The sequence below is a fragment of the Ambystoma mexicanum genome, chromosome 1p (genome assembly GCF_040938575.1).
Source record: "Ambystoma mexicanum isolate Mex_15411 chromosome 1p, UKY_AmexF1_1, whole genome shotgun sequence".
Lineage (NCBI taxonomy): Eukaryota > Metazoa > Chordata > Amphibia > Caudata > Ambystomatidae > Ambystoma > Ambystoma mexicanum.
In genome coordinates this window covers 900,080,657-900,152,745 of record NC_090921.1, presented here as the reverse complement: position 1 = coordinate 900,152,745, position 72,089 = coordinate 900,080,657, and positions in this window count along the sequence as shown.

The window sequence follows — 72,089 nt, the reverse complement described above, 5'->3', positions numbered from 1 at the left end:
AATATTACAAAGAAATAAATATTGAATAAAACTTGAAAGATACAACTGAAATAATTCAAGAAACACAAGAAGCTGGTCAATTTGAGCTACTAGATCATGCTACAATATCAAATACTTTAGACCATTATACAATTCATCCTTTGCACTCTAATGACACCATAGAAGAGGCACTGGAAACATACCAAATACGTCAAACAAAAGGATCACCAATCAGCATATGGGAACAAAGTATAGAAGCACGTGCTTTTCCTCTACTCTTTCCTACTGGCAAAGGAGGAAGGTATGATGATAGACCTATTCAAATATCAGCTTCAGAATACCGCTCATTACGGATGTATTCTGAGGATCCCAGATTTAGACAAAATGTGGAATACATATTCCACCTACTCTTTGAAAGTGAACTAGCAACTTTATGTTACAGAGTTGCACACATATTAAAATCAGGATCACACTTTCAAAATATGACAGCTACACAATTATTACAAAAAGTGCAACAAAAGGATGAGGTTTTACAATCAAATATTACAAATCTATCAGCAAATATGAGTGGTACTAAAGAGTACTGGTTTCGACGTCATGGAGATGTACGTTGTATGATCAGAAACCTTGGCCCACCCACTTGGTTTGTTACATTAAGTTGTGCAGAATATGCATGGCAAGATTTACATGATTTCCTACGCATATCAAATAAAAACAAAACAAACATAGATATACTAACACCAGGAGAACTTTGTTCTTTGGATCCTGTTAATGTTTCAATATATTTTCACCATCGCTTCATTGCTATGCTACATTTTATTTGTAATAAAACGGTTCCTCCCCTTGGAGAAGTGCAACACTTCTTTTGGAGAAAAGAATACCAAGCCAGAGGAGCACCACATATCCACATGCGTTTATGGATTAAAGATGCTCCTAAAGTTACAGTTTATTGAAAAATATGTCACTTGTGAAATTCCATCAGAATCCACAAATAGTTATCTTCATGCACACATTTTACAATTTCAAAGACATAAATATGGCAAATATTGTCGTCGCAAATACAAAAACAAAGGGAAATACTACACCAAATGTCGATGTGGTTTCCCTAGACCAGTTACAAATACAGGTCAAGTGAACAACCTCAGGTCTTCAGTTAGACCAACAGGGTAATTCATAGAATTCAGCGCACAAGTAGCGCACGCGGCTGGCGCACAGCGTGCGCGTGCGATAGTCTGCGCCAGCCGCGTGCGCCAAAACCGAATCCGGCGCACAGCGTATTCATGGATTTTAGCTTCCCCAGGCAGCCGTGGCGCACAGTGGCGCAGCGACTCGCTGCAGCGCCAGTTACGCCCCCAGGAACGCCCCTTGCGCTGGGAAATCACATAAAAATCACAAACCAGCGCAAGGGGCTACGCTAACCCTGGACCATCACGGCAAGCGGCCCATGCGATTTTCTAGGGTGCGCGGGAAGTGTCACACGCGAAAAGCTAGGCTACGGGAATTGCAGGGGTGCGCGGGAAGTCCCACACGCGAAAAGCCAGGCTACGTCCATTACAGGGGTGCGCGGGAAGATTCACACGCGAAAAGCTAGGCTACGGGAATACCAGGGGTGCGCGGGAAGTCCCACACGCGAAAAGCCAGGCTACGTCCATTACAGGGGTGCGCGGGAAGTTTCACACGCGAAAAGCTAGGCTACGGGAATTCCAGGGGTGCGCGGGAAGTCCCACACGCGAAAAGCCAGGGTACGTCCATTACAGGGGTGCGCGGGAAGTTTCACACGCGAAAAGCTAGGCTACGGGAATACCAGGGGTGCGCGGGAAGTCCCACACGCGAAAAGCCAGGCTACGTCCATTACAGGGGTGCGCGGGAAGTTTCACACGCGAAAAGCTAGGCTACGGGAATTGCAGGGGTGCGCGGGAAGTCCCACACGCGAAAAGCCAGGGTACGTCCATTACAGGGGTGCGCGGGAAGTTTCACACGCGAAAAGCTAGGCTACGGGAATTCCAGGGGTGCGCGGGAAGTCCCACACGCGAAAAGCCAGGCTACGTCCATTACAGGGGTGCGCGGGAAGTTTCACACGCGAAAAGCTAGGCTACGGGAATTGCAGGGGTGCGCGGGAAGTCCCACACGCGAAAAGCCAGGCTACGTCCATTACAGGGGTGCGCGGGAAGTTTCACACGCGAAAAGCTAGGCTACGGGAATTGCAGGGTTGCGCGGGAAGTCCCACACGCGAAAAGCCAGGGTACGTCCATTACAGGGGTGCGCGGGAAGTTTCACACGCGAAAAGCTAGGCTACGGGAATTCCAGGGGTGCGCGGGAAGTCCCACACGCGAAAAGCCAGGCTACGTCCATTACAGGGGTGCGCGGGAAGTTTCACACGCGAAAAGCTAGGCTATGTCCATTTCAGGGGGGCGTGGAAGGTGAAATCCAAAAGAACGGGTGCAAAGTCAATCAAAATGGAAATCAAAAACAAACACATTGCCCCATGGTCCAAATAATAAAATCGAAAACATCCACAAACTATGTACAAAGATGATTGTCCGGGTCCAATATCCCTAAAAACCATAAAATGAAACCTACCCAAAACCTAACTAATGCGAACTATATACAAAAAACGTGGGCCATTGTCCAATCAACCCAAATAATAAATAAAAATAAAGGAAACCTACTATCTACATAACTATATACAAAGGCGGCGGGCCAGTCCTGCGGCTCACTGAGAGATGTTATGGGCCAGGGCATCATCGAACTCCCTTTCTATCTCCCCGAGGCGTTCCTCCTCAATGGCCCCGAGGGCCCGCAGGGCTGACGCAGTGTCCACCTCCAAGCCCCTGCGGATCTCCTCGAGGCACTCGGCACGCCTCAGGGCCCTCTGCATGGAGTCGACTGCCCTGACCATAGCGAGCCGCCCCTCTTCTGCCCGCCGCCTCTCCGCATCTATTGCGTGGCCTAACCGCTGCCACACAGAAGACACATTCTGTCCAGGGTCCTCCTGCCCTCCAGCCGATGGCTGCCCCTCCGATGTTGATGGCCCCGAGCCATGACGCCTCCCACGTCGCTGCCGCTGCCTCTGCAGCCACTGCCTCTGCCAGCACGACGGCATCCAGGCTGATGGTATCCACCGACGCCGTCGTGCACGTGCCCTGCCTGATGATGCCGGCACATCCTCCACCTGCAGGGGTCCAGTTGCCATGGTGTCCACACCAGCTGGACCACCGACTCCCGACTGTGGCAGGGATGGGATCCCCACTGAGCCGGCTGCATTGGTCGGGGCAGGTCCACAGGGGGCCCTGGTGTCAACTGGGCCGGAAGACGGCAAGGAGAACGACCGGCGCATACTTTCCACAGAGGAGGAGATGCCCGACACACTGGCCATCACCTGCAGAAAACCCGCGCCAATGGCAGATCCCAACTGGGCCACGTCGGCACGGTGCTCTTCGTGATGATGTGCGTGCTCCTCCCGGGAAGCACGCACGTCATCACGAATGACCCCCGTGCGCAACGCGACCCCAATCAGGACCTTTTCCATGCGCCCACGAGTCCCCTCGTCCGCAGGTGGAGGGGAGTCAGATGACATAGACACCCCCTCCACCTGCGGACGGGCCTGGGACGGGGCATCCATGCTGGTGCATGGTGGTGCACTCACAGGGTCAGGGACAGCGACATGCACAGGCACCTCCACGGCGACCTGTGCTGCCTCCTGCCCCTGGCCCTGGACTGCACCACTTGCACCAGCAGGGATGCCCCCACCAGGCCTCAGGTGTGCCTCAGTCTCGGCCGCCTCCTCCTCTGTAGAAACCACCAACCTGGATGGCTCCTTGCCCTCTTCCGCTGTAGCTGGCCCCTGTGGGGGCTCACCCACCCCTTCCGCCGCAGCCGTGGGGGCATCCCCGCCGTCTACCTCCACAGCGCCGTCTCCGCCCTCTCCATCACTAGCCGCTGCATAGAGGGAGACATAGAACACAAGCATCAGGGCACTGTACAATGGTCCCCTACACAGGAAGCAATATCAGATGACTGGCAATGGTAAAGTACACTTCTATCATGTCCCTCCACAACACATGGGTCAGGCAATACACACACGCAACACCCATGGTCCATGGCATGCACATCAACATACATCTCCACTGCACTCTTCTAAAGTACGATGTCATGGAACACACATGCATCATTGGTCATGCAAATCACACGCACACACTTCACCTCTGTCACATCCATGTGGCCTCGTTCATCACAAACACAGTGGATACAAGGATGATTAGGCAGCATCAGTGAATCTGTACAGTGTCACAGACATGTGTCATGCATCCATGCCATTCAAAAGTCACAGACATGCTGGTCAAGCACACCGACCTCGACACCATACATGTACCTGGCATCAGCATCCATCCCTCACCAACACCCATGTCCACGAACATACACTTGCATGCTCACATGTGTCCAATCTGCATAGGCCTCCTCAGGTTGCATAGCAACACATACAACAACCATGTGATCCACAAATTGCTGGTCGCACATGCATCGCCATGACAACACTGCACACATACATGCCTACAAGGCCCATTCCACACATACAGCATCACACAACCAGCACACTGCAACATGCACTGTCTCACACAGCAATGCCTGCACACTTACCGCTCAACTCCAGACAGGTCTCCCTCTCAAGGACCTGGGAGTGGAGCGCTGGGTGTATGAGTGCCAGGACCCTCATTTGGATCGAACTCATGTGGCCCCGGCCCCCCTCCACGAGGCGCCGGGCCTTTGAGAGGGTCCTGGACCTGCAGTCCTCCCAACGCTTCCTGACATGTCGGTTGTCGCGGACTGCCACCCCCTCCGCGTTGATGGCAGTCACGATGTCGTCCCAGATCCGAGTCCGTCCTTCATAGTTGGCGCGGCTACTTCCGAAGAGGGCATCATACTGCCCCAGGACTCGCTCCACCAGGACCCCAACCTCGGTGACACTGAAGCTGGGGCCCCTTTGCCTCTCTGGCTGGGGGTTGCCAGTGGTGCCAGATGTTTCAGTGCCCGACATGGCAACCCCAGAGGCAGGAGTGGGTGGGCAACTTGGTCCTGGGGCTGGGCTGTGGAGTGGTGTTCTTCCAGTCGGGAGTCTTCAGTTCCAGCAGGGGTGGACACAGCAACTGTACGCCTGCAGATGGCTGATGTGCAGGCACCAAATGGCAGGGCACGGTGGCAGCAGGCAGGCAGGCAGGCAGGCAGCAGCAGATGGCACGTGGGAGGCTGCTCGGGGCACTGGGGGGCAGTAACTCGGCCTTCTGGGCAGGAGCGTGGTCTTCCGTGTGTGAACGCGTGGCCAGCTTGATACGGAGTGAATTGGCACGTGAAAATCATGCACGTCTGCGTGGAATCCGAGGAAAGGCCCTCAGCGCGTAAGCACGTCAGCACGCGTACGCGATTTCATTGGTCCAAAGGGCCAGGCGCGTAAGCGCGCCTATGACGCACGGGTGTTTCCCAACCCACGTGAAAAATAAACACGTGCCGCGCGAGCGCGTCAGCACGCGTACCCGATTTCATTGGTCCAAAGGGCCAGGCGCGTAAGCGCGCCTATGACGCACGGGTGTTTCCCAACACGCGTGATTGGTCCAAAGGGCCAGGTGCGTAAGCGCGTCTATAACGCACGGCCGTTTCCCAACACGCGTGAAAGAAACACAAGCCAGTGTCAATGCGTGTGATTGGAGGCTGGCCCTTCAGCGCCTACACGCGGAAGTGACGCAGGACCTGTGGGCCTGCATAAAAGGTACATGTAGAACGCCATTTCCTTGTACGTGCTTTTCGTGGAGAGCGAGTTGGTGTATTCTGTACTTCTTGTCAGTTGACACGCGATTTACTTCACGGCGTTCAAAGGTCGTACTCCCTGTTACCTCTGACAGCTTTTTCTCTTTTGCTCTTTTTCCTGGGCCTGTTTCCTCACACAGCGTTCCCTTCTACTGTTGTCCTGTCTCCTCAGACAGCGTCCCATTCTTCTTTTGGCGGGGGTGTTGCCAACGCGCACACGCGCGTCTTTTTGACGCATTTCTCCCTGGCAGACGGTGAGTTGCGCACGCATCTATCATCTGTGCTTGCCCCGTGTGTCACGTACCTCTTCAGAGGTCAATCTAGGCTGCGTGTGACACGCATACGTTCATTACTGTGTTACTGGATGCCACAGCGTAGTGCAGGGTTTTTCATACGCACACGTGGTCTAGGAGGGGTATCGTGCACGTTCCTTAACTTTTTTGGGGTGCCTGTGCGTTGCGTGACCCGTCATCTTTCCCCAGGGGTGTCATATAGCCTTGCCACTGCACTAGGGTACGAATACCATCTGGTACCCAACCCCTTTGACACCCAATTGCCCAGGACAATTGTGCACACCCACTCCCATACGCACAATAACATCAGTGCCATGGTTGGGAGGCGTGCAAGCCGTAAGGGTGGCAAAGGTGGCCGAGCCACACGTGGTGGCCGTGGAGGATCCACTAGGGGACGTGGTTGTGACTTGCAGGGTGCCCCTGTCCCCCCCAGTCTGGAGGACCAGTCAGGGTCACCCATGCCCCCCCCCTTCCCCCCCCAGGTTGAGGGTCATGTGGCTGATACCAACCCTGATCAGCCCTTGTTGGACCAGCCCATTGTGGCACCAGACCTGTCCGAGGGTGACTCCATCGCTGACATCCAGGTCAGCAGGTCTATGCCAGATAGGTCATCTGCTGCCCCCCGTGGGCAGGGTGTGGCTCCATCCACCCCACCTCTCATACACCCTGCCAAGACTGTGTCGGTCCTAGTTCATGCACCTCAGATCAGGCCTGACCCTATCCCTCTACCCCCAATGCCTGCACCTACTCCCATGCTGAGTGTGCAATCCCACACACCCAGCACTGAGTCCACCACGGCTCCTGCCCCTAGTGTCCACAGCGGCGTAGGACACTCTGGATCCCCAGCCCCTTCCAAGCGGAAGAGGAAGAGTGCACGTCCGGCACAGGCTGATGCCCCAGGCACGGCTGCACAGTCCGGCCCATCAAGGAAGCCCAGCTTCACAGACGCCGAACTGAATGCACTTGTTCAGTATGTGTCAGACCATGATAGGGAAATGGTCATCGTTGCAGGGTCCAAGACCACACATGCCAGACGCCAGGCACACTGGCAGACCATTGCTGACAAAAATAAGTGCCCTTGGAGTAGTGAGGCGCACAGCTAGTGATTGCCAGAAGCGCTGGAATGACCTTAAGCGCAGGGCAAAGGATAAGTTGGCCTCAAGTCATGCCGCAACCTTGGTGACTGGAGGTGGGTCCCCAGCACAGGAAATAGAACTCACACCACACGAGTCCGTAGCTGGATCCTACGTCACCGAGGGACAACTCCAAGGTGTGGGAGATCTCCCTGATTACGAGGCATCATCCGGTGAGTGCACATGCATGTGTGTTATATCAATGTGCATGGTGTGTGTGCGAAGCCTTCATGTTGGGTGCCTGTCAAGGGGGTGTGTGGCAGAGTTGATAGTGTCACCCATGTGCCTCATCCAGTATGTTCAGTGCAACACCATGTGCCCACACCACTATCCCTACTGCCAACAGTGCACATATGGCCCTACACCATGGAAGTTCCCCTTGAATTGTCATTTTGTCATGACATTGTTGCTCATTCTCCCCTGTCTATTCATCTTATGTCTTACATACCATTCCTACACTTTCCCCCAGCCATTCAAGTTCCATCGTCACATGCCTGACATGCAATGATACCACATGCTAATGCGTCCTCTGTATATACATGGCACTCAACATGCTGTCATACTCTGGATTTTGCCTTGACACCCACCTCCTACCTGTGTGCTCTTGTTCCGTCTGGTTTCAAGCCCCATTCCCTCACACTCCATGCTGCTCTTCATGGTCTATCTTCCCTGACTTCTACTGTTCAGACCATCGTGCCCTACTCACGACACCTGCTTGCAAACAGTCAAATGAGGGCACCCTGCCCTCCAATGCGACCCACCCTATTGCTGACAAGTACATCTGAGCCTACTCAAGGTTAACTCTCGCTGACATCTGCTCATACATGCCTTTGCCTGTCCCATGGACCCTTCACATGGTCCCAGTCCTCTCTCCTTGCTCCTCTTCCACCATCAATGGTGTGACCCGTTGGGGTGTACTCTTGGCCTCCTTCCAATCCTCAGAGGCCACAATTGATGAGTATGGTAATGGGAGCATCTCAGTCCAAGGACCTCAGGCCAACCTTATTCTCCTTGACAAATGCTACCCACATCTCATCAACTTCCTTTCCTCTCCTGCTGTCCCCCCTCCTCTCTCCTCATCTATCCTGCACTGCCTCCCTGCACCCTCCCATGATCCTTCTCCGCCTCCCACTCCAACTCCTACACAAGCTGCACCTCTGATCTGTAGTACTCCCCGTAAGTCCTACAAGGCTGTCAACCTCCTCCACATTTACACTCCTTACTCTGCCGCTGCATCAGGCATTCCTCCAATATATGTCACTTACATGAGGTAATGCACCTTGACATCCTTGGTCTCATGGAAACATGTCTGACGGCCAGCTCTGTCTGCATCTTTGACACACTCCTACCTGACGTTCAGGAGATCCTCTCCTTGGCCCAGCACTACTGTGCAGGGGGGGTGTGCCCTTGCCTTCCCTGAGGGTATTCCTGCCACTGTCACTCCTACGTAGACCTACTCCCCTCTGGAATGGCTTGTGTGACGTCTCTCTCCATCTCACCTCGACATTCACAAACTGTGCGTACTGTGTATCGGAAAAATGGTCAAATGTACTACTTCCTTTCTGAGTGGCCTCACCTCTCCTCCTCACTCATGTCCCCAGACACTGAAATCCTCTTCCTTGGTGATGTACGCATCCACCTGCATGCTTGTTGTCCCCCCACGTGACTTTTCCGTGACCTCAGCAACTCCCTATCACCCTCTAAACTCCCGTCTGTCCCTACTCATTCTGCAGGGCACACTCTTGATGCTCTGATCTCATCTGACCTTCCCCTCTCCATCCCTCTCTGCACTCCTCTCTCCTGGAGTGATCACTTTCTCCTCTCCTCCCACCTCACCCTCACCACCCCACAGGCAAAGCTACCCTCACCACTGTCACACACCTTCTTGGTATTCCAACCCATGAAGTGTGTGTCAGTCGAGGCTTATGCAGCCAAAATCTCCCCCCCATCCAGCTCCCCCTTAGGCTCACTCCCATCCTGACAGGGCCCACTCCATGCTCCACTCTATGTCAGGTACACTGGATGTCTTTGCCACGGTCATGACAATCCGCCTGAAGCCCCATGCCAATGCTGACTCCTGGCATGACTCGCATCTTGTGAACCCAAAACACAGGTGCCGGGTGGCAGCGAGGAAATGGCCTGCATCATGCTCATCCTCTGGCAAACTGGCCTGCCACCTGCTCCAAAGGCAATAGCGTCTCACCCTTCTCACCAAGATGAGAGCCCCAATCCAAGGGCACATATCTGCGGCATCTGACAACTCTGCAGGACACATTGAAATCTGCAAGGACCTTGCCAAGCCAGATGCAGTGTGTACCTCCCCTGTCCCCTCCGAGCCCACAGCACTGCATGACTGTCTCTGTACCCCTATAGGCCACCCCCCAGCACTTGTCTGCGCCTACCACCATCTGCCCTCGACGTTAAGTCCTACTTACCTTGTACAGCACTACCAGCCGCAACTTCCCCTTGCACTTCATTGTGCCACCCACCTCTGCACTTGCGTTACATGAATGACACCAGCACCAGTAGGATTGTTGAATGGCATCCCCTTCTGCCCCACCACCCCTCAGTGCTCCGCTGTTCCTTCATACATTTCTGTACAGGTGCTTCACGAATGCTATATGAATCCATTACAGGTGATGGGGAGGTGGAATCTCATTGTTTACTGCATTTTGTTAATGTTGACAAGGCACTGTGCATCGTGGCCAATTGGGACTAGCAGATCCATGTCCAACATGTTAACTTCTTGATGTGATGAAGCAATGTCAGGACCAGAGTGGCCAAAATCCAATATAGTTGCCCTCCTCTCCCTCTTCACTTGGTGGCTATGTCACATGCCATGTGTGTGATGGCATGTGCATTTGACATGGCAATCACCGGCCAATGTGTGATGCCAGTGCTAGGCAGCATGGGGAGCAGGCGTTGCTCTCCATTCTCTGTGTCATCATTGTGTGCCCTGAGCCTCCCCTCCAGACCCAGTGATGGTGAATGCATAGGAGGTTTCCCAGTCATGTGGGACATGTGTCATTGAACTACTGGCTCTGTTGTTCATCAGCCCTTGTTGTATGCCATGGTGCTAATGCCTGTTTCCATTTCTCTCTTTCATGTCTTTGCAGGGGACGACGCACTTGTTGATGCTGGGGATGTGGTGGTGGAGCCGTCCCAGGAGGGCAACCCGGGCCGACCTTCCACAAGTGAGGGACGTGGTGTGTTTGTGGGTGAAAACCCACAAGTGCTGCAGGTCGTGCTGTCGAGGGGTGTCTCTGGGGGTTCCTCCCCCGAGCAGTATTCAGGTGTAGACTCGGAGGATGACACCTATGTGCAGTCGCAGGTGAGTGTTCTTGGGAGAGAATCTCCTCTGTCCGACCCACCTGCAGCCGGGTTATTGCCCTCAATGGGGATGTCAGTGTCGGCAGCTCAGCCTCCGGTGGTTACGGATGCAGGGCCACACCACACAATCTCTGATCCTGTTCCTGGGGCTGCAGATCAGAGAGGGAATGCAGTCCTGCAGCCTGAGGCTTTGCCGGCACAGCAAGGCGCAGTCCGCCTTGCCCCAGGCAGGTGTGGTGCCCGCCAACGTGGTGGCCGTATGCCACCTGGCAATACCGCTTGGGAGCAATCCATCTACGGTATGGCCAACCAACAGGCAGCATCATCCGAGATGATTGCACAGGCCATGGATAGGGTGGCCACTTCCATTGTCCCCCCAGAAAGGCTGATGGAGCGACTGGAGCAGGCTACAGAGTCCATCTGCCAGGCACACAGGGAGGACATGTTGGCGTCCAACATGGACAGGCGGGCAGGACTGGCGACTCTGCGGGAATCACTTTCCATGGAGTCCCAGCGCCACAGGGAAGGCCTGAGGGAAGAATTCCATCACCTCAGGTCGACCCTGTCAGAGCTTGAGGCTTCATCCCATAGAAGGATAGAGGAGCAGCTGGAGCGTCTGACACGGACGCTCTCGGCCGAGATGCAGGCAACTCGTGCGGAGGTCAGGTCATCCCGGAAGTTACTGCATGGGGACCTCCGCATGATCATAATCCAGAACCAGACCTTCCAGACCCGCCTGCTTGCAGCCATGGAGGAGCAAACTCGGGCTTTGCGTGGGCTGCCTCCCATTGTCACACCATCTTCTGAGGCAGCTCCCCCACCTCCTGAGTCAGCTGCAGGGTCTGGCCAGAGCGATAGCTACTCATCTCCCACAACAGAGTAGCCGTGTGGGTCACGAGCCTATGGGGTGTTTTTACTTCCCATGATCCACACAGGTGGATTGTGGCGTGCATCCTGTCCTCGGACCTCATAGGTGGCCCCCCCCTCCCCGCCAGCCCTTTCATGGCCATTTTTTCTTATCATATTTTTATTTTTCAAGTGTGTTGCCTTGTGTGGGTACCTGGGCATACACTGTATTGTGGCTGGGCACATGCAGGCTTGTCCTGAGTTTGGTTTCGATGCTTGGGTATCTGGCATCCACACCCCTCCTGCTTCCGTTTCCATGGGCTTGCAAAGGGTGTGCCCAAGTGACAGCAAATTACACGGTGACATTGGACTTCCATGAGCTGTTGGGCAGTCCATAGTCAATACTGTGTAGACATTCATGGTGTACATTGTTGTTGCACCTAACTATGCATGATGGTTTGATATGTGCCTCAACTTACATATGTTACTCATGTTTTGCAGGTATTTCACACAGTTCTTCACACGGGCATACTCTCTGGAGTCAGACTACATGTCGGTAGATGTGCAGTGACACTTTTGCGTGGCGCCATCACTGTACATCTGGACGGTGAGGACATACCAGCACAATCAGGTATTGAGACTACCATTGATTACATGCATTGTGTCTTGTTTTGGTGGGCTTCAGGGTGGGTTGGTGTGTAATTTGATTGAAATGACTCTTACACAGGTGTGTAGTAGTGCCTCCGTCACGGTTAGCTGTTCAAGTGCGGCTATGTTCCATTTGGGGCACTGCTATTTGTGACACCGGTGTCATGTTGTGAGGGTCAGTTTGTTTGCTCTCACATACCATGACATGGTGTCCTCTGTGGCGGGACTGTGAAGGGATTGGATGACATGGCAATGTTGTAATGTAGCAATTCGCCTGTGCCAATGCATTTTTGATGAATGGAGTTGTGTCTTTTCATAGTTATGCATTGCTGGTGTATGTGTAGGTAGGGGTGCACACATAGTGACACTTCCATGTTAACAATCTCAGGCTGATGTGTTTCTGACAGTTTATTGCCAAGAAATTTTGCGACATTGTCAGGTAGTGTCATCATTGATCGTCAGATGGTATGTGCCAGAGCAGTGTGCACTAGCCAGCACTGTGATTCCTAGGTGAAGAAGTTGGCCACCAGTTGCGTACGGGCTGCCTCCCCCCGTGCCCTTCCCCCTCCCATGCGCAGCGGCCGTGCAAGTGGTTGTGGATGTGGGGGCACCACCATGTCCACGGGCAGGCCCCGGCGTGTTGCAACGTTGTGCAGGACACATGCTGCCACTATGATCCTGCACACTAGTGGGGGAGCATATAACAGCTGCCCGCCAGAACGGTCAAGGGAGCGAAAGCGTGACTTCAGCACTCCGAATGTGCGCTCCACTACGCCCCGTGTTGCAATGTCGGCTGTGTTGTACCTTACCTCGGGTGGCGTGGTGGGGTTCCGGATTGGGGTCATCATGTGGTGGCTGATAGGGTAGGCACTGTCCCCTGCGGAGGTGGTGATGGGTATCATTAGTGGTGTTGTGACATGACCCTGTATCTGACATGCATGCATGTGCAGTGGCATTCATGCTCACCAAGCAGCCATGTATCTCCATGCTGGCCAGCCTCTAGGTCCCGGCTTAGGGTAGACATTCTGTAGATGAAGCTGTCGTGGGTGGACCCGGGATAGTTGGCATATACTGATGTGATGATTCCCTTGGCATTGCATACAACTTGCACGTTGATGGAATGCCAGTGCTTGCGGTTTCTATAGATGTGCTCTGTTGCCCTGGGGGGACGTAGAGCCACATGGGTGCAGTCAATTGCACCAAACACTTTGGGGCATTGCGCCACACCATAGAATTCCTGGATGCACGCCCGCCTTTCTGCAGGAGTCCTGGGGAGATATATGTGCCTGCGGACTGATGGCCGTGCAGTGATGATGTTCAAGACCTGGTGTAGACAGCGTGACTGCGTGGCCTGTGACACACCACCCACTATGGCACTTGTCCGCTGAAAAGATCCAGTGCCCAAGAAGTGCAGTACATTCAGGACCTTCTGCAGGGGGCTGAGTGCTTGGGAGCACAGGGTGGGTGATGTGAGGTCATCCTCCCACTCACTGACCAGGTCCAGTATGATGTGTGCTGGAAACCTGTACCTCCCATACACCTGGTTATCAGGCATCCCGAATAGGCTGGTTCTGGGTGAGAAAATTCTGGCCCTGACTCTCCTCCTCCTCCTCCTTTGGTAACCCACAGCCACTGCTGCTAGGAACGGTATGTTCATCTTTGCACTGAGCTTGTAGGATGTTTTCACGTGAATATTTAGACGTGCCGGGTCACGTACGCCTGCTTCCTGCAGGCGTACGTCTTTCCGTATTGCCTGTTGTAATTTTGCACGTGTCGTGGCCGAGCGTGTGTGACTACATGCTCGAGGTTTACCAGGTTAAATGTACGTTATTAATATTGTAATTGTATTCAGATGTAAATGGTAACCGGGCGTTTTTCACGCGCGCAGTTGAATATGCGATTACTCGCTGTGTGCCTTTGGACCAATAAAATCGGGTACGCGTGCTGACGCGCTCGCGCGGCACGTGTATTTTTTTCACGTGGGTTGGGAAACACCCGTGCGTCATAGGCGCGCTTACGCGCCTGGCCCTTTGGACCAATGAAATCGGGTACGCGTGCTGACGCGCTCGCGCGGGAGTTTTATTTTTTTCACGTGGGTTGGGAAACACCCGTGCGTCATAGGCGCGCTTACGCGCCTGGCCCTTTGGACCAATGAAATCGCGTACGCGTGCTGACGTGCTTACTCGGCCTTTCCTCGGATTCCACGCAGACGTGCATGATTTTCCGTGCCAATTCACTCCGTATCAAGCTGGCCACGCGTTCACACACGGAAGACCACGCTCCTGCCCCTAAGTCCGGAATCCTGCCCCCCAGAGCCCCGAGCACACTCCCACCTGCCATCTGCTGCTGCCTGACTGCCTGCTGCCCACGTGCCCTGCTGTTTGCTGCCTGCACATCAGCCAGGGGTGCAGTTGCTGTGACCACCCCTGCTGGAACCAAAGACTCCCGACAGCCGTACCATCGCTCCACAGCCCAGCCCCAGGACCCAGTTGGCCACCCACTCCTGCCTCTGGGGTTGCCATGTCAGGGAGCACAACATCTGGCACGACTGGCAACCCCCGGCCAGGGAGGCAGAGGGGCACCAGCTTCAGTGCCACCGAAGTTGGTGTCCTGGTGGAGCGAGTCCTGGGGCAGTATGATGCCCTCTACGGACGGATGCGCCTCGACAAGGAAGGACGGACCAGGATCTGGACGGACATTGTGACTGCCATCAGCGCAGAGGGGGTGGCAGTCCGAGAATTCCATCAAGTCAAGAAGCGCTGGGAGGACTACAGGTCCAGGACCCTGAACAAGGCCCGGCGCCTCGTGAAGGCAGTGGATGCCAAGGGGCGGCGGGGCCACTTGTCGCAAGATGAACTTTGGGTCCTGGAACGCATATCCCCAGCGCTCCATGTCCAGGTCCTTGGGAGGCAGACCCGTCTGGAGTCGAGCGGTGAGTGTACATGCATACTGATTGTAAGCTGTGTGTGTGGTGGTGTGCCAGGAGTGTGCATGTTGCACATGTCTTTGTGTGGCCATGTATAAATGTGTGTGTGCAGGGCTGTGAGACAAGCACATGTGTGCCTGTGATGTGTGAGACAAGGATGGTGCATGTGTGTGTGTGTGTGCTTGCAGTGCAAATGCTTGTGTGTGGGCACATGTGTTTGACTGTGCATTTGAGTTGGCATGCTTGTGGTGTGACACATGGATGTTGATTCCATGTGCATTAGTCTGCAGCGTGTGCGTGTGTGTAGTTGTGAAGGGTGCAACAGTGTTGCTACATGGATGCAGGTGACACTGTCATGTTGGAGAGTGAATTGCAAATGTGACATGGATGTTCATCTCATGACTGACAGTTTGCGGAGTGGTACACATGCTTGGATGTGTGCTTTGCATGTGTGCATGTGTATTTGAGTCCGTGTGTATCATGTGATGTGTGGCTCACCTTTGTCTGCTCATGCTGCTGTATGTGAATGTATGTAGCGGGCTGTAGCAATATGGCTGTTGAATGACTCATGTGTGTGCGTTGAGGAGACAAGTGTGTTGGGGATTGTGATGCCAGGTCTGGAGTATGACAATGCCACTCTTGTACAACTGTTATGTGTGTGAGTCAATTGTACAGTGTCCTGATGCCTGTCTCCTGTCTCTCCCTGCCTGCAGCGTCATCTGATGTGGAGGGCGGAGAAGGTGCTGTGGAGCACAGCAGCAGGGATGCCACCGCCAGCCGGAGACGCAAGGCCCGGCTCCCCTCCCCTGTTGTCATCTCGTCGGGGAGTGAGGAGTCCGGTGCTGTGTCCCAGGTCGCAGCTGCCGAGGGGAGGTCCAGGAGGCGCAGGAGGAAGTTGGACTCCTCGGCAGCAGAAGGGGCAGCTGAGACCCCACAGGGTTCCGCGGCGGAAGATGGCAGGGAGTCATCCAGGTTGGTGGTGGGTTTGGTGGAGGAGGAGGCCGTGCAAGGGACTGAGATGGGGTCTGGAGGTGGGCATTCCACTGGTGCTAGTGGTGCAGCACAGTGGCAGGGACAGGAGGCAGCACAGGCCGCCGCAGAGGTGCCTGTGTGTAATCCTGTCCCCGGTCCTGTGTCTGCATCATCTTGCACCAGCAGGGTTGCCCACGTCCGGACCCATTCTCAGGGAGACCAGGCTGTGTTCCTCCATACACTGGGCCTTGTTCCGACCCCCTCCTCACCTGAACCCCCAATGCGCCAGTCGTCCTCCGTGCCATCTTCCTACCCACCTGTCACCTGGGTGCCCTGTGGAGCTGCCTCTGACGATGGGGCCAAGCTGGTGGAGGACACATCCCTGCCCCAGTCGGGAGTCGTGAGTCCAGCAGGGGTGGCCACCGCAACAACAGCACCCCAAACAATGGAGGATGTGCAGGCAGCAGGTGTCAGGGCACCGGCACCAGCACGTCAGCAGCAGGAGGAAGAAGGTGGGAGCCTTGATGGCTCGGGGCCATCACCATCAGAGGGGCAGGCATCAGCCGGAGGGCAGGAGGACCCTGGACGTCAAGTGTCTTCCGTGTGGCAGCGGTTGGGCCATGCCATAGATGCGGAGCGGCGGCGGGCGGAAGAGGCGCCGCTCGCTATGGTCAGGGCGGAGAACTCCATGCGGAGGGCCCTGAGGCGGGCCGAGTGCCTCGAGGCCATCCGCAGGGAGTTGGAGGTGGGTACATCGGCGTCCCTGCGGACCCTCGGGGCTGTGGAACGGGGCCGCCTCCGGGACATCGAGCGGGAGTTCGATGATGCCCTGGCCCGGAACAACGATCAGTGAGCCGCAGGACTTGCCCGCCGCCTTTGTATATAGTTCTGTAATTTAGTTGTAGTTAGGTTTCCTTTGTTTTAATGTTATTATTTGGTTGCCAAAGGACAATGCACCACATTTTTGTATATAGACAATTTCTTACTTAGTGTAAATAGTTAGGTTTCATTTATTAGGGCTCATGGACCCGGATCATCATGTTGATAGTTTGAGGGATGTTATTATGTGTTTGATTTTTTCACATGAGGCAATGTGTTTCTTCTTTCATTTGTACTTGGATTTGATTTTGGACTTTGATTTTGGACCCCTATTTTACTTAATTTTTGTTAATTTGTGTTCCTGATTTTTTTGGTTGTGCTTTTTTATTATTTAGTTTGCATTGCATGTTTATTGTTATTTTTTATTTTTACCATCCTTGTTTATTTTTAATACATTTTCATTTGATCCTTCAATGTGTTGTATCATCTCATTGCTTTCATGCATGACATGTGGGTTGTTTGGACATTCACTTGCAACATCTGTGTGTGACAGACATGTGTTCATTCATATGATTTACATTGGGTGTGTCACATGTCATTGTGTTTGATATGTGGGTGGATGGGATAGTTGTTTGGGAATTCTTGCAGGGCAGACTGTCCATTACGGTCATGATTGTGTGGGGTTGTGACCCAGGTGAAGGTGGACATGGATGGTACATGGGTGGGGGCCTTCTGGTAGGTGCCCCTGACTGCGGGGGGGGGGGTGGTAGACATGGGTGGGGGCCTGCTGGAAGGTGCCCCTGACTACGGGGGGGTGGGGGTGGTAGACATGGGTGGGGGCCTTCTGGCAGGTGCCCCTGACTGCGGGGGGGGTGGGGTGGTGGGAGGCATGAGCAGGTGTGCAGGGTAGTCCCCTGTGGTGTGGGTTGCATGCAGGGGACGTGGAGAGTGTGAATGGAACACCTGTGAGGAGCCACCCAGCAGAGCCGCGTGTGAAACTTCCCGCGCACCCCTGTAAATGACGTACCCTAGTTTTTCGCGTGTAGGATTTCACGCGCACCCCTAGAATTCCCGTAGCCTAGCTTTTCGCGTGTGAAACTTCCCGCGCACCCCTGTAAATGACGTACCCTAGTTTTTCGCGTGTAGGATTTCACGCGCACCCCTGGAATTCCCGTAGCCTAGCTTTTCGCGTGTGCAACTTCCCGCGCACCCCTGTAAATGACGTACCCTAGTTTTTCACGTGTAGGATTTCACGCGCACCCCTGGAATTCCCGTAGCCTAGCTTTTCGCGTGTGAAACTTCCCGCGCACCCCTGTAAATGACGTACCCTAGTTTTTCACGTGTAGGATTTCACGCGCACCCCTGGAATTCCCGTAGCCTAGCTTTTCGCGTGTGATACTTCCCGCGCACCCCTGTAAATGACGTACCCTAGTTTTTCGCGTGTAGGATTTCACGCGCACCCCTGGAATTCCCGTAGCCTAGCTTTTCGCGTGTGAAACTTCCCGCGCACCCCTGTAAATGACGTACCCTAGTTTTTCGCGTGTAGGATTTCACGCGCACCCCTGGAATTCCCGTAGCCTAGCTTTTCGCGTGTGAAACTTCCCGCGCACCCCTGTAAATGACGTACCCTGGCTTTTCGCGTGTGGAACTTCACACGCACCCCTGATATCGACGTGGCCAGGGCAATCGCGTGTGGGACTTCCCCGCACCCCGGGATACACGTACCCAGGGCAATCGCGCGAGTGACTTCTCGCGCAACCCGTTGTACACACACGCACAAATTTTTGAACAGTGGGTGTCCGTGTAAATGGCGTACACCTTTGCCCATCATTAGTCCTTTGGGGTCACGGTATGGCCCATTGCTGTATGTGGGTGGTATTTGTTGGCGCAGGTTTTGGCGCACTTTCGTTGAGTGCGTCGGGACGCTACCGCCTGCTTACTTGTGGCGTACGTTTTTGGGCCTGTGCGCTGATTTGATCGAGCGCTGTTTTGCCCTGTTCGAATCCATGAATACGTGTTGCCGGAGAGCGTGTGGGCGTTCCACGCACTTGCCTCCTGTACTTCCCCGTGCCGCCTACATTCTTCCCCATTCCGAGTGTTGTGCCCCATTTTATTCCCCATTCCGAGTGTCCCGCCCTGTGTTCCGCCTACTTTAGAGCTGTGCGCTGCGCTCGGAGTGATAGCGCAGTGGCCGTGGCGCACGCCGTTGGTTGACCTGTGCGCCGGCGTGCGCCGCGCACTTTTTCAGCGCACGTCCTATGCTTTTCTTACGCACGGACTTCCATGAATCGACGTGCGCTGGTTTCCCTGCGCTTTTCGCTATTTTTCGGCGCAGCGCACGTATAGGCCCCTCTGCGCCGGAATTTTCGGCGCACATTTATTCCATGAATCGGCCTGATAGTGTTAAAGATAAGTCACCTAAAAATACATATTACATTAAAAAAAAGAAGAAGAAAAATATATCAATGATTATAATGCAATCATTGCCCACTTATGGAATGCAAACTTAGATGTGCAGTACATTGCAGACAATTCTACTGCAGGTGCACGATATGTCACAGCATACTTAACCAAAGTAGAAAAGACAGAGCTCCAAGACCTCTGGAATGACCTATCATCAGATAAAACAGTGTCACAGAAATTATACAGCTTGGGCATAAAAATGCTCTCCCATAGAGAATGTGGATCATATGATGCAGCTGATCGTTTAACTGGTACTGCATTGTATGGTAAATATGACAATATAGTATGGCTAAGTCTTGGTCCAGCTAAATCTAGAAAAAGAGTTCTAAAAACATACGAAGATATAGAAACAATAGCCAAACATAATCCCAAAAGCCAAGACATTTTAAAAAACAATTTATTGGACACATACTGCCCAAACAGAAGTAATGCTTTGGAAACCATGTGTCTATACCACATAGCCCAAAACTACACATACAAAAATAATATAAAACCTGATGAAAAAAAAGGTAAATACAGAGTGACAAACTGTGAAGGCAGCTTAGTTAAACTCACTAAACCAAATTTAATTAATCATATAAAATTGTCATTGTAGACTCCTCAACATAAAGAAGTATATTACATGTCCCTGCTACAACTCTTTAAACCATGGAGAAAAGAAGAAGAAATACTAGAAAATTTTGATTCATAAACTTTACACAATACAAAACAATGTTGCACAATGAACAGCAACACGAAGAAGAACTCCAGGCCCAAATAGATAAAGACACTCCTGACAGTAGTCAACCTTCTGTAACAGGAAGCCAAGAACCACTTGGAGAACCACTAATAATAAATGGGGCAGAATTAGCTATGATAGAAGTAGAAAACGCCATGTGTCAGTATGAAGATAAAGAAGACTTAACTATACTACAATCAAAACTAAACAACGAACAACGTAGCATTTTTGAAGAAGTAACAAAACAAATTGCACATGGTGTACAAAATGAAAATAAAGAATGTTCCTGACATAATTATAAACCTATACTACTGTACGTCAGTGGTGAAGCTGGTTCTGGCAAAACATTCCTAATCATCAGTAAATTCCTTCAACAATTGACAAACAACAAAGTGTCAGCTGTTGTCACGGCCCCCACAGGTTTAGCTGCCTACAACATAGGTGGTGTCACTTTACACCGATTACTACTATTGCCAGTAGAACACCAGAACAAATTAGACTATCACAGACTTTCTGCAGAAGCTGCAATGGAACTACGCAGAGTATTGAAACAAATGAAAATGCTACTAATAGATGATGTGAGCATGGTCTCCAACCTAATGTTGGCTTTGATTCACCTCAGATTACAAGAAGTACTGAAAACAAACTATGAAGAGCTCTTTGCAGGAAAACACATTATTGTTTTCAGAGATCTTCTTCAATTGACACCAGTAAAAGGTGAGCCTATTTTGAAAACATTAGGACACAAACTCTGCCGTAAAACTGTTGGCAGCATTGCAAATGTCAACCTTTGGAAACATTTCCAATACAGACAATTAACAGAAAACATGCAGCAATCTGCAGATTTCACTTATGCCAACATCTTAAAAAGTATCAGAGTTGGTATACTCTCTAAAAAAGCAGAAACAATATTGAAAACCCGACACATTAATGCACTTTATGGTGATAATGCATGTGCTACAGATGTTATGGAACAATTAGCCCACAAAAATGTCTATTGTATGGCCTTAATGCCAACTCTTGCAAGCTATTTCAAATTTAATGAAATATTGTTAAGTAAAGAAATGCAACCAATAATGGAAATTAGCGCCACAGACAAACTAGATGTACATGGTATGACACTACCTATGTGTGACCAAGCCACAACAAGACTAAATAGTTTAGAAAAACACAGCAGGCTTAGAATAGATATTAAAATATATTAAAATTATCCTTAAATTGCAGAGTAATGCTTAAACGTAACCTTGACGTGGACCAAGGACTAGTTAATGGAGCACTGGGTACAGTTGTTGGCTTTCAAACATACCCACGTGACAACAAAATTCAGTTTGTCAATATACTCTTTGACAAACTTTCAGAAGTTAAAAGGATAGGACGCTCAACAGCTCGATTCCAGACATGTATGTACGCAGAGAACAATTTTCTCTAACTCTTGCATACGCAGTCACGATTCATAAATCACAAGGTCTTACCCTGGACAAAGCAATGGTAGATATTGGTAACACAGTCTTTAAAGAAGGCATGAGCTATGTAGCACTATCACGCTTACGTACACTTGACGGTCTATTTCTAATCAACTTTGATGCAAGTAAAATAAACGCTGATATTCATTGCATTTTAGAATACAATAGACTTTGCTCACTATACACTCCCCATCTAAACACATATTCTGTTCCACAAAAGGTACAATGTTATAAAAGAAAAATAAATCAAACAGAAAAGCAACAGGATGTCACTGCAAATCCTCCAAAGAGAGTAAAAGAAAGTAATACTTCATCAAGTACCACACGCAAAAAAGAATCAATTAGGGAAAGTAAACCAGGTACTTCTTCAAAGAAGGAAGACAAACTCCAAAAAAAAGCAGTCAGATACAGAACTACCTGGTCCATTTAAACTCTCAAATATAGTTGGTGTAAGTTGGTACGCAAATGTAGCAATGAATATTCTATTTCAATTACCACCAATTGTTGACAACATTTACTTACACAGTACAGACCCATTGTGTATGCAAATGGTAGTACTTCACAGAAATGCAGCAAACAATCCTGACAACAATGTATAGTGTTTATGGAATACGATAACAATTGGACTAATGTGCTGGAATGGTGACATTCACTATAAACTCACAGGAAGATCCACAAGAATGTCTACTGCACTTATTACAAGTACTGGAAAACAAAAACATACCTATAAATGAAATCTTCCAGATTTCATACATGTGGAAACAAACAGGCACTCTCTGCAACAATGTGACACAAGAAGAAATCCCCAATGAACGCTTCGTATATATATCAATACCTAATTGTGAATCCATTCCATTTCAGCAACTTGTACAAAATGAAAACCATCATAGATTAAGTTCTACCTGCAATTCAGATAATCGCTCCACGTTAGTAATACAAACACATAGTAAATATGTAATACTAATGCGTCTACGTTACAATGCAGATGGTACCAAAAACAACTGCAAGCTGACTGGATTCACACATGGCCAAATATTACTTGGTAAGAAAACCTTCACAACAATAGGTGTAATCTACCACGCAGGAGCCACAACCAATTCAGGGCACTACACTGCATATATAAAAAAGAAATGTGGATGGTTTCAATGTAATGATAGTACCATTACTCTAATGCAGAGATTACCAGCAAATCTTACAAACGCGTATTTAATGTTCTTAAAACCAAAATTTGATAACTAAACTGTACTTAAACCTCAAGTAAACTTGTAGTAAAAAATATAAACTGTTAGAATATTCCAAAAGCTATTGAACTGCCCAAAGATTCTACAACAATTAATCACATAAATGAATGCCACTAAATTAGAGCAAAAAATAGACAAAATACGCCATTTGGTATCTAACTGTCCCAAAATTTAACAATATCCAAACAGATAAATCAATACCACTAAAATATATAAAAAAAAATAGACAGTTAGAATACACCAATTGGTATCTAACTGTCCCAAAATTTAACAATATCCAAACAGATAAATCAATACCACTAATATATATATAAAAAATAAACAGTTAGAACATGCCTACTGGTATCTATCTGCTCCAAAATTTCATAATATCCAACCAAATAAATAATTTGTTACTGCTCGAAAAGAAAATGCCACAACCCAATGTATAAAGCATTAGCCAGAAACAACAAATGAACACTGAAAACAAACAAACAAATAAACTGTAGCATAACAGAGAAAGGTTTTTTTTATCCAACATGGATTTTTCTTTCTCCCACAGACCCAATGATTTTAGCAATGAACACAGAAACTGAGCAAATTGCACAGTACTCTGGTTTCTAATCTACTAAATATGAGGGTCCAAAAAAAAAATGTTGATTATACAATGTAAAAAGTCATTACAAAATACTAATACTAACATGCTATTTTCTTTTATCACAGAAATTAACAAGAAATACATGTACTGCAGTTACTAAACCAAACAGTAAGTATATTATATACTCTATGCCCTGGCCACAACCATCACAGATTATCACACCCATAGTATCTTATAACTTTGTTCCTTATAAATTTGTTTTTGACCCAAAGTTATAAGCAACTATAAATGTGATATGCTGCGGTGGTTGTTGCCAGGGCATACAGTGTTGGGTGCATGGCCAAATGGCTATGCACCCAACACTCTATGCCCTGGCCACAACCACCGCAGCATATCACACTCATAGAGTAAAATATTTGAACTATGGCCTATGGAAACTTTTAATGTCCGCGGACATTACCAGTGTTCTTAGAACACTTTCAATTTGCCAGCGAACAATACGGACAGCGTCTTCAGAACACCCCTACGAACATTTCAGGACACCGCGAGAGTTCTTAGAACACTTTCAACTCGACAACGAACAATACGGAGAGCGTCTTCAGGACACCCCCTACGAATATTTCAGGACTACGTGTGTGTTCATAGAACACACCCCCATTTTGTTTATGTGCGTTCATTTCAGGACAACGCGCAAGTTCTTAGAACACTTTCAACTTGACAACGAAAAATACAGACAGCGTCCTCAGAACACCCCCATTTTGTTTATTTGCGAACATTTCAGGACACCCGAGTGTTCTTAGAACACTTTCAACTTGCCATCGAACAACACGGACAGCGTCTTCAGGAGACCCCCTACGAACATTTCAGGGCACCTCAAGTGTTCTTAGAACACTTTCAACTCGACAACGAACAATACGCACAGCGTCCTCAGGACACCCCCTACTAACATTTCAGGACAACGCGTTCAATCTTAGAACACACCCCCATTTTGTTTATGTGCGAACATTTCAGGACAACGCGAGAGTTCTTAGAATACTTTCAACTTGACAACGAACAATACGGACAGCGTCCTCAGAACACCCCCATTTTGTTTATTTGCGAACATTTCAGGACACCCCGAGTGTTCTTAGAATACTTTCAACTTGCCATCGAACAATACGGACAGCGTCCTCAGAACACCCCCATTTTGTTTATTTGCGAACATTTCAGGACACCCTGAGTGTTCTTAGAACACTTTCAACTTGCCATCGAACAATACAGACAGCGTCTTCAGGACACCCCCTGCGAACATTTCAGGAGACCACGATAGTTCTTAGAATACTTTCAACTCGACAACGAACAATACGGACAGCGTCCTTAGGACACCCCCTACGAACATTTCAGGACAACTTGTGTGTTCTTAGAACACACCCCCATTTTGTTTATGTGCAAACATTTCAGGACAACGCGCGAGTTCTTAGAACACTTTCAACTTGACAACGAAAAATACAGACAGCGTCCTCAGAACACCCCCATTTTGATTATTTGCGAACATTTCAGGACACCCGAGTGTTCTTAGAACACTTTCAACTTACCATCGATCAACACGGACAGCGTCTTCAGGACACCCCCTACGAACATTTCAGGGCACCTCAAGTGTTCTTAGAACACTTTCAACTCGACAACGAACAATGCGCACAGCTTCCTCAGGACACCCCCTACTAACATTTCAGGACAACGCGTTTGTTCTTAGAACACACCCCCATTTTCTTTATGTGCAAACATTTCAGGACAACGCAAGAGTTCTTAGAACACTTTCAACTTGACAACGAACAATACGGACAGTGTCCTTAGAACACCCCCATTTTGTTTATTTGCAAACATTTCAGGACACCCGATTGTTCTTAGAACACTTTCAATTTGCCATCGAACAATACGGACAGCATCTTCAGGACACCCCCCACGAACATTTCAGGGCACCGCGTTTGTTCTTAGAACACACCCCCATTTTGTTTATGTGCGAACATTTCAGGACAACGCGAGAGTTCTTAAAACACTTTCAACTTGACAACGAACAATATGGACAGCGCCCTCAGAACACTCCCATTTTGTTTATATGCAAACATTTTAGGACACCCCGAGTGTTCTTAGAACACTTTCAACTTGCTTGCGAACAAAACGGACACATATTGAGTCCTCAGAACACCCCCCATTCAGTTTATTTAGAACATTTCAGAACACCCGTGATGTCCGCAGACAAATCGAACACAAAAAGAACGTCTACCACATAAAAAAGCACAAAATTTACCTATCTCATACCCTCCCACCTAATACTAACATGCTATTTTCTTTTCTCACATAAATTAACAAGAAATACATGTACTGCAGTTACTAAACCAAACAGTAAGTATATTATACACTCTATGCCCGGGCCACAACCATCACAACATATCACACCCATAGTATCTTATAACTTTGTTCCTTATAAATTTGTTTTTGACCCAAAGTTATAAGCAACTATAAATGTGATATGCTGCGGTGGTTGTGGCCAGGGCATAGAGTGTTGGGTGCATGGCCAAATGGCTATGCACCCAACACTCTATGCCCTGGCCACAACCACCGCAGCATATCACACTCATAGAGTAAAACATTTGAACTATGGCCTATGGAAACTTTTAATGTCCGCGGACATTACCAGTGTTCTTAGAACACTTTCAATTTGCCAGCGAACAATACGGACAGCGTCTTCAGAACACCCCCTATGAACATTTCAGGACACCGCGAGAGTTCTTAGAACACTTTCAACTCGACAACGAACAATACGGACAGCGTCCTCAGGACACCCCCTATGAACATTTCAGGACAACGTGTGTGTTCTTAGAACACTCCCCCATTTTGTTTATGTGCGAACATTTAAGGACAACGCGCAAGTTCTTAGAACACTTTCAACTTGACAACGAAAAATACGGACAGCGTCCTCAGAACACCCCCATTTTGTTTATTTGCGAACATTTCAGGACACCCGAGTGTTCTTAGAACACTTTCAACTTACCAGCGAACAACACGGACAGCGTCTTCAGGACACCCCCTACGAACATTTCAGGGCACCTCAAGTGTTCTTAGAACACTTTCAACTCGACAACGAACAATACGCACAGTGTCCTCAGGACACCTCCTACTAACATTTCAGGACAACGCGTTCGTTCTTAGAACACACCCCCATTTTGTTTATGTGCGAACATTTCAGGACAACACGAGAGTTCTTAGAACACTTTCAACTTGACAACGAACAATACGGACAGGGTCCTCAGAACACTCCCATTTTGTTTATTTGCAAACATTTCAGGACACCCCGAGTGTTCTTAGAACACTTTCAACTTGCCATCGAACAATACAGACAGCGTCCTCAGAACACCTCCATTTTGTTTATTTGCGAACATTTCAGGACACCCCGAGTGTTCTTAGAACACTTTCGACTTGCCATCGAACAATACAGACAGTGTCTTTAGGACACCCCCTGTGAACATTTCAGGACACCACGATAGTTCTTAGAACACTTTCAACTCGACAACGAACAATACGGGGAGTGTCCTCAGGACACCCCCCTACGAGCATTTCAGGACAACGTGTGTGTTCTTAGAACACACCCCCATTTTGTTTATGTGCAAACATTACAGGACAACGCGAGAGTTCTTAGAACACTTTCAACTTGACAACGAAAAATACGGACAGCGTCCTCAGAACACCCCCATTTTGTTTATTTGCGAACATTTCAGGACACCGCACGAGTTCTTAGAACACTTTCAACTTGACAATGAAAAATACGGACAGCGTCCTCAGAACACCCCCATTTTGTTTATTTGCCAACATTTCAGGACATCCGAGTGTTCTTAGACCACTTTCAACTTGCCATCGAACAACACGGACAGCGTCTTCAGGAGACCCCCTACGAACATTTCAGGGCACCTGAAGTGTTCTTAGAACACTTTCAACTCGACAACGAACAATACGCACAGCGTCCTCAGGACACCCCCTACTAACATTTCAGGACAACGCGTTCATTCTTAGAACACACCCCCATTTTGTTTATGTGCGAACATTTCAGGACAACGCGAGAGTTCTTAGAACACTTTCAACTTGACAACGAACAACACGGACAGCGTCCTCAGAACACCCCCATTTTGTTTATTTGCGAACATTTCAGGACACCCGAGTGTTCTTAGAACACTTTCAACTTGCCATCGAACAACACGGACAGCGTCTTCAGGAGACCCCCTACGAACATTTCAGGGCACCTCAAGTGTTCTTAGAACACTTTCAACTCGACAATGAACAATACGCACAGCGTCCTCAGGACACCCCCTATGAACATTTCAGGACACCGCGAGAGTTCTTAGAAGACTTTCAACTCGACAACGAACAATACGGACAGCGTCCTCAGAACAACCCCATTTTGTTCTTTTGCAAACATTTCAGGACACTCGAGTGTTCTTAGAACACTTTCAACTTACCATCGAACAACACGGACAGCGTCTTCAGGACACCCCCTACGAACATTTCAGGGCACCTCAAGTGTTCTTAGAACACTTTCAACTCGACAACGAACAATACGCACAGCGTCCTCAGGACACCCCCTACTAACATTTCAGGACAACGCGTTCATTCTTAGAACACACCCCCATTTTGTTTATCTGCGAACATTTCAGGACAACGCGAGAGTTCTTAGAACACTTTCAACTTGACAACGAAAAATACGGACAGCGTCCTCAGAACAACCCCATTTTGTTCTTTTGCAAACATTTCAGGACACTCGAGTGTTCTTAGAACACTTTCAACTTACCATCGAACAACACGGACAGCGTCTTCAGGACACCCCATACGAACATTTCAGGGCACCTCAAGTGTTCTTAGAACACTTTCAACTCGACAACGAACAATACGCACAGCGTCCTCAGGACACCCCCTACTAACATTTCAGGACAACGCGTTCATTCTTAGAACACACCCCCATTTTGTTTATCTGCGAACATTTCAGGACAACGCGAGAGTTCTTAGAACACTTTCAACTTGACAACGAACAATACGGACAGCGTCCTCAGAACACCCCCATTTTGTTTATTTGCGAACATTTCAGGACACCCCGAGTGTTCTTAGAATACTTTCAACTTGCCATCGAACAATACGGACAGCGTCCTCAGAACACCCCCATTTTGTTTATTTGCGAACATTTCAGGGCACCCTGAGTGTTCTTAGAACACTTTCAACTTGCCATCGAACAATACAGACAGCGTGTTCAGGACACCCCCTGCGAACATTTCAGGAGACCACGATAGTTCTTAGAATACTTTCAACTCGACAACGAACAATACGGACAGCGTCCTTAGGACACCCCCTACGAACATTTCAGGACAACTTGTGTGTTCTTAGAACACACCCCCATTTTGTTTATGTGCAAACATTTCAGGACAACGCGCGAGTTCTTAGAACACTTTCAACTTGACAACGAAAAATACAGACAGCGTCCTCAGAACACCCCCATTTTGATTATTTGCGAACATTTCAGGACACCCGAGTGTTCTTAGAACACTTTCAACTTACCATCGAACAACACGGACAGTGTCTTCAGGACACCCCCTACGAACATTTCAGGACACCACGATAGTTCTTAGAACACTTTCAACTCGACAACGAACAATACGGGGAGTGTCCTCAGGACACCCCCCTACGAGCATTTCAGGACAACGTGTGTGTTCTTAGAACACACCCCCATTTTGTTTATGTGCAAACATTACAGGACAACGCGAGAGTTCCTAGAACACTTTCAACTCGACAACGAACAATACGCACAGCGTCCTCAGAACACCCCCATTTTGTTTATTTGCGAAAATTTCAGGACACCCGAGTGTTCTTAGAACACTTTCAACTTGCCATCGAACAACACGGACAGCGTCTTCAGGAGACCCCCTACGAACATTTCAGGGCACCTCAAGTGTTCTTAGAACACTTTCAACTCGACAATGAACAATACGCACAGCGTCCTCAGGACACCCCCTCTGAACATTTCAGGACACTGCGAGAGTTCTTAGAAGACTTTCAACTCGACAACGAACAATACGGACAGCGTCCTCAGGACACCCCCTATGAACATTTCAGGACAACGTGTGTGTTCTTAGAACACTCCCCCATTTTGTTTATGTGCGAACATTTCAGGACAACGCTCAAGTTCTTAGAACACTTTCAACTTGACAACGAAAAATACGGACAGCGTCCTCAGAACAACCCCATTTTGTTCTTTTGCAAACATTTCAGGACACTCGAGTGTTCTTAGAACACTTTCAACTTACCATCGAACAACACGGACAGCGTCTTCAGGACACCCCCTACGAACATTTCAGGGCACCTCAAGTGTTCTTAGAACACTTTCAACTCGACAACGAACAATACGCACAGCGTCCTCAGGACACCCCCTACTAACATTTCAGGACAACGCGTTCATTCTTAGAACACACCCCCATTTTGTTTATGTGCGAACATTTCAGGACAACGCGAGAGTTCTTAGAACACTTTCAACTTGACAACGAACAATACGGACAGCGTCCTCAGAACACCCCCATTTTGTTTATTTGCGAACATTTCAGGACACCCTGAGTGTTCTTAGAATACTTTCAACTTGCCATCGAACAATACGGACAGCGTCCTCAGAACACCCCCATTTTGTTTTTTTGCGAACATTTCAGGACACCCTGAGTGTTCTTAGAACACTTTCAACTTGCCATCGAACAATACAGACAGCGTCTTCAGGACACCCCCTCCGAACATTTCAGGAGACCACGATAGTTCTTAGAATACTTTCAACTCGACAACGAACAATACGGACAGCGTCCTTAGGACACCCCCTACGAACATTTCAGGACATCTTGTGTGTTCTTAGAACACACCCCCATTTTGTTTATGTGCAAACATTTCAGGACAACGCGCGAGTTCTTACAACACTTTCAACTTGACAACGAAAAATACAGACAGCGTCCTCAGAACACCCCCATTTTGATTATTTGCGAACATTTCAGGACACCCGAGTGTTCTTAGAACACTTTCAACTCGACAACGAACAATACGCACAGCGTCCTCAGGACACCCCCTACTAACATTTCAGGACAACGCGTTTGTTCTTAGAACACACCCCCATTTTGTTTATGTGCAAACATTTCAGGACAACGCGAGAGTTCTTAGAACACTTTCAACTTGACAACGAACAATACGGACAGTGTCCTTAGAACACCCCATTTTGTTTATTTGCAAACATTTCAGGACACCCGATTGTTCTTAGAACACTTTCAATTTGCCATCGAACAATACGGACAGCATCTTCAGGACACCCACCACGAACATTTCAGGGCACCGCGTTTGTTCTTAGAACACACCCCCATTTTGTTTATGTGCGAACATTTCAGGACAACGTGAGAGTTCTTAAAACACTTTCAACTTGACAACGAACAATATGGACAGCGCCCTCAGAACACTCCCATTTTGTTTACATGCAAACATTTTAGGACACCCCGAGTGTTCTTAGAACACTTTCAACTTGCTTGCGAACAAAACGGACACATATTGAGTCCTCAGAACACCCCCCATTCAGTTTATTTAGAACATTTCAGAACACCCGTGATGTCCGCAGACAAATCGAACACAAAAAGAACGTCTACCACATAAAAAAGCACAAAATTTACCTATCTCATACCCTCCCACCTAATACTAACATGCTATTTTCTTTTCTCACATAAATTAACAAGAAATACATGTACTGCAGTTACTAAACCAAACAGTAAGTATATTATACACTCTATGCCCGGGCCACAACCATCACAACATATCACACCCATAGTATCTTATAACTTTGTTCCTTATAAATTTGTTTTTGACCCAAAGTTATAAGCAACTATAAATGTGATATGCTGCGGTGGTTGTGGCCAGGGCATAGAGTGTTGGGTGCATGGCCAAATGGCTATGCACCCAACACTCTATGCCCTGGCCACAACCACCGCAGCATATCACACTTATAGAGTAAAACATTTGAACTATGGCCTATGGAAACTTTTAATGTCCGCGGACATTATCAGTGTTCTTAGAACACTTTCAATTTGCCAGCGAACAATACGGACAGCGTCTTCAGAACACCCCCTATGAACATTTCAGGACACCGCGAGAGTTCTTAGAACACTTTCAACTCGACAACGAACAATACGGACAGCGTCCTCAGGACACCCCCTATGAACATTTCAGGACAACGTGTGTGTTCTTAGAACACTCCCCCATTTTGTTTATGTGCGAACATTTAAGGACAACGCGCAAGTTCTTAGAACACTTTCAACTTGACAACGAAAAATACGGACAGCGTCCTCAGAACACCCCCATTTTGTTTATTTGCGAACATTTCAGGACACCCGAGTGTTCTTAGAACACTTTCAACTTACCAGCGAACAACACGGACAGCGTCTTCAGGACACCCCCTACGAACATTTCAGGGCACCTCAAGTGTTCTTAGAACACTTTCAACTCGACAACGAACAATACGCACAGTGTCCTCAGGACACCTCCTACTAACATTTCAGGACAACGCGTTCGTTCTTAGAACACACCCCCATTTTGTTTATGTGCGAACATTTCAGGACAACACGAGAGTTCTTAGAACACTTTCAACTTGCCATCGAACAATACAGACAGCGTCCTCAGAACACCTCCATTTTGTTTATTTGCGAACATTTCAGGACACCCCGAGTGTTCTTAGAACACTTTCGACTTGCCATCGAACAATACAGACAGTGTCTTTAGGACACCCCCTGCGAACATTTCAGGACACCACGATAGTTCTTAGAACACTTTCAACTCGACAACGAACAATACGGACAGTGTCCTCAGGACACCCCCCTATGAGCTTTTCAGGACAACGTGTGTGTTCTTAGAACACACCCCCATTTTGTTTATGTGCAAACATTACAGGACAACGCGAGAGTTCTTAGAACACTTTCAACTTGACAACGAAAAATACGGACAGCGTCCTCAGAACACCCCCATTTTGTTTATTTGCGAACATTTCAGGACACTGCACGAGTTCTTAGAACACTTTCAACTTGACAATGAAAAATACGGACAGCGTCCTCAGAACACCCCCATTTTGTTTATTTGCCAACATTTCAGGACATCCGAGTGTTCTTAGAACACTTTCAACAACACGGACAGCGTCTTCAGGAGACCCCCTACGAACATTTCAGGGCACCTGAAGTGTTCTTAGAACACTTTCAACTCGACAACGAACAATACGCACAGCGTCCTCAGGACACACCCTACTAACATTTCAGGACAACGCGTTCATTCTTAGAACACACCCCCATTTTGTTTATGTGCGAACATTTCAGGACAACGCGAGAGTTCTTAGAACACTTTCAACTTGACAACGAAAAATACGGACAGCATCTTCAGGACACCCCCTACGAACATTTCAGGGTACCACAAGTGTTCTTAGAACACTTTCAACTCGATAACGAACAATACGCACAGCATCCTCAGGACACCCCCTACTAACATTTCAGGACAACGCGTTTGTTTTTAGAACACACCCCCATTTTATTTATGTGCGAACATTTCAGGACAACGCGAGAGTTCTTAAAACACTTTCAACTTGACAACGAACAATATTGACAGCGTCCTCAGAACACTCCCATTTTGTTTATTTGCGAACATTTCAGGATACCCCGAACGTTCTTAGAACACTTTCAACTTGCCATCGAACAATACGGACAGCGTCCTCAGAACACCCCCATTTTGTTTATTTGCGAACATTTCAGGACACCCCGAGTGTTCTTAGAACACTTTCAACTTGCCATCGAACAATACAGACAGCATCTTCAGGACACCCCTTGCGAACATTTCAGGACACCACGATAGTTCTTAGAACACTTTCAACTCGACAACAAACAATACGGACAGCGTCCTCAGGACACCCCACACGTACATTTCAGGACAACGCATGTGTTCTTAGAACACACCCCCATTTTGTTTATTTACGAACATTTCAGGCTACCGAGACAGTTCTTAGAACACTTTCAACTTGCCATTGAACACTTCGAACAGTGTCTTCAGTACACCCCCTACTAAAATTTCAGGACAATGCGAGAGTTCTTAGAATACACCCCCATTTTGTTTATTTACAAACTTTTCAGGACACCGAGACAGTTCTTAGAACACTTTCAACTTGCCATCGAACAATACGGACAGCGTCTTCAGGACACCCCCTACGAACATTTGAGGACACCGCGTGTATTCTTAGAACACACCCCCATTTTGTATATGTGTGAACATTTCAGGACAACGCGAGAATTCTTAGAACATTTTCAACTTGACAACGAACAATATGGACAGCGTCCTCAGAACACCCCCATTGTGTTTATTTGCGAACATTTCAAGACACCCCAAGTGTTCTTAGAACACTTTCAACTTACCATCGAACAATACGGACAGCATCTTCAGGACACCCCCTGCGAACATTTCAGAACACCACAAGAGTTCTTAGAACACTTTCAACTCGACAACAAACAATACTGACAGCGTCCTCAGGACACCCCACACGTACATTTCAGGACAACGCATGTGTTCTTAGAACACACCCCCATTTTGTTTATTTACGAACATTTCAGGACACTGAGACAGTTCTTAGAACACTTTCAACTTGCCATCAAACAATACGGACAGCGTCTTCAGGACACCCCCTATGAACATTTCAGGACAACGCGAGAGTTCTTAGAACACTTTCAACTTTACAACTAACAATATGGACAGCGTCATCAGAACACCCCCATTTTGTTTATTTGCAAACATTTCAGGACACCCCAAGTGTTCTTAGAACTCATTTAACTTGCCACAGATCAATACGGACAGCGTGCCCAGAACACCCCCATTTTGTTTATTTGTGAACATTTCAGGACACCCCGAGTGTTCTTAGAACACATTCAACTTGCATCAGAACAATATGGACAGCGTCCCCAGAACGCCCCCATTTTGTTTATTTGCGAACATTTCTGGACACCGCAAGTGTTCTCAGAACAGTTTCAACTTGCTTGCGAACAAAAAAACGGACACATATTGAGTCCTCAGAACACCCCCATTCAGTTTATTTAGAACATTTCAGAACACCCGTGATGTCCGCAGACAAATCGAACACAAAAGAATGTCTACAACATAAAGAAGCACAACATTTAACCTATCTCATACCCTCCCACCCTCCCCAAACACTTCTACACACCAACAGACTCTACAAAATACCCATTTTGAACAAACTTTCACCGCGCTGTCCGCAGACTTCCGCAAATCCAAAATGGCGGGCGCTACCGAAAATCTGACGCGCTTCACGTTTAACACCGTCCACTCAGCGAACACCCATATGTCCGCGGACATGACATAAGCCACTCGGCCAATAAGGACACTGTCCACGGGGTGAACAGGGAAGTGTGTCCGCGGACCGAACACAGATATCACTAATTTTTTGTTACCTACTTTTTGGTCATTTTATAAATAACTACTGGATGGATTTTCACCAAATTTGCAAAAGCGCGCATTCGGGACCAAGCTGCTGCTCCTGGTCCAAATTTGGTGAAAATCCGTCCAGGGGTTTGGGCTGTAGGCGCGAGCAAAATTTTTTCCAATTCAGTCTATGGGAAAAAAAGAAATTTTGGGACCCCCCCTATAACTTTTTCCCCCCTAGACGAATCCTCACCAATCTTTGCAAGAAAATTCAGAGTGGGCCATATACTTTTTTTACAAAGTTTGGTGTGGATTCGTCCAGGGGGAGCGAAGTTATAAGCCGCCCAAAAAGTGCTCTTCCTATGGAAACACCAATTTAACCATAACTACATGGCCACTACTGTGGCCATGTAATATATATATTCGAGGAGGCTGCTTCCTCCTAATCATTTTGCAGTTTCAAACTCTTTAGAGTCACTCCGTGCTGCTATTATCGTCTCACGCAATGTGGCCTCCGTTTGCGACCGTTGGTTATATGTCGGCAAAAAAGTTCAGAAGAAAGGCCCAATAAAGGGCCAGGGGTCTTGTGCATGCACGTAGTGCTCTGTTGTCCATGTCCAATTCGGATTACTTAAGCAAGTGCCCACGTAGTCATCCGGTGTCCGTGTGATGACTTTGTAAAGAGAATGTCTCCCCGGTGCGGGGTAAGTACTTCTCGGCTAGACTGCGCTCCGGTTTTGAAGTGTCTCGCTGTGTGTGCACGAGCTGCACCTAAGGAATGGTGAAAGCAAGTAGGGAAACAAAACAATTCTGAAGTGAAACTATCTAAATAAACTCTTGAACAAAGTTGTGCTGTTTCAGCTTAGCATTGCTGCACTAGGTAGTCGATGTAAATTAACCCCATCACATATTTAGGGCCCCAATCTTTGTTATTATATAGAGGCATAAAACCTGGGTACTTATCTCTGAGAAGAGCAGAAAAAGAAGAGGAAGGGACGTAGGCAGGAAGTTACACATGGGCCTCAGTATGGTCATAAGGACTACCAGAAACACTTGGGATTATGGGAAAGGAAGATTGGTTGAGTTTTTCTTCGTTTAAAAAACAAAAAAGAAAAGAAAAAGATATGTTTGCTGAAATTGGATACAACGATTTTATTCTGCTGAAGATCTGACTGTGAGGTTAGTTAAAGAAACATAACATCGACAGAGTGGTGCGTAAAGCTGACTGCAGTGAAAACAAAATATACAGTGATCAAATAGTCGCAATTGCACCTTTGCACGTAGCAAGTACTGAGCTGTGTGTAGTCATGTGCTTGTGTGGCCGTTCACACGTTCAATGTGGCTATTTGTTTGCAACTTAATTCCAATAGTGAAATATGGATATGTGTCATGTGCGATACATGTTGACCTTTACCAATGTGACTTGAGGGACATTTTACTTAATTTGTGATATGAAGCTAAAGGTCCCTGACAAAACACATTCGCGGCTCAAAACAAGATCTGTAAAACAGACCTGTACAGTAATACTACATGGTTTATTCTAAATCACACATTTTGCACGACAAAACAGTTCATATAATACGGTCCCCATTTCCCCATCCTAGAATTACGTCGGTAAACATCAACCGGTATTTCGCGGGTCACTGAAAAAAATGTTGGTTAACCCACAAAATCATACATGTCACTGTGGAGCCTGGGGTGTGGTGCAAAATCCGCACTACCCCCAACCCCCCAATGAAACGCATGCCCCGCCCCCCACCCACACGCTGTAGCACCTCCAGCAAAAAGTGTTATTCCTTATTTACATATGTGTTTGGGCCTGTTAAAATGAAAAAGGACAGCAGGTAATTATGTATGTTTGTTCGATAATTAATTACACATTTAATCACAATAATTTGCATGCACAGATTATGCACAGGCTTCCAGCCAACCTTGGTTTAGGGATATCAGCAGAGCAGCAATATCATACATCAAATAGCATCATGGCAATTACTTGACTGCTGAGCATTTGGTAACCATAGAAACAATCCACCTGCAGCAAGGATGATTTGTGCTCATTCATGAAATCCACGTCTAGCATGCCATCGGTTCACAATAAAATGTTATGAATTACAGTTCGGCAACAAAGAGATCCACAAAGCATACTGAAACTCATAGTTGTTCATTTAAATGTGTTACAATACATTCCTAGATCTCCTTATGGAGAGGATAAGGCCAGGCTCCCCCTCTATCAAGTGGTTGACCTTAGTCGCAGTTATGGGTTTCCGGTTGTACAAGAAAATGAAGTACAACATGGCAGAACAAAGGTGGGATCATGTGTCATCATCCCTTCTCAGCAAAGGTTTAACAGAAATCATCAGATAAAAATTAACGCAAAATTCTGCTTCATAATAACATTCCCCAAGACACTAGGGGCCTGATTCGCAGACGCATTTTAATATGGCAGAATCCCATAGGAAAATGCTTGGTGAATCAGGCACTAGGAGTTTTCAGGAACAAGTGTCTGGATTGAGGGGTCCATACAGAGAGAAGGGAGAACATTGGAGGGACAGATAGAGGTAGAAAGTGAGGCAGAGGGTGGAGCGTGTGAGTAAGCAAAGGGAGGAGAGAGCCGAAAGAAGTGAGAGAATGAAACACTTCAGGGCAAGGAGTACACGTGCTTGAAAGGAAAGTCTAAGTGAGCCATGGGTGAATGGAAGGCACCCCTTCTCAAGATGCTTTAGTCGATGTTGGACCCTGTTAATGATCCACCTAGAAATTCCAAGAGGGAGCCAGAGTGAGAAGATGAATTCCAGTGAAAAACAGAGAAAATCACACCAACATAATGTGTAAATGTGCTTGCTGTGTTACTGTTTGAATCTGATCATCCAGGAACCATAAGGCATCAGTGGCAGAAGTCAATGCCAGTAGGAATGTCAGAGCAAGAAAAGGTATACATCCCTCTTGCACAGTGAAGAACAGAGAAGCAAGGCTTGTTTGCTGTTCTTGCTTTAGAGGCAGTTGTTGGTCACTGATGGCCAACTATTGTAGATTACAACATTACCGAATCCAAATTTGCAGAATCTGCTTCATCAGGACAACATAGAAACTGCTGACAGGGAGTAAGATCATCTCACTCTTAAGGACCATGTTGTGCACAAAATTGGATACTTGAGCAGCGGGGTAAGTTGGACAAAGATAGCCTTGTCAGCAGTCAGGCGTGCCCTGATGCTGTGTAGTTTTTGCTTCCTTTTATGGTTGCAACCAGATTTCTGTAAACCATTTGAGGGTTACTTGAAGCCCTAATAAAAGGTGACTGATTTAATAATTAATTCGACTAATGTTAAACGTTTGAGTTTGCTGCCACGGTATAACAGCACTGTGTGTGATTCTTTAATATTATATACAACACGGGAAAACCTGTATAAAGAAAGTAGTTCTTTGAAGACTTGTGGATGATTTAATTCCCCCCTTATGAGCACCAACCATAATGTATACAAATTCAAATCAATTTACTAAATAAAGGTTTGTCATTTGTACCCACTTCGAATACTGATTTTGTCAATTTCCAGGGAGACCTGCGCAAATTTGTCAGAAAACTCAAACTAAAAAAATGTTTTCCAACTCAACCTCAAATGCACAGTCCAAAACATATACTTGATCCTCTTAGTACTGTTTGTGCCCTCCCAGTCTTTGACGTGCAAAAGAATAAAACAAACACACCCCTGACGGGGAATAAGGCAAAGAGAGCAGGCTGCAAGAGTTCAAGGCAATGTTTATCTTATGAATACTATTCAAGAGTTATCTGAGAGCGCTCTGACACAAGTTATCATTACATTACACTTTATACAGTAAATGACGCAACAAACATAGGATACTATGTTGGTCCCGGATTGGTCAGTTCACTCGATGTCTCAGGTGGGGTGGCATCTCTTCATCCGGGTTGGTCGCTTGGTTGGCGGGAGGATTGACGTCAATCATCTGTGCTCCGCATGGGTGAAGGTCAGGTCGCTGGGAGGCAGGGTTGTCACTATCTAAGCTAGCATAATATATTCTCAACGAATGCATGCACTAAATAATAATTGTTCAAGGACCTTAAGTAGTTTATCATGTCTCTATAAAAGTCACACATATATCTATACTATCAATAACATTGGATTATACAAGTCTTAGGTTAAGGATCTTGACCGCTATAATACACTGGCTGAAGTTAAGGTCTGTACTCATAAGAATCTCTGGTATGTGTCATTTGTTAGTAGTAGGCAACGATATACTGCAGCAGGGGTCTAATGTTAGTTGGGGATCGACTGGGTGGGCATCATGGCATGGTCAGTGGTCTGGCACATGAAAGGACTATCTTGCAGGGACACAGGGTCACAATGGCAGTAAGTTTCCACTAGCGAGGGTGTGGGAGGGGCAACGACACGTTTGTGGAGATGGACAAGCTATGTGCTTAGCTCATGCTAGTTCACATGCAGGCCAGTGATCTCAGAGGAAGAGCGATGTGTTACATTTATTATGTGTTGCAAGTATCTCCTGCTTCAGAGTGAGAACGGGCCCACAGAGTTTTCCAGTCAGAGTGAGAACGTGAGTGGGGGCCCTGTGCCCTGCACGCCTGCACGTGCTGCTGCGAGAAAAGGGAAGAGAAACATTTTTGTACTATCGCAGTGAGGCCTAGTCACCAAGATGGAGTCGAAAGGGGGTACAAAAATTGATGCCCCGTGTCCTGCTCAGTGATCCCATCTACGCAAAAGTCAACCAAAGTTAACACCGCATAAGGGCAAGGAGCGAACCCACTACTGGAGGCACCTGGTCTGAGTTTTGTACTGAGAAGTAGAGGACGCGAGGGGCCTAATCGCCCCTCGCTCCCACACATTCCCCCCTTTCGTTACATCTAAAGTAACAAATTATGACACTTTATTCTTTTCATTCTCCCTTCGGTAGTACTCAGCTTCAGCGACTGCTTCTTCCCAGGCTGGGGTACCCTTTATTGGCATCCATGCTCTGCATACACTTCTCAAGCTATTCCCTCTCCTTACATATTCATCTGGAGTGCATGTTAGGTATATCCCACCATCCCCGTCCAAGTCTATCCATACCTCGTTATGCCATTGCAATTCTGTTGGTTCCTTGATTGTAGTGTGGTATAAATTATCGACCCTGTCCCCATATTACCTGTAGATGGCAGTCCGTACTTTGGAGGGTTATGTTCCCCTGTTTGTATTTGGTCATCTGTCATAGTTGCTACCGGTGTCGGTCGGCCCATTGTTACCATCATCTTAGTCATGGTAGGCATACTTTTTGCACAACACCGTAGTCCTAATTGGCACACACAGAAGAATAGTAAAACAAAGATGATGATAGGAACAAGTATTTTCATCATCACATCTACCCATGATGGTACCCAGCTGAACAAGTTGTCAAACCATGTACTTTCTTCCGCTCCGCCCTCTGTTCTCATCTTCTCTCCTAGATTGTGGATTGCTGTTATCACATGTGAGAGTGTCCCGTTATCTGCATCTTCAGATGGCACGAAAGCGCAACAGGCTCCCCCGATTTTTCGGCAAACACCACCGTCCATCGCCGTGAGGAGATCTAGAACGTATCTGTTTTGCATTGTCATTAGGCGTAGGGCGCGGATCTCTATTTTTATAAAGTTGAATCCTTCTTCAGTGTCGTTGGCTAGTTGGATGAGCTCCCAGCGTACTATTTGCAACCATTTGGCATTTGCTCGTGCTTGGAGCCCTGGTGCTAAGAGTGATGCAAAACATTTCTCTGCAGATGAGAACAGCTTGTATTTTTGCAGGATCTCAGAAAGGAGTTTTGATGATTCGGACGAAATGTAGTTGGATGATCTTTTGCTTCGTGACAACTTTGTTTTCAGCTCGTATTCTGACAATAGTTCATACGCTGGAAGTTCTGTGTTTTCTTGTTGGGATGCTGCCGATGGACCAGCCGATTGCCCTGCTGCCAATTTGTCAGCCGAATTTCCTGCTGCCAACCTGCCAGCCGAATCCCCTGCTGCCCCTTGGATATGGCTTTCTGGTATTACCATCACTGCTGTATGGAGAGTGGCTAAGGCGCAAGTACCCTTCCAGGATGGGGGTAGATGCAGGTATGCTTGTTTGCTGCAAACCCAGTACATGTCCATGAGGGCTGCGGTGCCTTTTTACATGTCTGGTATCATTACTGTCTTGTTGCATTTTCTTGCTTCCCCCATGTTCACTTTTCCTTCTCCACGGAAGCATAGTTTGTGCGGTATTTCTTTTTGCGTTTTAATGGGCTTTTCCAGCGCTGTAATCCATGTTAGCTTAGCAACATGCTGTGAGAAGATAGGCATGCACACTGCCTTTATCCTTTGGAATGCTTCTTTGGCCAGCCCCCTGAGTGCTTCTGCTGTGCACTCAATAGTTTCATCGTGCCACTTGTTTTCTTCATACCTCGGCCCCTTTATGACAAGAAATGGGTCTTTGAGGCATATTACTCCTTGACGCCGACTCGTGCAGGTTCTCTCTCTCTCCATTCTTTCTAAGCTGATGGTGTGTGCCTGGAAGGGGCTTTTATTCCTACACAGAACTAAATGAATTAAACACTGAGCCTCCGATAAGGGCACTTCCTGGGGTATCAACATTTTTGGTGTCCCTGATGCATGAGGAATGAGTGAACAGACATAGCAGCTTTCATTTGTTGCTTGCTTTGCCGTAGCACTCATGTCTGAGTACCATTTGTTAGATTGGTCAGGGTGGCGGGGGTCTTCTATTTTTTTTAACCCCAGGTCATGATAGATGTTGTATCTTTTCCCACCCGCCCCCCTTTTCCTTCTCCTTCCCTCCTTGTGGCTTCTCACTCTTTGGTAATGTATTGGAAACATTCCAGCCCATGTCGTGTCATTGCTGTTGAACATGGAATGTGTATATTCACTAGTGGTAGCAGCGTAATATGAGCTAGGTTCTATAGCCGCCTGGGTATATGCATTTGTATTTGCTAAGTCTTTCGGCCAATAATAGTCACCATCATATTCATTTGATTCATAATCATTAGTCATATTTATGCCAGGATGTAACAATGAGACAATTGTTGGACCCGTAATGGCGTGTTCCGAAGGTTGTGTTACATTTGTACCGTTAATACCAATGTTATAAGTTTCTCCCCACATTGTCTTTACTCCAGTCCATATTAGTTTGGAACTTTCTCGAATCATATTAGCCCCGCTCCCCCCTTTGCGCAAATCATTAACCAGAGATAAGAGAGTATAGTACCAGGCCATGAAAAACAGCATTACTGAAAACAAAATTGCAGCACATTTCAAAACACATTCAACATTACTAAACCTTTTTGCCCTGATGGAATCCCTATCACTATCTAACATAATTGCATCCGCCGCAATTGTGCTTCATTGGGCCATTTATCACCTGGAGCGGTGATACAAAATTGTTAAGTCATCATAATATGTACATCCATTTATATATTTACATTTCAGATTTACTCATTACTTCCATTTTGCTATTTCATTTTTATATACGTTTCTCAGCTCGTCCTTTGTTCTTAGGCATTTCCATAGAGAGAGAGAGAGAGAGAGACAGAGAGAGAGAGAGAGAGAGAGAGAGGGAGAGGGAGAGAGAGAGAGATAAAAGACAGTAAAAGGAAATTGGCACGAACATATGGCAGAGCAAACCGGAGGGCATAACATCCTTTCATGTTCCTTCTTCATTATATCACATTGTCATTGTTTTTCTTCATTAAATCACATTGTCACTCGTTTGTAGTACCAGTTCGATCTGAGGGAGTGTACTATCACGTGCCCTCCTCACATCTGAGAGGTGCACCCAATATTTCAGTCCCTTCACTTTGACTGCAGTGGGTGTACTATATATGATCTCGTAGGAGCCATGAAACCTAGGTGAATTTCATCTCCTCACAAAGCTTCGGACGTACACCTGTGACCCCGTCATCAGTGGCCCACTGCGGCTGTCTGTAGCTGGTGTAGTAGTATCAGTTATCACATTCTCAGTAAATGGTGGTGCTATTTGGTGCGCTATGCTGCGAACTGCGCGCATCAGCTGAGTTAAATATTCCCTAAATTCTTCCCCCAGCACTGTGGCAGCCCTGTGTGCATCTGATGCTCTCCTAATCGGGGAGAGTGGTGTGTATATTTGCCACCCATTCACAATTTCAGTGGGGCTCAGATGGTGGTCCTTGCATGGTTGCGTTCTGAGTTGGAACAGTGCTAGGGGCAGGCAATATACTCAGTTCTTTTTTAGTGGGTTGCACAACTTTGATAATTTGTTCTTCAGCAGGCCGTTGATCTTCTCCAGCACCCCATTGGCCATCAGATGATAAATGGAGCACAGTTTGTGCTTTACCCCCAAGAGTGTCGTCACTTCCTTGAAGAGGTCATTCACAAAGTGTGTGCCATTGTCTGACCGTACCACATCACATATTCCCCACCGGGAAAACACTTCTTGTACTAGAAACTTTGCCGCACACTTTGCGTCTGGGTGGGGACACGGACCCGCCTCCACCCACCTTGAAAAGGGATATACCACCACAATTAGATATCTTGCTCCGTTACATCTCTCTCCCATGTCGGCGTAGTCAATATGGAGTTCTCTAAATGGCCCTACTGGTCGTCGCAATGTGCCTCGCAATGTCCTCAGTGTCATCCCTGAATGGTATGTTTGACATGTCGTACACTCTATGACAAACTTTGACAAATGCTCCTGTAGGTTAGGGACAAACCAATGTTCCTGAATGTCTGCTGCGATGTGTTGTCTCGCAACATGGGCTGGGAAGTGCAGCTGTTGAAATGCTACTTCTAGTAATTCTACCGGCATCACTACTTTTCCTGTTGTCTCCTGTCTCCATATGAGGTCTGTGACTGATTGGTTGCACCCCCGCTTGCACCACAACTCTTGCTCCTCCAGTGGTGCTCTCCTCTGTAGCTCTATTAGCTGTGCTATGGGTGTGTTACTATAAGCTTCTTCTAGTGGTTCTGTAGTAGCTACTTTTACAATGCACTCTGTGACTGGTATTACATTGAAATATGAGGCTTCCTTCGCTGCTGCGTCGGCTGCCGCGTTTCCCAATGAGATTGCATCTGTGTTGTTGGTATGGGCCTGGCATTTCACCACTGCCACTACCGATGGTTCTGATAATGCATCTATCAATTCATTCAATAGTGCAGCGTGCTGTACTGGTGAGCCATCTGCTCGTCGGAACCCCCTCCTGCGCCAGCACGATAGCCCTGAATGAACAGTGGTAGTTGCATATGCTGAATCTGAATATATCGTCACTGTGCATCCTTTGGCTGTGCGTAATGCTTCAATTAATGCAGTTATTTCTGCTGCCTGTGCGGAGTAATTTGACGGGAGGCGCTTTTGGACGATTGTTTCATAGCTATCTTCTTCCATTCGTACTACTGCCATCCCTACATGTTTTTTCCCTGTTTCTGGATTTATTGATGCTGAGCCATCGATTAAGTATATTTCTCCTTTCTTCAGGGCATTTTCGCTTGCTTTGGGAATATCATCACCCTCCCCCTCATACGTTGCACAGACATGTTCCTGCATGTCCTCCATTGTGCATGGCTCTGTTATGAATGTTGCTGGGTTTACCGTTTTACACCTAACTACATGTACATTGGGGCTTGAAATTATTATTTCATATGATGTTGCTCTTTGTGTTGTCAGTGTTGATTTTGACCGCTCGAGAATTGCAAATAATGAATGTTCGGCATATAGTGTTACTGAACATCCCATCACAATTGTGGCACTCTTTTCAATGGCGAAGGCCGCAGCTGCGAGGGCCTGTTCGCACGCGAAGTGACCTTGCATCACCGCATCTAGTGTTCCACTGTAATAGGCCAATGGTTTGTGAACTAATGATGTTTTTTATGTCAGTACTGCTGCCATCAGTGTTCCATTGCAGTGTGAGAACAGGAAAAATTCCCTCTCATAGTCTGTGTTCGCGAGAACTGGAAATCTTAATGCAAAAGAAAAAAAAGGGACATTTGTACAACATTGTCATTGTTACCTTAACATAGGCTATAATGCATGTGCTGTACATTCAAGTGTCATCCGTTAACATAAAGGATAGTTATGGAAAAGTCTAATTACCAACAAAGGCAGTGTTTTCCAAAGATCAAGAATGGTGATTCAGGTAGTGTGGTTAACCTCAGCGGGTAAGATCCTCCAACTGGAGAGTGTTTAATTACTGTAGCGACAGGAGACATAAAAGACAATAGATGGTATGTAAGTAGGAACAAGATGATGAACAGTAGAAGTAGAACGGCTAGTGCATATCCAAAAGGTATACCTGAAGAATGAATGTAGACAGTGGATTGGTCCCTAATAATGGGAATAGTGAGAGATGGACAGTCTCAGATTCAGGCACTGGCAAGGCAGCGGTGCTTCAGAAGAACAGCCTGTTATAAGTAGACTGGTCTGCAAGTACAAAAAATATCAGGGGCGTACCTTAACAACCTTATATATAAAGTACAACGATGATCTGAGATAATAACTTCTGGAAGTCGGTAACTAAAATACCTTGTGAATATATCCGCAACAAAATGATGTAGCACGGACTGTCACGCTCCACGAGCTGAGTATAAAGATGTTCGGTCAGGCTGTCCGCCGGCTGTAAATGCGCCAATCAGATTATGTACACATTCGGATATTAAGCAGCTAAGTGAGAAAACTCACGATATGCCCATATGCACGTATTAAACCCTGCAAGAATGAAACAATAGGTTAACCCCGCTAACGGGTCATATCTGTGATGGAAATACTATCCCGGGGAGGGGATAGTGTAGTACTGCTAGCGCTTACCTTCATTGAGGGGGACCAATCTGAACAGCAGCTGCTGTGAGGTTAAGCATCTTTCCTTTGCAACTATGGAGACGGCGCGAGTTCTAAGATGTCTGATAACAGATATGGTGATAGAAAAGGACTGTAGGAGTCTCACCAGAGTTCGGCCATCTTTGACCAGTCTAGTAACGTTAGAAAGCGGCCATCTTAGAGTGGTCTATAACGTCATAGACTGATCTAGTAACGATATACAGTGGCTGTTTTAGGAAGGTCTAGAGCGGTATAAAGCAAGATTTTTGCAAAAGCAAATGTGATAAAATAGAGAATTAAAGGTATGAAAAAAGAACAAGGGATGGTACGTAGTATGGGTACCAGGATAAAGATCAGATAAAGATATATGAAGTTCTACACAAGATGGAATGAATGACTGAAAATAAGAATAGGATTAGATCAATATATGTCAATGCTGTCAAATTGTTGGGGTGAGGAATTCTCCAACCTCTGTGGAGCTAACAATAATTTGTTTTGGACAACTCAGAGGGTCATCTATTTGGTGCAAGAGATGCAAAGATTAACCAGCATAGACATGGATCTCGTACATATAATTTAAAGCAACATGTCAGAATAATTTTACACAATTTCACCATAAGCAAGACATATCTTGAGAGGATATCAGGGTAAATCAAAGATCACAGTACAAAGTTACTTATTGACACAAAGTTCACAGTGGAATGGTATGCACATAGTTTGATCATCCCAAAAACCATAGGTCTAACACTGGTAGTCTAGTGTTTCCTGTTTACAGAAAACAATTTATAGTAAAGTCTTCATTGAGGCCCCATGGTTGTAGAGAGCCCATTTTGTTGATCCAATAAGCCTCTCTTTGTAGTAGGAGGGACTGGTAATCCCCACCCCTTGTTGGTCGTTTAACAACTTCAAGTATCTGAAATTTGATTTGTGCAATTGAATGTTTCTCAGAATTAAAGTGGCGGGCTACTGGCGAGTATTGGTTATTGCATCGTATGTTTGACTTATGTTCAGTTAGTCTTAGTTTTATGAGTCTTTTCGTCTGGCCTATGTAGACTTTCCCACACGGACATTTCAGCAGATATATCATTCCTGATGACAAGCAGGTAGAGTAATCTCTAAGCTTAATCTTTTGGCCGCTTCTTGGGTGCATTACCACATCACCTTTAATAACGTTGTTGCAGTGTGTGCATCCCAGGCAGGGGAAAGTACCCAGCTTCTTGGTGGTTAGGAAGAGTTGCCTCTCCTTAGGTATTTTTTCAGCCTTAACTAACCTATCTCCGATGTTTCTGCCCCTTTTATAGCACATCATCGGTGGAGTCGGGAATAGTTTCTGAAAGGTTTGATCATTGTGAAAGATATTCCAGTGTTTCTTTATGCTCCTTGAAATCTGAAAACTCTGTCTTGAGAACTTCGATATAAACAACAGTGGGGTGTCCTTTGCACTGGATTTTGTTCTTAACACGTCTGTGTGTGTAATTTCTGACGCTCTGTTTTTGGCAACTTCTAGAACCTCCCGAGGGTAATCTCTGTTCTGGAATTGTCCCACAAGGTTAGTGCATTCCTTTACTAGGTCTTCTGGATCTGAGATCCTTTTAAGTCTTAAAATATGATCTATGGGAGGCTCTGACGCAGTACCCTTGGGTGAAAGCTTGAGTAATGCAACAGATTGTTTGCGTCGGTAGGTTTGTGATATATAGATGTTGCAATTGTGTTGTTGATGATTCTCAAATTAACATCCAAAAAATGGAGATAAGGGTTACCGATTTCCATGGTAAATTTAATTCTAGGATGCACTAGGTTGATGTATTCAAAGAATAGGTCTAGTTCTTCACCATTTCTTCAAATTTGCTGTGACCTATTGATGCACTTTTTGCTTCTTTACTTTATAATGTTTCTTTGTGAATGAACATTGACTATATATTTATGATATAAATTCTCAGAACTGGATCCTCTGGTTTATATTATTTCTTGATATTAATACCTAAATTGAGTAGTGGACCAAGTCACACATTTGAAAGTGTGCAGGGGACTGGAGGGTTCCAAGTCTGAATCCTCTGCTTTTTTGTCTTTTAATGTTGGGGTTTTGTGCCATGGCCCCAGTTCCTCCCCCACACCTAAAACAAACCTTAAACAATTTTCAAATTATATTATAATCTTCATTGAATTTGAGGTGTGCACCCGTAATCAACCTTTCGCTATTTTGTTCACTAGTTGTCTAGTGTGGCACTTAGTATAGGTTGCACCCATTGTCTACAATTACTCCCGTTTAGAATGTCTTTTTCGAGACTAAATGAACTTACTGATAAACACGCTACTACACTAGCCTTTAGTGCAGAAGAAGCAACACGCATCTTAGGCCTGATCAAAGACACAGAAAAAAACGTTACAAAGCGAGGATAATCCTGAAAAATCAATTAAAAAACTTGAAAAAACTTATTAGACAAGAAATCTCCCAAAAACGACATGCTAGTACACTGGTTGAATACTATAAAGCCAAAAAAATCCCCAGAGGCATGAGAGTCTACCTGAGACCAACGCTATGTAGTGAAAATAAAGCCTTCATACAAAAGTGGGACCAAATTTTAAACAAGTGGTCCCTGGACCTTATTCTCTTAACTATAGAAGAATTGTCTAAGAGGGTGCTAGAGAGCCATCCAAGATGGCAGCTTCCTAAGAGAGCTCCGTAGAGCTCTAATGAATCCTGTTCCATCGCTGCTCCCTCGGTTACTGAACTAGTCCAGTTTGCCGCTGGGTACATTGGCAACACCCCGCAGATCATTTTGAACTAACTCTCCAGTCTGACAAGCAACCTGATCACCGGCTGCGCCTCTCTGATCCTGAGGCCTACCAGCAGGCGCCCACGCTGCGCTACGAGGCGACGTTCGACGGAAGCGAACACCGAGCCGCTCAACAGCGCGGGTAGACGTAAGCGAGACGGCGCCATAGAGACCGAGCGGTCTCCGTCCCCGCAGCGGCCCGGTGGAAGTCCTACGACGAGAGGGCCGGCAACGCCAACGGCCCGCACGGGCCCAGGTAGGAGCGAGCAGAACTGCTGGGCTGCAGGGTGGAGCGGCACCACCTACCCCGCCACGATCGAGCCCCCTCCCGAGCACAACCCAGAAGCCGAAACGCCGCGACGTGGGCACGAACCCTCTGCCTCGCAGATCTCCATCTACCATCAGCTCAAGAAACCGGCGGCCACAGCGCTCGAGCGGCCGATCCCAGGGACACGGCCCGCTGGGACGACGGAGGCGCAAAAGAGAGACCTGATCGCGAACACAGCTTTCTTCAAGTTTGCCAGTTCCAAATCTTCCGAGTCTACGGCCACACTCCGTCCACCCGGCGGTGCTCAGTCTCCTTGACCCCGAGGCCCCCATTCTTGCCCTACCCGAGCAAAACGCTAATCACAAACATCTACACTAGCCGTCATGGGGAAAATGGACAAAACCCAAAAGAAACTGCACTTCGAACCTAACTCGCAGCATAGACCCACGACCAGCAGTGGACCCGAATCCCCTGTACAAGAGGCACCATTATCGGAGGTACAGACACCTCATCAAGACATCAGAGAGATCCTGATGGATCTGAAGGCAGGTATCAGCAGCCTGGGGTGCAAGCTAGACACCTTGTCGACCAAAGTGGACCAGTTACAACACAGACTCGACAAACATGCGGACAGACTCGACAGCGTGGAGCAGCGGGTGTCCGACCTGGACGACGGGTCGGCGGCATTGACCTCCCGAGTCTCACAACTTGAAACACAGATGAAGACTGTGATTGCCAAAAATGAAGACTTGGAGGGTCGTTCTCGTAGAAACAACATCAGAATTATAGGAGTGAGAGAACGACAACTCCCGGGCAAAATGGAAGACTTTGTGGAACAAATGCGCGTCACGCTCTTTGGCAAAGAGTCACTGTCCCAGCTGTTCGTTGTAGAAAGAGCACACAGAATCCCGAATGCTAGACCAATACCAGGCGCACACCCAAGACCAATAATTGCCAGACTGCTAAATTATAAGGATCGCGATGCGATACTACATGCGGCCAGAACTAAGGGGGATCTACAGTATGATGGAGACCCGATCCAATTCTTCCCCGACTTTTCCCAAGCAGTACAGCTACAGAGAAGATCCTACACGTCTGTCAAGCGCCGCCTGCAGGACAATCAAATTGTATATTCCATGCTATACCCAGCGAAACTACGCATTCAGCACGCAGGGAAAACACAATTCTTTAATTCCCCGGAGGAGGCCAGTGACTTTCTGGACCGGGCCGGATGTAGACCCAGCAGAAACAACCCGAGGCCCAGACGCGAAGACCGGGCGAGACGTAACCTCCCGCCATAAAACACCTCGAACATAGGAGGCCGGAACCAACGTGTCTCACCCTCCAGGCAAGATGGCGACCGCGGGAACGAACTCATGTCGCCAAGGGAAGCCCGGCACCTTCTTGGTAGGCTACTAACGCCCCTAGCACAGCAATGTTTACAGTTAAGTTTTCAAGGGTGGGAACACATGGGCAGCAAAGCGAAACCCCGAGGGCCAAAATCTCGAACTCCTGTCCAGCTCCAGCCACCCGTCGCACCGCCACATCCCATCGAGAAAGAAACTCGCCTGGCCCCCCAAATGACAACACCAATGCTTAGAATAGCCACCTGGAACATACGAGGTGGCAACCAACCGGCGAAGAACAGAAGAATCTTCCAGTATTTACGCAGACATAACGTCAATATCGTTATGCTCCAGGAAACACATCTCCTGCCCGCAGCAGAATCGCAATGGGCCAAAGCCTGGGGCTGCCATAGATACTTCTCATCGTATTCATCCTTTGCCAGAGGGGTCGCCATCTTAATTGATAGGAGGACAAACTTCAGTTTCATTGAGACCCAGAAAGATTCCGAGGGTAGAGCCCTGTTAGTAAGGGGAATCGTTGCCGGGAGAGAAATCGTGCTGGTAAATTCATACGGCCCAAATACGGACAGCCACGACAACTTCAACTGGGTGATGTCCCAACTCGGGAAGATTAACGCTGAAACTATCATCTGGGGGGCGGATCTCAACACACCTATGGACCCAGGCCTAGACAAATCCCACAATACAACCAGAAACCTGTCCAAGGCAAGCACCCAAGTCCGCGAGATATGCCAATCATTCGGCTTGATCGACACATGGCGACTCCATAATCAAGATGCAAGAGACTACACGTTCCACTCACCAGTTCATAACACCAGCTCCCGAATCGATTACATCATGGCGTCCTCCCACTGCCCATTTTCATGGGGAACGAGCCAAATCTGGCCGTGTACATTCTCGGATCACTCGATGGTAACACTGGATGTCTCGTTTCCAGGAGCGATGGTCCCGGGCCTACACTGGAGGTTCAAGCCCGGGTCGTTGTCGGACACTATTTTTGCGGAGGAACTCAGGCAAGAAATTGCGTTGTTTATAGAGATAAACCAGGGCACAGTGAACTCGGCCGGCACCTTCTGGGAGGCGCTGAAATGCTTTGTGTGAGGTATCTGTCTCGCCAAAGAGAACGGTATGCTGAAGTTGATCCGTAAGGAGCTGTCGGACAGTGAACGTCGACTCAAGGAGCTGGAACTCAGTGCTACCCCTACTCAGAACCCCCGGGTTCAAGCAGAGCTGAAGAAGGAACTTCAAAAATTCAGAGAGATAGCCGAAAGAGAACTGAAATTCCTGAGTCGCAAACACCAAACCCGACAATACGGAGAGGGCCAGAAACCAGGAGCACTGCTTGCTCGCCTCTTATCGATAGACAGAACCCCAACCCGCGTACAATGCATCAAAAACACACACGGTCAGAGGGTTTACTCTGAAAAGGACATCGCCACGACTTTCCGTGACTTTTATCAAGATCTGTACAGTTGCAGAGGCGGATCAGACCCCGGCTCCACGCAGGAGTACCTGGACGATACTGAACTGTACTGGGTGGACCCAGCCCTGCGGGAACCTTTAAACGCCCCGATAACCGCAGAGGAAATTGTAGAGGCGATAAAATCCCTCCCGAATTCTAAAGCACCAGGTCCCGACGGTCTTACGGGGGAGTTTTACAAGGCACATGCAGTCACCCTCGCCCCCATTCTGTTAAGTGTTTATGAGGAATCGATCGAGAGAGGTTGCCTCCCCCCCACACTCCGCGAGGCTAACATAATAGTGCTACATAAAGACGGCAAACCAACCGATGAGTGTGCATCATACAGGCCAATTTCATTAATTAATCTCGACAATAAGATTCTTGCAAAAATTTTAGCCTCTAGACTCCTACCCCTCATGCCAGCCCTGGTAATAGGAGACCAGGCCGGATTCATCCCGGGCCGCAGCACCACATACGGAATCAGACGCCTGTTCGGTGTCATTGAGGCCTTAGATCCGACCCAGCAGGCGATAGCAGTATTTCTGGATGCCGAGAAATCGTTTGACTCGGTAGAATGGCCATTTATGCTAGCGACACTGAGGCAGATGGGCTTCGGCAAGTTTTTCATCAGGCTGGTATCCTTACTTTACAACGACCCCCGGTCATATGTCATAATGGGTAACTCTAGGTCCCCCAGCCTAACGCTGGAGCGTGGTACGAGACAGGGGTGTCCACTCTCCGCCCTGATTTTTGCACTAATCATGGAACCCCTGGCATCGAGACTGCGGGAATTCCAAATACATAGAGGTCTAAAACTGGGCCCCCTTAAACTAATCGTCTCCCTTTACGCTGACGATGTCGCATTATTCATTAGGGATCCCAGGGAGAACCTGAACCTGATAATGAGGGAAGTCATACGGTTTGGACATATATCCGGGCTGAAAATTAATCACTCTAAGTCAGTGATACTCCCGCTGACCCCCAACACAGTGGAATTCGTTGACGACTATGGCTTCAAATGGGAAAATAGGGGGGTACGCTACTTGGGTATATACATGTCGCGGAATCACCACGAGATCTACAAAGATAACTACTTATCCACGCTCAGCTCCGTCCAGGACAGGGTACAGAGGTGGAAGACTCTGCCGTTGACGCTCTGGGGCAGGGTCTCGCTGACTAAAATGGTTATCCTGCCCAAGCTATTATATCTGTTCCTGAATATCCCACTGCTGCTCCCCAAATCCTTCCTATTAAAAGTGAAGTCCACGGTGCTAGACCTTCTATGGGCAGGGAAACCCGCACGAGTAGCATACAATACCCTGGTACTGCCAACGTTGCAGGGCGGCCTAGCGCTCCCAGACATTGAGAAGTACTACTGGGCGGCACAGGCACACTTTCTGAGCTATTGGTACATGACCCACTTCATTCGTCCACACCTACAGGTGGAACGCGCACTGGCGTCACCTGACTTGCTCAGCGCCGTAGTGATTAGCCAAATCCCGGTCCCAAATAACACATTGAACACGGTCCTGGCAACATACACGATCTGGAAAAAGATGGCCGCCAGGTACGGCGTGAGTATTAGATATTCTCCCCTGCTGCCGGTCAGGTTCATCCCGGGCATCCCACTCACAAATGAAAAAGTATTTTTAACATGGGCCGACAAAATCAACGTCCATTCCTTTGGCGATATTTTTCCAGACGGTACCTTTCTTACCCCACAAATGGCCAAAGATAGAGGAGGCAATACTTCACTAGACACCTTCATATATTTTAGATTACGCCACACACTACAAAAATTGTTCCCCTCGTTCCCCCAACAACCACCTTCATGGGATCTGCTACATAACACTATTCGGGCGGAGGGAGAGGGGAGGCTGACCTCACTGCTATATAAATCCCTAGTGGTGGACACCATGTCACCCAACATTAAAACAAGACAAAAATGGGAATCCGCCCTTCAGGAATCGATAAGTGACGAGGACTGGGCATACATACTGCGTCAAACTCAGAAGGTCGCAGTGAACACAGGCTTCAAATTAATACATTTTAACTTTGTCCACCAAACGTATTACACCCCTGTTAAAAAGAACCGACATCACCCGGAGGCCTCAGCTCAGTGCGAACGCTGTTCAGCAAGACGAGCCGATTTCTTTCACCTAGCCTGGGATTGCCCGGGTGTTCGGCGCTTCTGGGTTTCGACGTTACAAATGATTGCTGACATAATTGGCGAACAGATAGCCCCGCAACCATTAGCACCTCTGCTCGGCCTCACCAAATACTTGCAACCGGCGTCACGCAGGTTGGCAGCTCTCCTGTTGACACTAGCCCGGAGGCGAGTCGCCATGGCCTGGAGCAGGGGGCCCCTACCCAGGTTCGAAGAGTGGAAAAGGGACGTAACCTTCTGTCAAGACATAGAGAGTGATTTCATCAGAACCCTCCCGCTACATACGCGCCCTCCTGACATCTGGGGGCCTTACATCACTTATCTGCTGAACTGTACAGTCCCGTCTGACCCAGAGGAAACCTAAATTTGATGCAGGCTGCTGGGGCGGGTGTGGAGCCACTATGCACCCTTTCTTTTTGTACGCGGTGCCATTCAACATCAAACAAGGAACATTTTGAGGCCCGGGGATGCGGACACTGGGGCGGGGGGAGGGGAATTGTGGTCGAACCTGTTTAGGGGTAATGTTGAGTTCCTTTCTGTTCTTTCTTCCTCCTCTCCCCACCCCCTCTTCAGCTGACTTTAATCCCTTTCCTACCTTGACTCACTGTTATGCAGGTATGCCTGAATGGCACACCTGTAATTTGAAGTTATGAAAATCTCACAAAATAAAGTTTTAAAAAAAAAGAAGAACTGTCTAAATCCCTTGAAACCATTGACTCTGAAATCAAAACTCTTTGAGACCAAATATCCAAATTTAAATCGGCAAAGAACCTTAAAGAAATTTTGGAGGACATCAATTTGAAATTGGCCAACTACAAGACCGGAATTGAACAAAGAAAATTGCGTAAATTTAAGAGAGACACTTTCGACTATTTGAATGATATAGTATACAATTGGCAAGAATACTATCGACAAAGGAATTTTAACCGTAATAGACAACAAAATACGGGCTCAACAAATTCTGACAATAGTAGTGACAGCAGCGTTGGTGAACCCATACAGAGGCCTACGTCGGAACAAACTAGTGAACGAGACCTATCTGAGGATACCAACAGACCTAGAATACCAAGAGCAGCAAGATCTCCGACTAACAACAAAACTGACCCCAACTCCTCAACTGGGGCTTTTTTAGGCCTAAGAGAAAAACCAGGAGAGGGAAGAAATCCACAAACAAAAAAGAAAAACAAATAGAGGCCAACAACTTGGTGGTGAACATCTCCAACATCTTCTCAAGAATGTGCTAATTTCCCTTACCTTTTGAGACCCACAGAACTTTGCTGGATTTCTAGGATTTTAATTTTTACCTGAAAACAGTGTCAGCCTTTTTTCCCACTCTTTCCTGTATTTTGATGTGTGTTTTACTTTTGTGTTCTTTGGATATGGGGCAGGGTCGGACTGGGACAAGAAATAGGCCCGGACACTGAAAAAAAGTGGCCCACCCCTCACCTCACAAAAGTGGCCCACCCCTCGCCTCAAAAAAAGTGGCCCTCAAACCATCATCTGTGAATCGTGTCAATTCACGACTTTACAGAAAATGCTACTTATGGAGCGTTCATGAGTTTCCCACATTACATCGCAGCTCATAAAATATTGTAACTTTGCATACAAGAATGGATCACGATATGTATCATTAATATCTGTGTGTATAGATCCATATTGTCAAATTACTGTGAATGCAAGCAATCGTCCAAGGCCAAATGATAATATGTTATTGTATAGCACTTACGCTTAAGCTCTTTTTTATAGAACAAATTTGCATACAATATCACCCAACCTTTATTGGTACTCATTTATCGACCTAAGAAGGATGAAAGGCTGAGATAGCCTTGCTGGGATTCACACCTGCAGATCACACACACATCGCAGTAGCGAGCGCTCAACCCACTGAGCTATCATATCGGATATAGTAAAATGAGCAATTATTATTTGGTGGATACCATTAAACTGGTAACTGAGATTTAACGGCAGACCAGTTAAGTTCATCTGCAGGTCTGGTGCAAATATGGCTGCATTTCGAGCCCGCGTGCATCTACTTTTCAGGCTTCAGATCAGAGGTTGGCAAAATAGGCAAAGCAGCAAACTCACAGGACATCCAATACTCTGATCACTCATTACCTGATACATGCAAACAAACATCCTGAACAGCATGCCAGAGATGGGAAAAATAGACACATTACAACAAAGCATTCATTCATTGTGGACAAATGAAGACTAGTCAATGGCCACTTGATGTGCTATTGTCAAATATTTCTCATGTAGTCCGTACGGTGTATTACTACTGTAAGTCATCAGTTATCATTTACATTCGCTAAAATATTATGGAAAATGCATGTTTTTTGCAAAAATGTGAGCCGTTTTTCGAAGGAATGTTTCTTGCTTGGGCCCATTTATACTGGAGCGTGTTTACTAATCACAAGAGAGAGATACCACATACATGAAGATCTGTTGAACACATGTGCCCTCATTGATGCATTTAGCAACACCTCTCTGCGGCTTGTCGTTTTAGTGTTAAGTGGATGGAAAGACCAGGAAACTGGAGCTCGCCTGTGTAAGCAACAGGAAGGAGAAAGGATGAGAACTCAGGAGCCAATAAATCACGCTTTTTATGGGTGACCCACTGACCGACCACCCCGGCGAGCGAACAAACACCGAAGAAGGCAGAGCTGCCAGGGTGTTGCAAAAAATAACAATGTAGGGCACCTTCGAACACATCCAATCCCCAGTGAAGGATGTAAGGAGGAGTGTCTCCTAATGTTACACTTGGACTAGAGCGCAGGTCCCTTCCCTCCACCCAACAGGCCGCCTTTGTGCTGCGGTGCACATCCACCCCGTCGAACAACAAACATGAATGACCGTGGTGACCCTTTCAGTGTTGGCCTTTTATGGGACAGGCCGGACAGCCAATGACCCAAAGCATTTTCTAGAGATCTCCCATTTTCTAGAAATGAGTTCACACACACAGCCTCTGAAAACATCTTTTTTTGTCAGGCAAATGTTGCTGCGTGCTTTCCAAGTGCGGCAAAATCTTTACCTCAAACCACTTTGACGAATCTAGCCCCAGCTGCATTACATGGACTGGTAACAAATCAAATATCATACTTGAAATGCTTACATTTGGAGCACAACATTTCTTAGCTGTTAAATATGCATGCATGGCAAGCACTTATTGTCATGTGGAAATCAAGAGCTGCACACATCCTCAAACTTAGTCATTGTGAACGGGGACGGGGAGTACCCTCCTCTGGCAGCACATTGTCATCACACAAGCAAGACTGGAATGGTTACTAGTATGATCTCACCTCCTCTCAGCAGGTCCGTCTGCCTCTCTCTCCACTGCCAGTAGCAGCAGGCAGGCAGCCTGTGGCGCGGGCCTGTGGGGTGGTGGTGTTGGGCTGTGGGTGGTTGATGATGGGTCCCTCACCTCTGTGCCGGCAGGCTGGCCTGGGTGGCTGGTTGCTGCCTGAGTGCTGCTCTGTGCCCTCCTGGGCTGACTGGGGGCGGTGGCCCACCCTAGACCATCCCTGAACACCGTACATGCACCCAAGCCGCCGGAGGAGAGAGCCAAGAGCACCAGGCACACCAGCGGGATCCTGAGAGCTGCCATTCTCGGGCTCCTAGAGAGAAACGTCCATGAACTTCATGAAGGGGTGAGCAGGGAGAGGTGACTGGCGCTGCCTTCTCCGCCCCCACTGCTCCGAGTTCGGGTCGTGCGCTCTGTACCTGGACCATAAAGGCAGCACGGGGGCGGCAAGGTGATGTCACGAGAGGGGAACGCGCGCCTTTTCAATGAAGCCCCCGCTTCCTCCACCACCCCATCTGCCCAGCTAGAAAGGGACTTCCCTCCTCTCAGAGAAGAGTGTCACCAGTCTGTGCCCAGCGTGTCCTGCGGGGCCAGTGCATGGCAGGAGCCCAAGGGTGGGACCTCCCCAAACTCCCTAAGGTGCCGTGCAGGCAATTTTTCAAAAATGATATGCCCCCCACGCAATACGTTGCAGCCTGGCTCCTGTGTAATACAAAACACTGGGAGGGAGCAGGCCGGGCTGAGGCAGCTCCGCCCAGCATTGCCGCTCCCTCCCAGTGTTTTGTAACACTGACTGCTGCTGGCGCCAGGGTGTCGCGGCCGGGCCGCGGCAGTTGGCTGCCGGCCCGCCGCATTTATCAAAGAAAGGTAACACTTCAGTGTTACCTTTCTCTGCATCTGCGGCGGGCTGGCGGCGGCGGGCGCAGGGCTGCAATTGCAAGGGATCTGTAAGTTGCTTACTTACAGATCCTTTGCAACTTGCATCCATCGGTCCGGCAAGGTCGAGGCCCTGGGGGCTGGTTCCTGAAGTGCGAAGGCTTCACAATGAAGCCCATGCCTGGGCCGAAACCGGCCCACATGGTCTTCAGGAACCGGCCCCCAGGTCTCCAGCCATGATTTTGCATCGGCCACGGGCCGATGGGCCGACGACCCAATCCAACCCTGATATGGGGTTTTAAACAACTCCATAGACATTGGGCCTTATTACCAGAATCCCACAAAAAATTTAGTCATTACCAGCATGGAGGTAATAGCGCGTCTGTGCACCCTTGACGCCGCTAATAGCAGCTGATTACGAGTGCGCGAGCATGCACGAACCCTCATGCCGGTAGTGGCTGCACCGCCATGCCGGTAAAGTCCCTCCAACCCCCCAATAGCGCCATCACGGTATCCGCAAATACTGCCACTGCCAAGGAGCAACCCCTTAATACCGACCCGGTAATAACATCAGGCTAATACCGGGCTCGTAATACCGGACCCGGAAATAACGTCATCGTGTCAGAATGGGAAATGAGCCGTCAGCCATCTCTAAAAACACAATCCATGCAAACCTCTCATTCCAGCAGTGCTACCGAGTAGAGAGCAGGGCCATACCATCCAGCATGTCCAAGGCTACCTTCAAAACTACCCCCCGCCTGTGCAAGAAATGCTTCTCCAATGAGGAGCTAAACATGCTGGCTGATACTCTTACAGCCCATGCTGATGAGGTTTCTGCAAACAACCTCAAAAGTGAAGCACAACTGAGGAAAAAAGAAATATGGGAGGAGGTTGTGCGCAAGGTGTCAGCAGTTGGCACCAACCCCTGCAGTCACGGACTGTAAAAAACGCTGGGATGACCTACATCTCCGGGTCTGTAATATCCTGGCATCCAATCGCAGGGAGGCTATGGCCACAAGTGGGGGTGCCCACTCACCAGTTAAATTGATGCACTGGGAGGAGACCTGCAGCACCACCATACAAATGGAGTCCATAGAGGGCTTTGGCGAAATGGAGATGGGTGTGGCGACATCAGGAGATGGAGGTGAGTTGCCACGTAAACCCCACTAGGCCAAACAATGACACTATACAACAGATGTGAAAGTGAGCTGAGCCAATGCATGTCCCATCATACAAACATATACAGATCCATGTCCAGATGGAGGCCCAAACCCTGGCACTATGAAATGCATGCTATGTGCCAATACCATTACCAACAGACACCCAACACACAGGGACAAATCGCATGTCACACATCACACAAACCACAATACAATACAACACAACATCAGTACCAAATGGAGAGGCCACAGTTTATGCCAACATGCCCTCCCCTTGAAAGTACCCTGTGTAACACACCTATAAGAATTCAATGCATGAGAAATCATATACTGTACCGGCCCAAATCATCTTGCATGCAACACCATCACTGATGCCCTGCATCTCTTCTTCCAGCACAGGCACTGATGCAGAAGGTCAAGGGCAGAACCCTGAACCGAGGGCAACGGGCCTTCTACCTCCGGGACAGCACCATGGGCTAGACTGCAACCCAGGGCACTTGTACAGGCCAGACCGGCTCAGGGGGAGACAACAGCAGTGGACGGGACTAACAAAAATCTGTTGGCAACAATTGCTGAAGGTGAGCCTGATGGCACACAGTCCACTGCCACCAATTCCGTAGGTGAGGCAGCAGCCACAGCCCCCTTCAGTGATGAGGATGTGCAAGTTGGGGAATTCAAGGACATTGATGGCAACATCCATGTGGAATGTCCCCCCACACAAAGCCCCCATCCACCCCGACCACTCCACACCGGGCACACCGTCCAGCTCCAAGCAGGAATCAATGGTGCAACTGCGGAGTCCGTAACTGTCAAGCACCCCCAAGGCCAACCCTGCAATGGTCCACCCAGCCACTGCACCCTCTACCTCCACAGCCCCCACTGACATAGAGGCACGTCTGTCAAGGGTAGAGGCCCGTCAGGACTCGATGAACGAACTGGTGCGCCAGTATGTGGCTGAGGGCAAGGAAACGCCGTGAGATGCGGGAAGTAAATGCCAGAACCATTGCGGCCAGTTTGGGGGCCGTCACACAGGTCCTAAATAGGATGCTCGAACATATGCAGCACCAACAACCTACACCGGTGGTGCTAAACCCATCCGCCTCCACTCCATAGCCCACACCTGCAAGCTCTGCTCCCTCAAGCACTGAGCGGATGATGAGGCTCAGTGCAAGGAACACAGAAATGCTGCCCCTCAACACAAAAAAAGTCCAGAAATAGCCGGTCCAACCACATTGTGTGTGGGATGACAATGGGTGAGGGGGGAGGTGGTGTTGGTGGTGTTGAGGGGATTAAGGGGATGTTCATTGGGGGGTTTGGGATGTTGGGAGGGTTTGGGTTGTTGGGGGGGTTTGGGTTGTTTGGGGGGGCATGGAGTGTTTGGGTGTTTTGGGGGGAGGGGAGAGGGCGGGTGAGTGGTGGATGGAGGAAGCACAATGTTGCCATTTTTCCTAATACACCCGTTGTGTTCAAAATCATTTCATGCCTGGACATTGCTCATTTCGTGTGTGTTCATTCTATTCATGACAGCGCAGAGTGCCCAACTCCCCACACACCATGTGTCCATGTCCACACTTTCCAGGTGCTCAGTGTAGTCTACTAGTGTGGATTACATTGTACAGATGATGCAGGATGTTCACTTGCATGCTGATGCAGATGTACTGTGGATGCCGAACAAAGTGTTGCCACCCATTATTGCAGTGTATGCTACTATGTATCTAATCACACTAGCACCATTGGCACAGTTGTTATCATGATTAGTCATGCATCGCTTGACATACCCATGGCGGCCTGCTTGTGCCTCTGGCATGTTGTCATTGATGTGCAGCATTGGTCTTATGTATGACATTGATGTGTCATGTTCCGGTTGGGATGTTCAGGACAACAGTGTTTAGCTCTGAGTGCATTGTCCACTCACCGCCCAATCCCACCCAAGTGGAGTATGCATCCCCCCAATCCCACCCAGGTGGAGTATGCATCCTCCCCACCAATCCCACCCAAGTTGAGAATGCATCCCCCCACCAATCCCACCCAGGTGGAGTATGCATCCCCCCACCTCACAACCCCACTGCACTGCCATGGGCCAGTCAGGCATTTTACCAAGCAGCCAGGCATGTCGTACAGCATGTCGCTCCATGTATCAGGGTAGCGTGGAGTTCCACAACACCATGGCATCATGTGTGGATCCGGGATATCGGGCACAGCAATGTGTGATGATCTTGCTGGAGTCACATACCATCTGCACATTGATGGAGTGGTATTGCTTGCAATTGCGGTACACTGCCTCTATGGCATGAGGGACAAACAATTTGACATGGATGTAGTAGACGGCACCGATGCCATTGGGCATGCCTGCCAATGCGTGGAAGCCTATTTTAGTGTTGCCAAGCTCCTGGGCAGTCCGTGGTAGGGATATGTGTTTGCTAGCGTGTTTCAGGAGGGCATCCAGCGATTGGGTCAGCATGTGTGAAAAGAGAGGTTGTGATATACATGCAGCTGGCCTGTTAGGCAGAATCCTGTGCAGTTTCCTTAGGGAGCACTACATAAGATTAAGACTACAGGTATGAGCAATAAATCCCCTTTGGTATCAGTCTGTACCACAAAGATTTAGTTGGTAGCTAGTAGTAGTTATACAGAAATATCTTCTTACACACCCTAGCAACACGTCCCATAAGTTTGTCAACAAGTTTAGGCAAGGCAGTACTTTAGCATAGAGCATACTTAAATGAAAACCGAGCAAAATGGCACTTCACAAGTTTAAAAAGTGGGAAGGAAAAGATGGTTATAAGAAGTAGGTGCACCAACACAGTTCTAGTTGAGAAGCAATCTAGAGAAGGCAGTTCTTAGAAATTTAGCCAGAATCAATAGGCCTGTGCCAATGTCAGTGGTACAGGGCAAAGGCCCAGGAGCAAAATGTTATTGTAGCTGCAGTCAAGTCTTTGGTTAACGATTTCGAAAAGGTGGATGCAGAAGGTGAAAGACAAGGTTTAGAAGATAGGTGCGGCCAACCCAACAGGTAGGTAAAGGATTTAAAGCACCTTTAGCACTACCACGTGAAAAGGGCAGCCTGGAGGAACAATGTACCTTAATATGAAGAAGTGGCTCCTGCAGTGGCAGTTGTATCTGGTAGTTCCTGCAGTTCGGTGGATCCAGCAGAGGAAGAGAGGCTTGCATCGTGGAGGAAGGTTCGAGTTATTGCACTACCCAGGGATGAAACCAGCCATGGTGCTGCCCGACAAATAAAAGGTATGCTCCTTTAAATCGTGGTCCGGGTGGAGGGGTGCCTGGCTATCCGGTCTCCGAGTACAGGGTGCTGGCGATTTGACCAAGGCAGGTCCAGGAAGACGATTGGCAAACTGGTTGGCCCCACCATCTCAAGGGAAGAAGGCTCTTGCAGATGAAGATCTTCGCTCGTCATGTGGAGAAAAGTGTTGAGACGCAGCAGCAGAGCTTCACCGGTGGTTCAGTTGTTGCAGGTGTGTTTGACTTCTCTCCTCTTCGGCTTCTTAGTTCCAGTGGTGAGGTCTTGCTCTTCCAGTCCTCAGGACCCTGCTTTTATGCAAAAAAGATCCCCATTCATACAGCCTAGCTGTCACTCACACAGTGGAGTGGTCATCTTGGCGGGAGACCCTCCATCCTATCAGGACAGAGTTTGACATGGGTTGCTGAAGCAACCCTGTCCAGGGGTCCTACTCCTCCTCCCACACAATGGACTCACCCCAGACTCAGTGGTGCCGAAATGATGGCTTCTTGGGAGAAGCCCGCCAAAAGGACGAAGAAAGGATCCCCGACAGGGGTTAGGAGTTTAGAGAAATACACGAGAAAGAAGTTATATTAAAGTTCTGGCAAATAAAACCTACCAGAGTAAAGTTAATATTAAAATACACCGGAGGTATGTGGTAGCCTCGAACAATGGGAAAATCCCATAGGGAAATATTTGCGGTCGAATATTTACGGTAGTAACCACTGCCACCAGCCAGAAACTTTTGAGAGAGGGACTGTACAGTACCCTGTCGAAAATGAACACCAGGGAAAAACTATTAACCCTTCCCAGTACCTCCATAGTAAAATGGGTTGTACTGGTTTGGTTCATAAAAATTGACTAGTAAAGTAGTCACTCCCAGGGTATGGAGTCTATGTTTGGGGGTAGCTACAACACCCCTGTCTCACTGCACAGAGGGTGCTGTGTAATACATGTGTATAAAGATGGTTCCTATGAGGGTGAGAAAAACCCCATAGACATTAAATATAAAAATAGCCTCGATCACACATAGCAAAAAATGCCTAAGAGTGGGAAAAAGAGTCTCATTCTTAGCAGGAGAAAAAAACAAACCCTTCAAATCCAGCAAAGCGTCTGGGGGAAGGTAAGGGAAATTAGCCATAAGATGAGAATTCTCCTTAACATGGCCCACTGTGTGCTGGTAGGTGCCTGTGGCCGGGAAGTGGAGCACAGTCACTCCCTTCAGTAGAGGGGGTGGCAGTGCGGATTTCTATGAGGCTGACAATGTCATTGTGTATCAAGTCCACTATGTGGGTGAATGTGTCCCGGTCCAACCAGTACAGGGTGTGGATCTGCTCAGGGGTTAGATTGAATGGACTGGCTCTGATGCGAGGGATTGGTGGCTGCCTACGTAGTACCACTGGCTGCACTGGTGGGACTTGCTGGGCCTGTCTCCCCCTACTTCTCCTCCTGCATCGCCTCTGTGCTGCCTGTTGTTGTTGTTGCTGTTGCTGTTGTAGCAATAGCATGTCCTCCAGCCCCAGGATTGCAACAGCTAGTGGGATCATTTTGGAGTGGGAAGGGGTGTGGTCTGTGGGGGTGCTCCTTTTGTACTGAGACATGCTCCATTGACTCCACCTGTGGTGATTTTGTGTACCTGTGGCTGTTGGATTCACTGCAGGTTGCTATTTACGAGTGGTCCGTGATGCCTGTATATTGCAGGCCCTAATTACCGCCTTCGGGATGCTGGTAAGTGCATCCCCGCATAACTTGTGATGTCACCCTGTTGGCGACATGCCAGTATTTCTGCTGTGAAGGGGTGCGTGTACGCACACATGCTGGTAAGAAGGGACACGCTACGGTCAGTGGTGGTATTGCCGAGTTTTCAGCTCATAATGGCCCGGACCCGTTAACGATGCCGGTAATAGCATTCCACCTTCCTTTTTTCATTACCTCCGTACTCGTAATGAGGCCCATCATCTTTTTCTTGTGTGCCACACAGCACCTTCAGTGCAGTAGCACAGGGGTGTCTTTCCGACTCCCCAAGGTTTAAATACCTTCTCTGGGACTGACTACTGTCTGCCAGAGCATGTGAAGTTAAATTGACTTTGCTAGTCTTTTTAAATCCATAGACCCAGCACATACTATCTTCCTATAGAGTGCTGGAGGGGGTGCCTAGCCTCCCCTGTGTCTAAACACTCATGTAACAGTTAAATCTTACCCTCTCCTCTTGAAGAGGCTAGTGGCAGTGGTTTTAGAATAAACTGCCATGATTTTTCCCGACCGCGAACACCGGTAGCTAAAAATCGGGTCAGCCATGTTTTTCAATATGGCGCCCATGACCTCTCTGTAAAAACAGACCCTGGTAATCTTTTTTACCATTTCTTTTAGGAAAGGTCCTTCTTGTGTTTAACTTTGCGCACCAAACTAGGTTTGGTCCCTTTGTTCGATGCCCTTTGGCAGGCTTCTGTGATGAAGCCTTCCACTGGTGCCTAAGTGTCTGGGGTGGACAGGATGTGAGGCAGGTGCCCGAAACTCCCTGTTCTTAGTCTCCTAGGAGACCTGAATGCACTCTGGTGTGATTGGCTGGTTAACTGTCCGGCAAGGTCAGCCACCCTGCTGGGTGAGTGACTGCTAGGCTGGAATTAATGGGAAAAAACTGTTTAAAAGCAGGTCTCTGGGACTTGGAAGGCAGAGTCGACCACTGGAACGTAAGAACCGAAGACAAGCTGAAGGAAGACACTGCTTCAACTCCTGCACCGTAGGTTTGCCTGGTGAAGCCCTGCTGCAGGTCGCAATTGCCTGAAACTCCATCGAAAGAGAAGTTCCTTCAAGGACAACTTCTTCCCTTGAGCTGGAGGGAACAACCAACTCGTAAGCCTCCTGGACAACGTCTCCATACTGGTCGAATTTTCATCAGAGTGCTGTTGAAAAATGGATAGCCAGTGAGAAGGATACCAGTCTGTGGACTTTAAGGCACTCAGACCTTAAAACCGGCACTTAGCCAAGCTTGTGGCCTCTTTCCTGGGCAGTGCAGGAACCTCCCGACGTCCTCCTTCTTGTCCCCATGACTGAAGCTCAGGTACAGCGAGATCTGCAGGAACTACCAGGAACAACTGCCTCAGCGTCAACTTTTCTTCATCAATAAGGTGCTGTGCAAATGCGGTGTGGAAATCCTTTCTGCCGCGGTGAAAGTTTGTGAAACTTTTCCAACTTTGGAGTCTTGTTCACTCCTATCCTGACATATAGCTCTTATTCTGGCAAACTACTTCTAATAACATTGGCAAAGACTTACTGAATTGCCTGTTGTAGTGAACTGAAACTATTTACCCTGTCTATGAAAATAATTGTGCTTTAATTCTTTTAAACTTTCTCTTTTTAACCCTTTTGAAAGTTACTGAAGTGCCATTTTGCTCCCACTTCAGGGGCTCCTAACTTGTTCAGAAACCTATTGGTTGTGTACTGTAGAGTATGAGATTGTGATATTGAGCTGCTACTTACTAGTGGAATGTTTTCCAACTGACTGTGCAAATAAATGAATATTGTTTTACCAAGAAACCTTGAATAGTGTTTGTTTGAAATACGGTGATTGCAAGTCCGTTGTGTAACATCTTGTACTGCTCACATCCCTCTTGAGATAAGTCTGGCTGCTCAGCGACTGCTACCACATAACTGTACAGTACAGGTTTGTACCAAAGGTGAGATTGTGCTAACACCTGTAGTCTGAATTGTGTGTAGTGTTCCCAAAGGGTACTGCATGCAATTCTGCCTAACTGTCCCAGCGCTTGCGCACATGTTTGAAGGTGCAGGATGCCACCCCATCCACATTGATGGCATGCACGATCCAGTCCCAGATCAGCTTACGTCCTTCCTTGCCGTGTTGCATCAGTGCATTGAAGAGAGCATCCTCATGCCCTGGGACCTGCTCCACCAGGATGTCAACTTCCTTGGCAGTGAAGTTGACAGCCCTCTGCCTCTCTGCCACGAGGTTGCCACTTACCTCAGAAGATGTTGGTTGAGACATGGCAACCCCGGAGGCAAGTGTTGGTGGGCAAGGTGGTCCTGTGGTGGCGCTGTGGAGTGGTGGTGATGGTATGGCAGTGTGTTGCAGGACAGCATTGTGATATCAATATATATTGTTGATGCAATTAACATGATTCTTCATGTGTGTATGATATGATATGATATGATATGATTGTTTATTATATAGCGCCTATACACAATGTGTTTCAAAGCGCTTCAAGGCAAGGGAGGGAACAAGGCAAAATACAACCACATTCTTACAGGCCATGAACAGTAGGGATGTGAAATTAACTATCGTACTCGGCCTGACGACATTTCAGATAGTGCAAGAGCTAAAACATAGATAAGGAAGGGGGGCGGAGAGTAGGAAGGAAATGGAAACAGACAGGCGACTACCGTACTAGGCCTGACAGCATTTCTGGTAGAGCCGGAGAAAAACAAAAGGTGAGGGAGAGGGTTGCAGAAAAGGAGGGGAGGAACAAAACAAGCGACTATCATACTAGGCCTGACGACATTTCAGATAGTGCTGAAGGGGTGGCAAAGTGATGCCTCTGCTCTTTCACTCTCTGCATACTTGTTTCCTTGCAGCTCGATGACTGGCTGCTTGATGTACCTCAAGGTCTCACAGGCCTGTGTCACCCCGGGCAATGTTTTGGGCACTTGCCTCTGTGACCTGAACTAGTGTCATCATCACTGCACTTGGCAAATGACCCTAGAGAGTTGCATCTCTCTGCACTTACCCCCACCTCCACTGTGCACACTTGGACCAACCCTGAATTTGTTCCCACCCTCCGAAAACCACACCCCTGAAAACATCTGATTACACCTTGCCAGTACAGTGTCTGCCTGTTCCACCCTGTCCTCGCTCCTTGGATGGTTGCACATTCATGCACTTGATGAAACTGTAGCTTCATTGTCGAACATAATCACTGTTGGCACCACTGTTGATTGTAAGACATGCACAGAGCTGGCCTGGAGTGACTATTATGGTTTCAGTGATTCTAGGGCTCTGTGCGAGTGTTCTTTTACCCACCTTGTTCCATCCATCCTTGAGCCATTTGAGATACTTGCCTTGTTTATAAGGCATTTCAGAATATACTTTTGCATGACATGCCATACCATGAAACCGTATAATGATCATTTTACATGACAGATGGGATGGGTTGAGTGACACAGAGGAAACTTAATCGAAGGATTGACATGTTGGGAGTGGTGTCATTGTGTTACTTGTGGTGGTAAAAGAGGAATGTCTTTTAAGTTGTAAGGGATGTACACAAATTTGCATATCCAGGGGAACATGCTCAGGGTGGTTTGATGGGTACAGTTGATTGGCCCATTGTAATCATTGAATGGCACGGTTGTGTGCACTCCACTGGTGATGGAGTTTAGGTGAAAAAAGTAGGCACACGCTGGGTATGGGCAGCCTCTCCATGTGCCCCCTTTGCCCAGCCATACGCAGGCGACACGCCTGTGGGTGTGGATATGGGGGCACCACCATTTCCACCGGTACACCATGCTGTGCAATATTGTGCAGGACAGGTGCTGCCACAATGATCCTGCTCACTACTGGTGGTGCATATATTAACTCACCACTAGAGTGGTCAAGGGAGCGGAAACGTGACTTCAGCACTCCGACTGTGCGCTCCACTATGGCCCAAGTTGCAATATGGGCAGTGTTGTATCTTACCTGGGCAGGTGTGGTGGGTTTCCGTATTGGCGTCATCATGTAGGTGCTCAGAGGGTAGGCACTGTCCCCAGGAGAGGTGGGAATGTTTGTCATTTGTGTCTATTTGTCTGTGTCTAAAATGCATAAATGTTCAGGGCTATTTATACTCACCAATGAGCTATGTGTTGCCATGCCTCCCAGCTTCCAGGGCCCGGTGTAGGGGTGACATTCTGAATATATAACTATCATGGGTGGAGCCAGGGTAGTGTGCATAGACATAAGTAATGATGCCCTTGACATCACACAACCTGAACATTGATGGAGTGCCAGTGTTTCCGGTTGCAATATATATGCTCTGTAGCCCTAGGTGGACATAGAGCAACATCGGTGCACCAATGGCACCAAGCACTTTCAGGAGTGCAACACCCCATACAAATCCTGGACCGCGACCTGCCGCTCAGCAGGTGTTCTGGGCATATAGATGTGCCGGCTGACTGAGAGGTGTGCAATCATTATTGCCAACACCTGTTGTAGGGAGTATGACTGCGTAGCCTATGACATGCCCCCAACTATGGCAGTGGTCCGCTGGTATGACCCAGTGGCCAAAAAATGCAGTACACCGAGTGCCTTTTGCAAGGGGCTCAGTTCTTGGGAGCGCAGGCTGGGTGATGTAAGGTCATCTTCCCACTCCGGGACCAAGTCTGGGATGATATGACGGGTAAACATATACCTGGCATAGACCTGGTCATCAGGCATCCCAAAAAGGGTGGCCCTTCGGTGCAAAATCCAGGCTTTGGCCACCCTCTGCCTCCTGCGGTGGCCCACGATCACTGCTGCTGCAAGAAATGGTACACTCATCGTGGCAGTATACATGCATTTGTTGATCGTGCGCGCTTTTTCTGCATTTTTTGATTGCGCATTGGTGTTTACGGATGCTATCGCGTGGCATAGCTGTTTTGGGATTTGCACATACGATTTTGCACTCCGTCGATCCCTGTTTGAATCCATGAATACAGTTTCTACACGCACGTATCAGCATTGCGATTGTTTGACTTTGTAACACCATTGTAACGCCAACATTTTCGCTTGCTGTTCCCCATTCCGCATGTTCCTCCCCCTTTTTAGGTGGCTGCGCAGACCCGGACGGCCCTTCGCTTGGGGTCTTGTGCAAACCATTTGTGCTGTCCCATTTACGTGTCGGATTGGCACGGATTCCGTGCAAGTCCCAGATAAGCTCTGCCCATTGTTTTCCATGAATAGACGAATGGGCGCATGCGCCCCATTTCGCGCGCAAGTCCCCAATTTTCTGCGCAATATATTCCATGAATCGGGCCCTATATGTTATTATGAGGGAAAAAAACATGACAGATAATGCAATTGATGGAAATTATAAATTATTTAAAATGTCCCCTTATAGGTTGACCTTTCTGATCCGTAAGCATGATTGTTTCATGCTTAATCTTGCTTTTGGTAAACTTGTTCAGAGGAGAATTCCCTAGCATATCGGTGCTGGACTACCTAAGTGGGTGGGACCAGACTGACATGCAAATGGATATTTCTGCTCTGTGAAAGGCACATTGAGCTAAAACGTGGTTGTAGCACCTCCCAAGTGGGCACCTTCCCCATAGAACATGTTAATTTGGATGTGATTGATCCTGGTAGATGGGCACCCAGACATTTTTTGAATTTTTAGGAACTTGGGATTTCACCTTAAGTTAACCCGGAGAGCCGAACATGGACTCCGTGCTCACTGTGCTCAGAGAGGCAAAGCGTCACATCACTAATGGGGTCTGACTAGGCTGAAACATGTGCCTGGGGTTGCTGTTGGTACTCTTGTTCAATGGAGAATTGCCTAGCATATTGGTGTTGGTCTGCCTGAGTGCGACCAGACTGACATGCAATTGAATATTTCTTATCTGTGAAAAGTACAGTGAGCTAAATCATGGTTTTAAATCCCACCAAGTGGGAACCTTCCCAAAGAACAGGTTATTTGGCTGTGTTTGTTCTAAGTAGAGGAGCTCTGTAAAGACCGGAGGGGGGATCTGCACTTCCGCTCTCTATATGGTAGAGGGGAGGCACAGAGACCCCTGCCAAAATTCTCTATTATAGTAACGTAGTCGAGCAATCAAGGCCTAGCTTCTCAGGAGGTGATGCGAGCTGGTTCTTAAGTACAGTGTAGTCCCCAAGCACCAACAAAGGAATGTCCACACACTGTATCGGTTAAAACACAGTCTTTATATAATTAATATTTAAGGTCATATACACAATCACGATAACTCACTTTGTACTCCGAAAATCAACAATGGTAAATATGTACAATTCTAAAGTGGTACCACTAACGTTATTAGATCTTATTCAATTGCATATGGTCAGAATGACACACAGATCCCAATAAAGAGGAAACCAGCAGTAGATAGAGGAAGGAAAGCAAGATGGTTGAACACTTGGCATAATAGTGGCCCCTACCACTAGACACAGTTCTGTGTGGAGATCCCCCCACCTTGGCAACCTGTAGAAGAAAGATACAAGCCCAGTCCATATATTGTTCACCCTTAGACTTCCCAATAGTTCTGCAACCCCAAAGTACCTTGGTGTTGCAGCGTTCCACGTCGGGGAAATCGACAACCTTTCTTGAGTGTCCTCCCTTTCAGGCAGGAGTCACGGGTCGTCGAACGTCCGACGGAGAACAGGTCGAGCTACGGCAGTGAAGTGGCCGTGTAGTTCCCAGCGGTGCTCGTTGATGGGGAAGCGTAAACGTCCTGTAAGGAAGAGGTGTGCGGGGCACCTTGGTGTCGATAGTTCTGGACCGCAAAGAGTTGAAGAACTGTGGCCCAGCAAGGGTGTCGAGTTGTCGGCGTCTCTGTGGTCTTTGGGTGGCGGGAAATCCACTGGTGGATGCTCCTCGGCGCGTCGACGGTCAGGCCTTCTCCAGCAGGATACAGCGGTGACGATGCGGACGAGAGCGTCCTTGGATCAATGAAGTTTCTTAGGCAATGGGAGCACGGAGGCTCCAGTCTGTGACGGCGATTGACGACAGTGACGGACAACAGTCTGGGCGCTTCTCCTGGGAGTTCCGCAGCAGTACCTGTATCGGGTCGGCAGCCTGTCGAATGTCTGTCTACCAGGGATCTTAGGCAAAGATCAGCTGTGCATGATGGTCCCTCGTAGCTTGGGAAGAGGGCGCCTTACCAGGTCCTCTCTGGGTCAGTTCTTGAAGCACAGCAGCTTTCAGATTGCGAAGGAGAGCAACAACAATTCTTCTCGTCCAGCAGGGCTCAAGGTTAAGCTTCACTCCAGTTACTCGTCGTAGTGCACTTCAGCTTCTGAACACGATTCCTAGCAGTGAGAGGTCCCCAGATATACTGTTGATCTCCCATTCATTCCACTGGGTCATACTCAAGCATCCAATCACGACTACAGGCATTCATGCAGGCAGGCAGCCAATCAGGCACACAAGGTATTCAGGCCATTCACTTCTCTCCAGACACTCACAACAAGTTATGTGTATTGGGACAAGTACCGAGCCATTCAACACTCCAAGCTGCATTCATACCGGTTTCGAACAGGGCTGTCTCAACCATTGTGTCAAACACCAGATACTAGTCACTCACAACATAGAATGTATATTCTTCACACACTCCATTCACCCAGGTCCCACCCACAGGTGTACCCACAGCATACGGTCGTTGAGAAGGCTCCAGCCAGTCTGGTCGGCAATTCCCCACACTACCATATACGGAACTTCCACCCAACAGCCAGTCAGGGGGAAGGGACAGAGGCAGGGCTTCCCGGGACTTCGGGAAGATCAGGGTAACAGGTGATGGAAGGCAAGAGGCCAGGGGGGCCATTTTGCCTCCATCGGGAATCTACCGATTCCAATGACAGGGCCTGGGCATCCCAAAATGGAGGACGCTCAGGGCACCAGTCATTTCAGCACGGAGCTGCCACCAGCCCGTACCCTGCTCTGTGGGTCACACACAGGTGCCCAAAAACATACACTAGTGGCACAGGGTTGTACCCCTACCCATGGGTGCCATAAGGGTATCCCATGGGTCTGTTCACCAAACCAAAAGAGAGACAGCTGCGCCGCCAGGAGTCCCACATGAACTCCTGCACGGAAAACATGACAGAACACACGATAAAAACCAATAAAGGACAAGGATGCGGAGGCCCTGTCCCTCCGATGCATTTACAGCATCACAGGATCCCAGTGCTTTTTTATTAATTGATATGAATTGTGAGTAGCCTGAGCTACCCAGGTAAGAGAGACATGGACCCCTTGCTCACTGTG